Source organism: Eumetopias jubatus, unplaced genomic scaffold (genome assembly GCF_037043125.1).
Source record: "Eumetopias jubatus isolate StellerSeaLion01/CBP00866 unplaced genomic scaffold, mEumJub1_p1.0 scaffold_7, whole genome shotgun sequence".
Classification (NCBI taxonomy): domain Eukaryota; kingdom Metazoa; phylum Chordata; class Mammalia; order Carnivora; family Otariidae; genus Eumetopias; species Eumetopias jubatus.
The window spans coordinates 74,548,448-74,620,536 of NW_028274813.1; the positions used below are offsets into that span (position 1 = coordinate 74,548,448).

Consider the following 72,089-nt stretch of genomic DNA (forward strand, 5'->3'; position numbering starts at 1 on the left):
AATGTGATCACGTAGGAGACTAGAATAAAGCCATACACTAGAGTTTTAGGGTATATTTTGGTCTGTTAGAAGAAACTGTATCCCAGAATTTTAAAGAGAGAACAATATATATATACATACACACCAAAAATAAGGGTAACTACTATGAAGGGATAGAATATGACTCTAAAAATGAAAAATAAAAACTTTTTTAAAAAGGGATTGATAAGATGGTTGAAAAAGGGAAAAAGAAAAATTCCAAAAAAAATGAAAGTTAAAAAAAATTAACTTTGAAAGACTAAAGAATCATGGGGAAAAAACCATGAATTCTATATGCAGTATTCCCCTAGCACCGGAGTTCTGCCGTTCTCATTGATTGGTACTCGTAGTCTTGGCTGGCTGTTCTTGCTGATCTGGGGGAGGGGCCTGTTGCGGTGGTTCTCAGATGTCTTTGCTGGAGGCAGATTTGCCCCACCGTTGCCAGGCCTGGGCTAAGTAATCTCCTTGGGTTTGCTTTCCGTAGCTTTTGTTCCCTGCAAGCTTTCCATAGAGCTTTGGAGGATGAGAGTGAAAATGGTGGCCTCCCAATCTCTGTCTGGAGGAGCCAAGAACTCAGGCCCCACTCCTCAGCGAGCTCCCAGAGAAAAGCAGTCAATCACTCTCATCTCCCCGGTCTCCAGCTGCACTCTGTGCTCACCCGACCTGTGACCGATCATTTCTATGTCTGGCACCCGACCCCGTGTGGAGTCTCCAAACCCAGCAGATCCCTGTGGTGCACTTCTGTGCTGCTGCTCCCAGGGGAGGAAGGGGATTCTCCCTGGATCTGCCACTTGTTGGGTCCCTGCTGGAGGAGCAGTGGCCCGACTGTGTCACCGATCACAGTTTATGGCAACCCTGAGCTGAGAGCCCACTCCTCGGCTCTGTTTCTGCAGCTGGCTTCCATGCTCTGATACCTGGGAGCTCTGCCACACTCAGGCACCCCTGGTCTTTCTGTGACCCCGAGGGTCCTGAGACCACATTGTCCATTGAGGGTTCCACCCCCACTTAGCCACTGGAGCGATATCCCTCAGCAGAGACGACTTCTAGAAGTTCTTATTTTGTGTTCCGCTGCTCTATCACTTGCCAGTAGCATCTGACGGAGGCCCCCTCCCCCCACTGTCTATCTTCCCGAAGATTCACTTCTCCACACATCCTACTTTCCAGAAAGTGGTTGCTCTTCTGTTCAGAGAGGTGCTGTTATTCTTTTCTCCTATCTCCTGTTGAGTTCATAGGTGTTCAGAATGGTTTGATCCTTAACTAGCTGAATTCCTGGGACCAGACTAAATTTAGGTCTCCTACTCCTCTGACATCTTTCTCCTACCCCCCCCCTCCAAGCACTTTTAAGACGAGAGTTGTCTAGCAGGCATAGGGGGTGATAAAAATGGATGAAAGCAGAAGGATAGAACCCCAATGAAGGGAGGCTTCAGAAAACAAAGAGAGGTGGGGTTTCATACGATCTATGATGTTGGAGCATCTTAGTTATAAGGGCATAAGTAATAGCATGGAATAAGTTAATGGGCTTAAGGATACATTTATAGAACCTTGTCTGTATCATTTAGGACCATAACAGAAAACTGATGACACACTCCAAATAGAATAATTTACAAAGAGAAAATCACTGTGGGACCGTCTATAAAATTGCAGATATGGAGGAGTCATATGGGTCAGTACCATAACCAGGAATTAGAAACAGTAGAGCTGTTAACACCATTATGCCTGAAGGGACTGGCAGAGTGAGTAGATAAACCCAAAAGGAGGGAGATTTTTTTTTCCGTATTTTTAAAAATTAAGACTTAATTTTCTTTCTTTAATTATGTTAATCACCATACATTACATCATTAGTTTTTGATGTAGTGTTCCATGATTCCTTGTTGGCATATAACACCCAGTGCTCCATTCAATACATGCCCTCTTTAATACCGATCACCAGGCTAACCCATTCCCTCACCACCCTCCCCTCTAGAATACTCGGTTTGTTCCTCAGAGTCCATAGTCTCTCATGGTTCATCTCCCCCTCCGATTTCCCCCTCTTCATTTTTCTCTTCAGTCTTAGGTTCACAGCAAAATTAAGCGAAAGTTACAAAGTTTTTGCATACCCCCCCATGCCCCCACACATGCATAGATTCCCTCATTTTCAGTGTCCCCCAACAGAATGGTATATTTGTTACAAAACATCGTAATCACCCAATGTCCATAGTTTACATTATGGCTTACTCTTGGTGTTGAATATTTTGTAAGTTTGGACAAATTTATAATGACATGAATCCATCATTGTATTATTATACAGAGTAGTTTCACTGTCCTAAAAATTCTCTGTGCTCTGCCTTTTCATCCTTCCCTATCCCCACCCCTGCCCCCCAAGCCCTGGCAACCACTGACCTTTTTACTGCCTGCATAGTTTTGCCTTTTTTAGAATGTCATATATTTGGAATCATATAGTATATAGCCTTTTCAGAGTGGCTTCTTTTTCACTTAGTGATATGCATTTAAGTTTCCTCCAAGGGCATCTCGGCTCTTTCCACAGTTTGGCTATTGCAGACATGGCTGCTTTGAACTTTGGTGTGCATATGGCCCTTCTTTTCACTACGTCTGTGTCTTTGGGGTAAATACCCAGGAGTGCAGTTTCTGGGTCATAGGGTAGCTCTATTTTTAATTTTTTGAGGAACCTCCACACTGTTTTCCAAAGTGGCTGTACCAACTTGCACTCCCACCAACAGTGTAAGAGGGTTCCCCTTTCTCCACAACCTCTCCAACATTTGTTGTTTCTTGCCTTGTCAATTTTTGCCATTCTAACTGGTGTAAGGTGGTATCTTGATATGGTTTTGATTTGAATTTCCCTGATGGATAATGATGATGAACATTTTTTCATGTGTCTGTTAGCCATTTGTGTGTCTTCTTTGGAAAAGTGTCTGTCCATGTCTTCTGCCCATTTTGACTTGATTATTTGTTTTTTTGGGGTGTTGAGTTTGAGAAGTTCTTTATAGATCTTGGATATCAGCAACTTTTGGGACTTCATCAAGATAAAAAACTTCTGCACAGCAAAGGAAACAGTCCACAAAACAAAGAGGCAACCCATTCATTCTTTAGTAGGATGCTCTTTAGCCTCCATGTATGTGAGTTCTTTCCAGATTTCCCCTTGTGATTGAGTTCCAATTTCAAAGCGTTGTAGTCTGAAAATATGCAGGGAATGATCCCAATCTTTTGGTACCAGTTTCCATTTTCTTTGGGTAGATGTGTAGTAGCAGAATTACTGGATCATATGGCATTTCTATTTTTAATTTAGAAACCTCCATACTGTTTTCCACAGTGGCTGTACCAATTTACATTCCCACCAACAGGGCACAAGGTTTCCTTTTTCTCTATTTCTTCACCAATACTTGTTATTTCTTCTCTTTTTGATTCAAACCATTTTGACAGGTGTAAGGTGATATATCATTGTGGTTTTGATTTGCATTTCTGCTCGATGATTAGTGATGCTGAGCATTTCTTTATGTGTCTGTTGGCCAGCTGTCTTCTTTGGAAAAATGTCTATTCAGATCCTCTGCCCATTTTTATTGATTTTTTACTTTTCATTTTTTTAAAAGATTTTATTTATTTATTTGACACACAGAGTGAGGAATCACAAGTAGGCAGAGTGGCAGGCAGAGGGAGAGGGAGAAGCAGGCCCCCTGCCGAGGAGGGAGACCAATGCGGGGCTTCATCCCAGGACCCTGTGATCATGATCTGAGCCCAACGCAGACGCTTAACTGATCGAGCCACCCAGGCGCCCCCTCTGCCCATTTTTAAATTGGATTTTTTTTTTTATGTTGAGTTGTGTAAACTCTTTATATATTTTGGCTATTAACCCCTTATCAGATATATTATTATTGCAAATATCTTCTCCCATTCAGTAGATTACCTTTTTGTTTTATTGTTTTTTTCCTTTGCTGTGTAGAAACTTTTTATTTTGATGTATTTCCAATAGTTTATTTTTGGTTTTGTTTCTCTTGCCTGAGGAGACCTATCTAGAAAAATGTTGCTATGGCTGATGTCAGAGAAATTACTTCCTATGTTCTGTTCTAGAAGTTTTATGGTTTCAGGTGTCACGTTTGGGTTTTTAATCCATATTGAGTTTGTTTTTATGTATGGTATAAGAAAGTGGTCCAGTTTCATTCTTTTCCATGTGGCTGTCTAGTCTTCTCAATACCATTTGTTGAACAGACATTTTCCCACTGTATATTCTTGCCTCCTTTGTCATAGGTTAGTTGACCATGTAAGAGTGAGTTTATTTCGGACCTGTATCCTGTTTCATTGATTGGTGTATCTGTTTTTCTGGCAGTACCACAATGTTTTGATTACTACCACTTTGTAGTATATCTTTAAATCTGGGATTGTGTGATACCTCTAGCTTTGTTCTTCTTTCTCAAGATTGCTTTGTCTATTCAGGGTCTTTTTTATTCCATACACATTTTAGGATTATTTGTTCTAGTTCTGTGAAGAATGCTGTTGGTATTTTGATAGGGATTGCATTGCATCTGTAGAATTCTTTGGGTAGTATGGCCTTTTTAACATTAATTCTTCTAAACCATGGGCATAGAAAATCTCTCCATTTGTTTTTGTTGTCTTCAATTTCTTTCATCAGTGTTTTATAGTTTTCAGAGTATAGTTCTTTCACCCTTTTGGTTAAGTTTATTTCTGGTTGTTTTATTCTTTTTGGTGCAATTGCAAATTTTCTTAATTTCTCTTTCTGCAATTTGTTATTAGTGTATATAAATGCAAGCAATTTCTGTGTATTAATTTTGTATCTGCAACTTTACTAAAGGTAATTCTGTCATCATCACTTCACAGAGTGTATAATATAAAGATAATTTTAGGAAGAAAAATTTCTGAAAGATATGAAATGGAGATAAGGCTGGTAGAATAAAATTGAGATAGAACCTAGTTATTTATCAGAGAACATTTCTGGGTGAGAGGTATTGACAAGTATTTGTGGATTCATAGATGGGACAGTCAGTTATAGGTTGATTAAGAAAATAAGGACAGTTTCTCTCTTATTCACCATTATATTCCTGGTGCCTAGTACAGTGTCTGACACATAGTAGCTAATCATTAAGCACATGTAGAAGACACCGAATAAAACAAATATTAAGGAGTTATTACTTAAGGTCTTTATTGCAAACATCAGTAAACTGTTCAACCAATTCATGTGGTATTAGATTTGGATAGGTCTCTATTTTCCTAAGGATCCAACGTCTCTAAGTGATATAGTCCTTTGGAACAGTAGAATTAGAAGTGCACATCATAGTCCAGAGGGCGTATCACACATCATGACATTTTCTACTACTAATCTAGGGAAATGAGCCATTTTCCTTACTTGTTCTGGGAAATTCAGATGCATTTCTATGTTCCTTGGATGAAGCACACATCAACTTTTAAATTATTCCCTCAGTGTTTTGATTCCTAGCTGGATGGCCCTGGCCTCCAGAGAATTGATTTTCTTAGTCACAATCCATGATATTAGTTAGCTCATTGTTACATCACAGAAGGAACTGATATATGCCAAAATATAGAAGACAAAGCTTTCTGTTGTAGATGGGGGAAGAGGCACCTCTACCCCCTCTATAGTTCCTGATTACACCAAAACTGTCACCAGCAACTGGTAGGTGGAAGATTGGCATTATATTATTTACATAAACTACTCTATTTTTTGAGACATTGGGGTAGATATAATAATGGGATTAACTCTGTAAAGTACTCAAAGAATAGTGGTAAGAAGCAGAAGGTTTTAGAAGGAAAGGTGTTAGGGAAACATCGTGATCATATAGAGTAGACCTTAACCATGGTGGACAAACAATTTCTTCTTTTGCTTTTTGCTCACAGGTAAGGCATTTTGAACCAAGGCTGAACAGGGCATTGAGAAGATAACTTGATCATCTCATATTTACAGGATGAGCCATTCTTAAACAGTCTCAATCAGAGAAGGTTGTTCTGATTTATGGGTCTTCAGGGAGTGCCAGATCATTAAAATAATCTTCCAAAATTTTGAATCCTGTCACTCCTAAAATGAAGTCAGGAAAAACCTGACTTATGATGGTTTTTCAAGATGGCCACTGTGAAGAAGGTGGGGGACATAGGGCCTGACATGTTTCATTTTGAAGGAACTGGAGGAGGTAGTACCAACAACTCTGGAGGTGATAAAGAGAAAAAAAACTTAAAAACAAGGAGACTCTTATTTGAAATTAATATGGGTAGAATAGATATCTTAAAAAGAGGATTCCAGGAAACAAAATCAGGAATCATGAAGCAGACTCAGAAAACACCAAATGGATTAATAAAACAATTGAACTTAGAAGTATGTGACAATTTTTCCTGTAGCATCATCAACTAGTTTATTCACTTACAAATCCATCCATCCATCCATCCAACAAACACATATTAAGGACCATAGTGTGCCAGAAGTTATCTTAGGCACTAGATTGATATATAAATGAGACATACTTCATATCATTAAGGGGCTCAGCATTTCAGTTATATTTTGGGTAAAATATAAAGTGAAAAACGACAATGAAATGAGTAAAGGTTTTTTGTTTTGTTTTTTGAGATATGAACAGAGTATTACTATGGGAGCCCAGATTTCTCTAGTATTTGTTAGAAATTATTCATACAGAATTTCAGGCATTTTGGAAAAAAGGCCTTCTGAGACTAGCCAGATGATTTAACAATAGTGATTTTTTAAAAAAGATTTATTTATTTTTATACAGAGACAGAGTGTGCCAAAGTGGGGGGAGAGATAGAATGAGAGAGAGAGAAGCAGACTCCCCACTGAGTGAGGAGCCCAATGCTAGACTTGATCTCATGACCCATGACATTGTGACCCATGAAATCATGACCTAAGCTGAAACCAAGTTGGACTCTTAATGAACTGAGCCACCCAGGCCCCTCAACAATAGTGATTTATCAACAGTCACATAGGATTGTAGTCTGGGGAAAACAGGAGGAGATGGTAGTGTTTAGAAGTCAGATGTTCTTTTCTTCTCTAAGCTGTTTCTCAGATTTAGTCTTCTGGATCCAAGGAGAGTAGCTGGGGACAGAGTGGGGATAAAGAAGTCTAAACAGACATAAGGACAATATTTTGGACATCATATATAAGAATAATAGTTTCTTTAATGAACTTCTTTGCAAAGGAAATATAACCATCATTATCATCATAATGACAACAGTAATAATATTTTAAGTAAGTATGAATTATATACCAGGTATTTTTTCTGAGCTTTACATGCATTAGCTCACTAATCCCTACAATAATACCTATGAGGTAGGTACTATTACTATCTCCATTGCACTAATGGACACATTAAGGGAGAGAAGTGAGTGAGTTGCTCAAGGTCACATAGCTAGTGCTAGTAACTGATCAGCTGTGATTAGAACCAAAGCACTCACACTCCATATCTGTCTTTTAAGAGAAATGCACAAGGAGCAAATGATCCTCTCATATTGAAATCAGCCCTTCTCTGATGCTAATGTTTTCTTCTTGCCTAGTTTGCTGTGGGCCACAACGTATATAGGAAATCAAGATAATTCTACATTTTGGTATTCTCTGCTGCTGGTTTTTTGTTTTTTAGATTTTATTTATTTATTTGATAGAGAGAGAGATAGTGAAAGCAGGAACACAAGCAGAGGGAGTGGGAGAGGGAGAAGCAGGCTTCCTGGCGAGCATGGAGCCCAATGTGGGACTCGATCCCAGGACCCTGGGATCATGACCTGAGCTGAAGGCAGATGTTTAATGACTGAGCCACCCAGGTGCTCCTCTGCTGCTGGTTTATTTGTGAGACTCAAGATCCATAGTCTCCGCATATCCCACTATATGGTGAAGATGTTTTTGTATACTATCTCCTCACAGAGTAGTCTCAGAGGTCACAGAATATCTCCTTACAGAATAAGATAGGTAAGCTCAATGTCTTAGGAATAGGAAAAATGAATTTAAATTATTTCTTTTACATGTTGTGTGTATCTACAGTGATGATTTAATCACTGTCCCTCCATGTTGTCCCCCACATTGTTCTTTATATACCTTTTTAGGGCTTCACTCTCAATCCACTTTTATCTTCATAGAATTCTAGAATTATACAGCTAAATTATTCATTAAAATTCTAGTTGAAATCCCTTATGTTGCTAGGAAGAAACTGTTGCAGAGGGAAGTTGAATGACTTTTCTAAGGTCACGCAGATTTTGGTGACTAAGCTGTCATGGGAATCCAAGTTTCTTAATTCTTCAGTGCTCTTTCTAGCTGCCTTTCAAACTGGAGTATATGTCACATAAGTACCCCACACTTTCTAAAATTCAATTCTTTATAAAGATTTTGGAGAAATTAAAGGAATATATGATATCATATATGCATGTCTATATACAACATATATAAGACTCATAAAGATAAAATGTTTCAAATAATGACTTTGTTTTTGTGATTCTTTATCCTATGTTCTAAAAATATCTTTTTTTGAATGGTTTGCTGTAACATGGATCTTCCTGAGGTAGAGTACTCTTTAAAAATAAACTCCATTAAAGAGGGCACATTCTGCATGGAGCACTGGGTGTTATGAACAAACAATGAATCATGGAACACTACACCAAAACAAATGATGTAATATATGGTGATTAACATAACAATAAAAAAATTAAAAATAAAAAAAAAGAGGGCACATACTGAATGGAGCCTTGGGTGTTATAAGCAAACAATGAATCATGGAGCACTATATCAAAAACTAATGATGTAATGTATGGTGATTAACATAACATAATAAAAACAAAACAAAGCAAAAACCTCCACATATTTGTGTTTTCTAAAAATCTAGTACCTTCCTATCATGCTTGCCTCTAGGCTCCCTTCCTCACTTGACTTTAGTCTCAGGGTTTCCTTTGCTCTGTCCCCTAGCTCAGGGAAGGTTAAGTTCTACCACATAGCCTTCACCATAGTCCTATGATCGGCAGGTTTGAAAGGCTGAAGTACTATTCTCTGGGGAAGAATTTTCGATAAATCTTCATTTGAATCTATTTATCAACATTTTCTTTCTTTATTTTATAAAACTATTTTGATTTTCATTTAAATGAATACTCACCAGTGGCAATGTGACCCATAAAGATGGACTGTTTTCATCCCCAGAAGAAATGCAGGACTAACAACTGCCTCTTTCTTTTACAGCTTTCTTCCCCTTCATCAGTATATTTCCTTTTCTTCCATTTTCCCAGCTTCTCAGTTTCAGCTTGCTCCTTCTACCTTATGTTATTAAAGCAGGGTCTGAAAGCAGTTCTTTGTGTTGCAAGCTTTTGATTTCCAGGAAGGGCTAAGATGAGTGACTTTTACTCTGGGAGACACTGGCTTCTTCATTCACATCTTTCTCTAAGGAAAGAGAATCAACAATGGTCATGATGATAGCTAACATTTTAAAAATGCCTCTTGTATGAGGGTAATCCAGTATCTCTTGAGTCATTTAATCTTTTACTCTTTCAGGATCTCTGTGCTAGACTCCTTAATTTCTCAAATTGGCAAGGTAACTATTCTCTGTGTGATTACTAAGAGCTTGGCTAGATGCATGGATGAACACTGCATTGTTGGTAAGGAAGAAGTTCTGCACAGATTCTTACTTTTCCCCAAAGCATTTGTTCCCTTGAGGAGAGTTCACGGTTCACTCACCTGTAGGGAAAGCCTCTGTACTTCTAGGTATCTCCATAGTCATCCTCTAGATACTACATCCCTGCAGATTAAACATAGAATGGGAATTCAGTAGATGTTGTTAAAAGAAGAACAGGCCTTTTTAGATTTCACATATAAGTGAGATCATGCAGTATTTCTTTGTTTGGCTTATTTCACTTAGCATAACATCCTCCAGGTTCATCCATGTTGTTGCAAATGGATGATAGCTAATATTTTAGAATCTCTTTTTTTTTAAAGACAGAATTATATATATAATAATTATTATATTATTATTATATCACATTTCCTTTTTGGGTGTGAGAGTAGAATGGTTGTTACCAGGGACAAGGAGGTGGGGGAAATTGGAAGATGTTGGTCAAAAACAAAGTTGCAGTTATGTAGAATGAATAGATAAGTTTGGAGATCTAATGTACAGAATAATTACTATCATTAATAATACTGTATTGAAGTCTGAAAATTTGCTAAGAGAGTAGGTTTCAGGTGTTCTTGTAACTGAAAAAACCATGAAAACTGAAAACTGAAAAAAAAAACCCTGAAAAAACTGTGTGAAGAGATTGTTAATTAACTTGATGATAGTACTCATTTCACGTGCATATGTGTATGAAATTGTGTTGTACACCTTAAATATATACAATTTTTATTTAAAGACAATAAAAAGAGGAGCAGGCTTGGGAGGTGTAGTGTAGGCAGAATAAAGTAAAACCTGCTTGACCAACTAATACAGCTGCTCTAAGAGTTAAGTGCTGGCTTAGGTTAGCTAACTCTAGATGACAGCCTAGGAAGGAAATGCCCTAACCCAGCCTCCATGGATGGCTTATCTCCTCCCAGAATTCCCACAAACGTAATTCCTTGCTCTGGATTATATTGGCACAACCCCAAGTTTTTCTTAGAGTTATGGACAGAGCATTCCTAAATATTTATGGCAGATTCATTCAAATTTTATTAAAAACCTGAATGTGCGGGATGAACCTCATTTTAGACATGGAAGATATAAAGTTACATTTTTAATAGTATGACAATAATGACTACAATATAACACTAAATCCTCTAATTGCATCTCCTAAATATTTTCTAAAGAAAACACTTTATTTCTCTCAATAGCTGTTGCTTTATCTGTAGTTTATTTTTATTTTATTTTATTTTTTTAAAGATTTTATTTATTTACTTGAGAGAGAATGAGAGAGAGAGCATGAGAGGCGGTAGGGTCAGAGGGAGAAGTAGACTCCCCGCTGAGCAGGGAGCCCAATGTAGGACTCGATCCCGGGACTCCAGGATCATGACCTGAGCCGGAGGCAGTTGCTTAACCAACTGAGCCACCCAGGCACCCTGCTTTATCTGTAGTTTAAGCCATATCTAATCCTACTACAATTTATTTACAAAGTGGCCAGGGTGATATTTCTAAATCACAAATTTTGTTAAGCTTTTTATATAGCTTAACAAGCTATATAATATAGCAATCTATTCCAAAATATATTGGAAACTGTTAAAATCTAATTTTCTTTTTATAGACCATATTACTTGGTCCTTGGCCATCTCTACTCTGTTCTTGTGCTTCAGTAAGTTGCAGGTCTTCTGTAGTTCCTACAAACTTTTCCCTATCACAAGGCCTTTGTATTTGCTCTTCTCTATTCCTAAAATGCTTTTCTTCTATTTTCAAAGTTAGGTGAAATGTCACCAGTTCAAAGATGCTTTTCTTAAAAAGCCCTCACCATCACTACCACATGCCACTACCATTTATTCTCTGTCATAATTCCCTTTTTAATTCCCTCTTGTCTCTTATTAATAGTGGTAATTATTTATTTTGCTTATTTGTAGTTCATTGACTTATTGTTTGCTTACTAATTTTTTGTCTGTCTATATTTCTAAAATGGAAGTTCAGTGAGGCAGAAACTGAGTCTTCCTTGTTCATTGTTGTGTTCTCAGCAGTTAGCACATAGTAGATGTTCCCTAAATATGTGTTGAAGAAACGAATAATTTACAGAAGTGACACAGAAGGTATATATTTTGGGATAGAGCTTTCAACATCATATGTAAAGTTTTATGAAGGCTATCAGGCACCTTCTACAAGTAAATATAATAAAACCATTGCTTTCTGGATTCCTAGGAAATAATGTCAGTCCGGGTAATCATGCTCTTAAGAAAGTTGAGGATGGAAAACTGGCAGCATTATCTTTCTTTTGACTAAAATCTTTCTAAACTGAATTTTAAATTTCCTTATCTTACTAAACATGATTAATTAAATCACTGAGGCCCACCCTGGGCTATTCATGGATGTGGGAATATTTACTCTTTTGCTAAATAATGCCATAATGCTGAGCTTTCTGAATGTTTTTTTCTGCTTTTTGTGTCAGATTGCGGCTAAGTACTGGTCTTTCTCCGTGTGTCTACTTGTAGTGAACCATCCCTTCTTTATGAATGCTTTTTTAACAGATCAGGAAGGCAAGGCATATGTTTATGTTTGTTAAAATTATGCACAAACTGAGTCAGTAGATTGCAGGGAAGAAACACTGGGTTTCTTCAGTCAATAGTATACATAAGCTTTAGTGCCTGGAAGCTGTTAAATCTGGTTTTATAGTATCTTTTTTTTTTGGTTTTATAGAATCTTAATTTTGTTTTTCTATGCTTACTTCCTGAGGAGAGGAAATATTATAAAATAGCACATCAGTAGAACAGAAAAAACTCTTCAGTATTGGCTGTCGGTTATAAGAAATACTTTCTTCAATGGGCAGTTTTTATATTAAGCATATTTGGTAAAGTGAATGATTATCTTATTTTTATTTGATGGGTTTTGTTCTATCTAATAGTGGTAGGTTCAATACTAGGACTTGAGCAAAATTTTAGCAATAATCTTATTCCCATTGTCACCTTGAAGTGGCAGAATGGGTCAGCTTGGGTGGCAAGCATACCCATTCCTCAGATCACTATATCTTTTTCCTACCTTCCTGGAACAGTGGATAAACTGCATGTTCCGTGGAATAATGGCATCTGGTCATAGCCAGAAGAATTTTCATATATGTCCCTGCATTGTTGCATATTGTGGCTATTTATATTGCTAACGATTAAGCTGTATAGGCTTTGGTTAAGGAAAAAATGACCATTCACCACACATGAAGCCCTGAGATCTTTTTGAAAGATTAAAATGAAAGCAATGCCAGATCAGTGTGCCTGCTATTAGACAACAAGCATAAGTATCCAGGTTGGCTAGATTTCTCAACAACAACAACAACAAAAAATCTAGAAATAACTAGCTTTTCTTATTACCAGTTTATAATTTGGCTTCTCTCATAAATAGCTACACATATTGCTTACTAAGGTAGATATATGAGAAAAGGATTAGTGCACTGCTGAGTTTCATAAAAAATAGAAATTAATTACATTAATAGATTGGGATTTTTGGTTTCAGATATGTGACATGCTTCATATGGTTTCAGTATTTCTAATTTTCAGGTCATCACTTATTCTTTCAATATCTTGGGTTATCAGACATCAGATGGGACAATCAAATGTATCTTAATAAGTCCCTTAATGACACAGACCAATCTGATGATTTCAATAGCAGTAAAATAAATCTAGTTAAATGTTATTTGGAATAATTGTAATTTATTTATTTTTTATAGCCATATTATTTTAAAAGCGAAGAAATGGAACCTGCAAATTACACCAGGGTGACAGAATTTGTTCTCACTGGCCTATCCCAGACTCGAGAGGTACAACTAGTCCTATTTGTTATATTTCTATCCTTCTATCTGTTCATACTTCCAGGAAATATTCTTATTATTTGTGCCATCAGACTTGACCCTCATTTGACCTCACCCATGTATTTCCTGTTGGCTAATCTGGCCTTCCTTGACATTTGGTACTCCTCCATCACAGCCCCTAAAATGCTCGTAGACTTCTTTGTGGAAAGGAAGAGAATTTCCTTTGGTGGGTGCATTGCACAGCTCTTCTTCTTGCACTTCATTGGGGCCTCCGAGATGTTCCTGCTCACAGTAATGGCCTTTGACCGCTATGCTGCTATCTGCCGCCCTCTCCACTATGCTACTATCATGAATCGACGTCTCTGCTGTATCCTGGTGGCTGTCTCCTGGTTGGGGGGCTTTATTCATTCTATAATACAAGTGGCTTTCATTGTTCGACTTCCCTTCTGTGAGCCCAGTGAGTTAGACAGTTACTTCTGTGACATCACGCAGGTAGTCCGGATTGCCTGTGGCAATACCTTCCCAGAGGAGTTAGTGATGATTTTTAGTAGTGGTCTGATCTCTGTGGTATGTTTCATTGCTCTCCTAATGTCCTATGCCTTCCTCCTGGCCATGCTGAAGAAACACTCAGGCTCAGGGGAGAGTACCAGCCGGGCCATGTCCACCTGCTATTCCCACATCACCATTGTGGTGTTTATGTTTGGGCCATCCATCTACATTTATGCTCACCCATTTGACTCTTTTTCCCTAGATAAGGTGGTGTCTGTGTTCCATACTGTGATATTCCCTTTACTTAATCCCATTATCTACACCTTGCGAAATAAGGAAGTAAAGACGGCCATGAGGAAGTTGGTCAACAGATATGTTATGCAGAGAGAAGTGAAAGATAAGTGGCATATTCTATAATCTTGCTGAGGGTCATTATCCTAAAGTAGGAAGCATTTGCAACAGTAATAATGCTTTTACTACCTTTTTTCATCTGAGTTCTTAAATTCTCACCAGGTTTTTGTAGCCAGTCTCTACTTACATCTTCCAGTGTGAAAGCGGACTTGGAGGAAAGGGATTCTAAGTTGGCTGGAATTGACAGACATCTAGCTGTGTGATTTTAAAAGATTCTTATCTCCTTTGTCATTTTTTGTGTGTTTTCTGTATTTTCTAATTCTGTTTCTCATGTTAAAATTACATTAGTAGGGTGCTGCTTTTGTTAGCCCTATAATCCAGAGTTCTTTCCCATTAAACCATTTTTTTTTTTAGTACATATGAAAGAGACCTGAATGTACTGGTTCTCATAATCCTTTAGTGAATTATTTAGTAGAGATCAATTTACTATTCCTTAACGCTAAGAACCTAATTACCGACTGTGCTTCAGAATATAAAAGATAGTTTAGAATATTTGAGTTCATATAAATTTATTTATTTAAATTAACTTTCAAATTCAAAACTAAGATTCTGTCCATCAAAGAGAGAGAGCATTTGTGTGTTCTGAGCTTTAGTCTTATGTTTTCTTTGATAACATAATATGACTAGACTTTGAAAGGAACAGATACCTGTCAGCTTCAGGAATGAATATATATAAATAAGTGATGAAAACAATGAAAACCTCAGGTACACAGGATGGAATGATGGCACATAAAGTTTATTCTTTGCTTTGGCACTTTTTCTCTTTGATGACCTTCTTTCATCTTCAAAGCTAGAGTGACTTCTCTTCTAAGAACCCAAATATACTGATTGAAATTATGATTCCTGAATTTTGAGTTGACTTCTCATTGTCTGGAAATGAATAAAATATTAGACATCTCTAATATTTTACAACAGAACATGAAAAAAAACTAACATACAAAAGATATATATATAGAGATATAATAAAAATGATTTATGTTTCTAGATTTTATGTTTTCTTATTGTTATTCCTCTGTATCTGAAACAGCCAGACTTCTATTCACTTTGTCACTTATCCTTCATTTAGCTAGGATTAATGTTTTTGGGGAAAAGACTACTGACTCAATATGCTCTTCAAACACCATTATACTCCTACTACAGAAGGGCATTTATTGAAAATATTGAAACTAGGAATAAGAAGAAAAAAACACCAAATACAGCAGTGTAATGAAGATATTAATAATATCTTAATATTAACAAGATGGATTTTACTGTTACATTTGCTAAAAAACATCTTTATTATCCAAACAAAAATAAAGTTCTGTTTTTTAATTACTAAAATAATATGTTCATTAAAAGTTAAAAATATATGAACATGTAAGCAGAAAAACAACCATTACTAGCAATTTCTTTTCCCCAGGGATTGGGGTTTTCACGTAACAAAATTTGTGAAGTCCCACCCACCCAGCTCTACTGGAAGCAGGCCAGTTTACCTGTCTTCATTGCTATAAAATATAGGTGAGGTGGAATAAAAATCTTCAGACAAGTAAGTGTAAACTTCAGATTTTATATCTAGCAAAAGTGGCATTTAATTTAAAAGGCTACCAACTGTTTTAAACATTAAACAATTTCTGGGAATGTTGTTTCCAAGAACTTCTTGAAGAAACTCAGAATAAATCAGTCATAAAGACTGAGAAACTAGGATAGAAAGATGGGTACTGAATATTAAATATATTAAACTACATCTAAGGCTGAAACTGATGTGGTGATTTGCATGATTGAACAGTATGAAGTACCACATGCTTTGATAATGTAGAAACGAGCTGCATTCCATTTCCATCTGGTGGCATATTGGAGAGCTTTACTGAACCTGTCACTAAAAACAAATACACATGTTGGATAACATTTTTTGAAATACCTTGATTAGTTAGCCAAAAAATAAAAAAGATGGTGTAGAATATTGAGAATCTGGAAATCAAATGAAACTGGGAACCCAGATAAATAAATGGTGAATAGAAATCAGCTTTTATTGTGAAAACCTGTGTTCTGTTTTTAAGGCCACCGTGTTGATGGGAGGGACAGAGATGGATAGGTAACAAAGCCCAGGGCACTCACAAGGAAATCCTCCACAACAAGCTGAGATCTCAAAGGATATATTCTCAGGGTAGCGGTGAAACAGAGTTAAAAAAAAAAAAAATCACCGCCTGAAAGGCTAAAAAGAGAAAAAAGAATTATGAACTGTAAGTGGAATCACAGATATTTTTTGAGTTTGAATTTATACTATTGAGTTGTCTGAATCACTGCTAGCTGATAATTTTATTCACAGTTTCTGGTTCCAGAGATGTAATGCCTCTTGATAGAAGGAACTACAAATACGCTATGGTGGATGCTGCCATTATCCAGGACTTAAAGTATTCTACAGATAAGAAATAAGCTTACAGTCTGACATCAATGATCATACAAGAAAGCAAGGCTCTGTGAGTGAAAGCCAGAAGAACAACAGAAAGAAGAATCAAAAGCATGAAAGAAGAATCAAAAGCATAAAAGAACTACAGAATATAAATTGCATATTTAGTATTTTTTAAGAAATAAAAAAAAACAGCTGGAAATATGAAAAAGGAGGACACTATAAAAACAAACAGGAACATTTTATTAAAAACAAAGAGAACTTAGATTCAGTTAAAGAATTCTATAGACGTGTCTCTGCACATTAGACACATTCAGAGAGAAACAGGAATCTAGAATATAGATCTGGGTAAATTACCGACAATACAGTGTAGAAGCAAAATGGGATAGAAAGGATGAAAGAAAGGGTAAGAGACATTGAGATCTGAAAGTTCAGAGTTTCTGGAGGAGAAGATAGATGGAAGAGGCAATTTTGAAGAGGTAAAGCTGAAAAATTTCCCAAACTAACAAAAGACACCAATCTCCATACTCAAGGATATTAGTAGGAATATTGGTAGGAAAAAATTTTAAAAACACACATTGAGATACATCATAAAATCCATAAAGACAACTCAGCAGATGTTGAAAACATCTGAATACAGAAGCAGAGATTACTCTCTAGGGAAAGGCACTTAACAGCAGACTGCTTTAACAGAAAAATGTAAACCAATGAAGAATTATATTCAATGTTCAGAGATAAAATAACTGTAAGAATAAAATAAAAACTCCTTAGAAAAACAGAAAAAAGTTTGCTGCTAGCAGACAACTGAGAGAAATTTCATAAGATATACTTGAAACAAAAAAGTGATCCCAGCTAGTAGATTTGAGATGACAGAAAAAGAATGGCAAGTATGTGATACATCAAAACAAACATCTATGGTATTAACTACCAAGAGTGACAAACAAACTTCTGAAATCTAGAAAAATGTTAAGAACTAAAGTTCATGGAAATAATATTTATATAAGTCAAGAGTTGTGTGATGGGAGTCAAATGCAGTAGTCTATATTTTTCTAGAAGATGGTGAGGATACTGATTTACTTTTAACTTTGGGTTGTTTTCAGTTTTTATAGATTATGCCATAGAAATAGCAGAAAAATTTCCTTGGCGTTACATATCAGAAGTTTATTTCTCACATAAAGCCTGTTGTAGGTTTGGGTGACACTCCAGAACACTGAAAAAACAAAAAGTTAAAATGAAAAATAGCAAATATATTAGAAAGACTACTAAGTTAAATTAGTTAAGGTTCTTGTATTATTTTAGAGCTGTGCTATACAATACATTAACTATGCATAACATAAATTTTAACTAACAAAATTTAAGATTAATTTCCTCAGGCTATAGCCACATTTCAAGTGCTCAATTATCACATGTGGTGGGTGGATACCACATTAGACAGCACATTTCCAGGGTTTATATTATATAATAATACCATTTCTGGAATTTTTAGGTAATATCTATTAGGTCCAAGTTATGAGCAAAAATAAAATTAGTATTTCCCTTCCTTTCCTTGTCTTCAACTTAGATTGTAGTGATTAAAAGTTTTATATATTTTTACTTTTTTTATTATGTTAATCTCTATATATTACATCATTAGTTTTTGATGTAGTCTTCCATGATTCATTGTTTGCATATAACACACACTGCTCCATTCAGTATGTGCCCATCACCGGGCTAACCCATTCCCCCACCACCCTCCCCTCTAGAACCCTCAGTTTGTTTCTCAGAGTCCAGAGTCTCTTATGGTTCATCTGCCCCACCTATTTCGCTCCATTCATTTTTCCCTACTTGCTATCATCTTTTTTCTTTCCTTTTTTTTTTAAACATATAATGTATTATTTGTTTCAGAGGTACAGGTCTGTGATTCAACAGTCTTACACAATTCACAGCGCTCACCACAGCACATACCCTCCCCAATGTCTATCACCCTGCCACCCCATCCCTCCACCCCCCCACCACACCAGCAACCCTCAGTTTGTTTCCTGATTAAGAATTTCTCATATCAGTGAGGTCATATAATACCTATCTTTCTCTGATTGACTTATTTCTCTCAGCATAATACCCTCCAGTTCCAACCACGTTGTTGCAAATGGCAAGATTTCATTCCTTTTGATGACTGCATAATATTCCATTGTGTAACCACTTCTTCTTTATCCATTCATCTGTCGATGGATATCTTGGCTCTTTCCACAGTTTGGTTATTGTGGACATTGCTGCTATAAACATCGGGGTGCACGTACCCCTTTGAATCCCTACATTTGTATCTTTGGGGTAAATACCCAGTAGTGCAATTGCTGGGTCATAGGTTAGCTCTATTTTCAACTTTTTGAGGAACCTCCATACTGTCCGCCAGAGTCGCTGCACCAGCTTACATTCCTACGAACAGTGTAGGAGGGTTCCCCCTTCTCCACATCCCCGCCAACATCTGTCATTTCCTGACTTGTTAATTTTAGCCATTCTGACTGGTGTGAGGTGGTATCTCATTGAGGTTTTGATTTGGATTTCCCTGATGTGGAGCGATGTTGAGCACTTTTTTATGTGTCTGTTGGCCATTTGGATGTCTTCTTTGGAAAAATGTCTGTTCATGTCTTCTGCCCATTTCTTGACTGGATTATTGGTTCTTTCAGTGTTGAGTTTGATAAGTTCTCTGTAGATTTTGGATACTAGCCCTTTATCTGATGTCATTTGCAAATATCTTCTCCCATTTGTCAGTTGTCTTTTGGTTTTGTTGACTATTTCTTTTGCTGTGCAAAAGGTTCTTATCTTGATGAAGTCCCAATAGTTCATTTTTGCCTTTGCTTCCCTTGCCTTTGGCGATGTTTCTAGGAAGAAGTTGCTGTGCCTGAGGTCAAAGAGGTTGCTGCCTGTGTTCTCCCTTAGGATTTTGATGGACTCCTCTCTCACATTTAGGTCTTTCAACCATTTTGAGTCTATTTTTGTGTGTGGTGTAAGGAAATGGTCCAGTTTCATTCTTCTGCATGTGGCTGTCCATTTTTCCCAACACCATTTGTTGAAGAGACTGTCTTTTTGCCATTGGACATTCTTTCCTGCTTTGTCGAAGATGAGTTGACCATAGAGTTGAAGGTCCATTTCTGGGCTCTCTATTCTGTTCCATCGATCTATGTGTCTGTTTTTGTGCCAGTACCATACTGTCTTGATGATGACAGCTTTGGAATAGAGCTGGAAGTCCAGAATTGTGATGCCGCCAGCTTTGCTTTTCTTTTCCAACATTCCTCTGGCTATTCGGGGCCTTTTCTGGTTCCATACAAATTTTAGGATTATTTGTTCCATTTCTTTGAAAAAAGTGCATGGTATTTTGTTGGGGATTGCATTGAATGTGTAGATTGCTCTAGGTAGCATTAACATCTTCACAATATTTGTTCTTCCAATCCATGAGCATGGAATGTTTTTCCATTTCTTTGTGTCTTCTTCAATTTCTTTCATGAGTATTTTATAGTTTTCTGAGCACAGAATCTTTGCCTCTTTGGTTAGATTTATACCTAGGTGTCTTATGATTTTGGGTGCAATTGTAAATGGGATTGACTCTTTAACTGCTCTTTCTTCTGTCTTGTTGATGTATAGAAATGCCACTGATTTCTGTGCATTGATTTTATATCCTGCCACTTTACTGAATTCCTGTATGAAATCTAGCAGTTTGGGAGTGGAGTGTTTTGGGTTTTCCACGTAAAGTATCCTATCCTCTGCAAAGAGTGAGAATTTGACTTCTTCTTTGCTGATTCGGATGACTTTGATTTCTTTTTGTTGTCTGATTGCTGTGGCTAGGACTTCTAATACTATGTTGAGTAGCAGTGGTGATAGTGGACATCCCTGAGATGTTCCTGACCTTAGGGGGAAAGCACTCAGTGGTTCTCCATTGAGAATGATATTTGCTGTGGGTTGTTCATAGAGGGCTTTTATGATATTGAGGTATGTACCCTCTATCTTATACACTGTAGAGATTTGATCAAGAAAGGATGCTGTCATTTGTCAAATGGTTTTTCTGCACATATTGAGAGAATCATATGGTTCTTGTTCTTTCTTTTATTAATGTATCACATTGATTTGTGGATGTTGAATCAACCTTGCAGCTCAGGGATAAATCCCACTTGGTCGTGGTAAAGAATCCTTTAATGTACTGTTGGATCCTATTGGCTAGTATTTTGGTGAGAATTTTAGCATCCATGTTCATCAAGGATATTGGTCTGTAATTCTCCTTTTTGATGGGGTTTTTGTCTGGTTTGGGGATCAAGGTAATGGTGGCCTCGTAAAACGAGTTTGGAAGTTTTCCTTCCATTCTATTTTTTGAGACAGTTCAGAAGAATAGGGATTAATTCTTCTTTAAATATTTGGTAGAATTCCCCCTGGAAAGCCATCTGGCCCTGGGCTTTTGGTTGTTTGGAGCTTTTTGATGACTGCTTCAATTTCCTTAGTGGTTATAGGGCTGTTCAGGTTTTCTATTTCTTCCTGGTTCACTTTTGGTAGTTGATACATCTCTCGGAATGCATCCATTTCTTCCAGATTATCTAATTAGCTGGCAGATAGTTGCTCATAATATGTTCTTATAATTGTTTGTATTTCTTTGGTGTCAGTTGTGATCTCTCCTCTTTCATTCCCGATTTTATTTATTTGGGTCCTTTCTCTTTTTGATAAGTCTGGCCAGGGGTTTATCAATCTTGTTAATTCTTTCAAAGAACCAGCTCCTAGTTTCGTTGATCTGTTCTACTGCTCTTTGGATTGCTATTTCATTGATTTTTGCTTTGATCTTTATTATTTCTCTTCTCCTGCTGGGTTTAGGTTTTATTTGCTGTTCTTTCTCTAGCTCCTTTAGGTGTAGGGGTAGGTTGTGTATTTGAGACCTTTCTTGTTTCTTGAGAAAGGCTTGTATTGCTATATACCCTCCTCTTAGGACTGCCTTTGCTGTACCCCAAAGATTTTGAACAGTTGTGTTTTCATTTTCATTTGTTTCCATGAATTGTTTTAACTCTTCTTTAATTTCCTGGTTGACCCATTCATTCTTTAGTAGGATACTCTTTAGCCTCCATTTATTTGAGTTCTTTCTGACTTTCCTCTTGTGTTTGGGTTCTAGATTCAAAGCATTGTGGTCTGAAAATATGCAGGGAATAATCCTAATCTTTTGGTACTGGTTGAGACCTGATTTGTGACCTAGGATGTGATCTATTCTGGAGAATGTTCCATGGGCACTAGAGAAGAATGTGTATTCTCTTGCTTTGGGATGGAATGTTCTGAATATATCTGAGAAGTCCATTTGGTCCAGTGTGTCATTTAAAGTCTTTATTTCCTTGTTGATCTTTTGTTTAGATGATCTGTCCATTTCAGTGAGTCCTCCACTATTTTTGTATTGTTATCAATGTCTTTCTTTGCTTTTGTTATTAATTGGCTTATATAATTGGCTGCTCTTATGTTATGGCCATAGATATTTACAATTGTTAGATCTTCTTGTTGGACAGACTCTTTAAGTAGGATATAGTGTCCTTCCTCATCTCTTATTACAGTCTTTGATTTAAAATCTAATTTGTCTGCTATAAGGATTGCCACCCCAGCATTCTTTTGGTGTCCATTAGTATGGTAAATGGTTTTCCACCCCCTCACTTTCAATCTGGGGGTGTCTTTGGGTCCAAAATGAGTCTCTTGCAGACAGCATATCGATGGGTTTTGTTTTTTATCCAATATGATACCCTGTGTCTTTTGATTGGGGCATTTAGCCCATTTACATTCAGGGTAACTATTGAAAGATGAATTTAGTGCCATTGTATTGCCTGTAAGGTGACTGCTACTGTATACTTTCTGTGTTCATTTCTGGTCTATGTTACTTTTAGACTCTCTCCTTGCTTAGAGGACACCTCTCAAGGTTTCTTGTAGGGCTGGTCTCGTGTTTGCAAATTCCTTTAGTTTTTGTTTGCCCTGGAAGCTTTTTATCTCTCCTATTTTCAATGACAGCCTAGCTGGATATAGTATTCTTGGCTGCATATTTTTCTCATTTAGTGCTCTGAAGATCATGCCAGTCCTTTCTGGCCTGCCAGGTCTCTGTGGGTAGGTCTGTTGCCAGTCTAATGTTTCTACTATTGTAGGTTACAGATTGTCCCGAGCTGCTTTCAGGATTTTCTCTTTGTCTCTGAGACTCGTAAGTTTTACTATTAGATGTTGGGGTGTTGACCTCTTTTTATTGATTTTGAGGGGGTTCTCTGTGTCTCCTGGATTTTGATGCCTGTTTCTTTCCCCAATTTAGGGAAGTCCTCTGCTATAATTTGCTCCAATATACCTTCTACCCCTCTCTCTCATTCTTCTTCTTCTGGGATCCCAATTATTCTAATTTTGTTTCGTGTTATAGTTTCACTTATCTCTCCAATTCTGCCCTCATGATCCACTATTTGTTTATCTCTCTTTTTCTCAGCTTCCTTATTTTCCATCATTAGGTCTTCTGTATTACTAACCCTCTCTTCTGCCTCATTTATCCTAGCAGTTAGATCCTCCATTTTTTATTGCACCTCATTAATATCCTTTTTGATTTCAACTTCGTTAGATTTTAGTTCTTTATTTTCCAGATAGGGTTTCTTTCATATCTTCTATGCTTTTATCGAGCCCAGCTGGTATCTTTAAAATCATCATTCAGAACTCTAGTTCCAACATCTTACTAATGTCTGTATTGATTAGGTTCCTGGCAGTTGGTACTGCCTCTTGTACTTTTTTTTGAGGTGATTTTTTTCTGTCTTGTCATTTTGTCCAGAGGAGTATAGATGAATGAGAACAAAATGCTAACAGGGTAAGAACGACCCCAGAATAATATACACTAAACAAATCAGAAGAGACCTGAAACTGTGTGAAAAGAAAGGGAAAGAAAGAAAAAGATAAAAACAAACAAACAGAAAAACAGAATATGATTAAATATGATCAGGCTGGTGCATAGATCAGTGCCACACCCTAGATTTTGGGTTTATTTTGGTCTGTTAGAAGAAAGTGCCTCACAGAATTTTAAAGAAATTTTAAAGCAAAACATATATGTACAAAAATAAGGGTAAATACGATGAATTTGAATATGAATGTAAAGATGAAAATTATAAAAGATTTTATAAAAGGCATTGATAAGGTAAGAAGTTCATTGAAAAAAGAAAGAAGAGGATTTAAAAAGAAAAAAGGGAGAGAATGTGATCAGGTAGGAGACTAGAATAAAGCCATACACTAGAGATTCAGGGTATATTTTGGTCTGTTAGAAGAACCTGTATCCCAAAATTTTAAAGAGAGAACAACTTATATATATATACCAAAAATAAGGGTAACTACTATGAAGGGATAGAATATGACTCTAAAAATGAAAAATAAAAAAAGATTTTTTAAAAAAGGGATTGATAAGATGTTGGTTGTAAAAGAGAAAAAGGAAAATAAAAAGAAAAAGAACGTTAAAAAAATTAACTTTGAAAGACTAAAGAATCATGGGGAAAAAGCCATGAATTCTTTGTGTAGTATTTCCCTAGCGCTGGAGTTCTGCTGTTCTCATTGATTGGTAAATTGTTCTTGGCTGGTTGTTCTTGCTGATCTTCTGGGGGAGGGGCATGTCACATTGGTTTTCAGATGTCTTTGCTGGAGGCGGAATTGCCCCGCCCTTGCCAGGTCCAGGTTAAGTAATCGGCTCAGGTTTGCTCTTAGGAGCTTTTGTTCCCTGCAAGCTTTCTATAGAGCATTGGAGGATGTGTAGCTATCATCTGTCATCTTACAACACTATTAGAATACCATTGACTATATTCCCTATGCTTAATCTTTTATCTCTGTGAGATATCTTATATCTAAATTCAATTTAGTTAACATATAGTATATTATTAGTTTCAGTGTGTAGAAATCACAACCAACACCAAAAAAAAAAAAATACAGTTATAAGAGAATGTTATGAGGAATTATATGTATCTTATGGTTTGGGGTGCAGTTGTAAATGGGATCTACTCTTTAATTTCTCTTTCTTTTGTCTTGGTGATGGTGTTTAGGAATGTCACTGATTTCTGTGCATTGATTTTATATCCTGCTACTTCTTTGAATTCCTGTATGAGTTCTAGGAGTTTTGGGGTGGAGTCTTTTGGGTTTTCCACATAAAGTATTATATCTTCTCCAAAGAGTGAGAGTTTGACTTCTTCTTTGCCAATTCGGATGCCTTTTATTTCTTTTTGTTGTCTGATTGCTGTGGCTAGGACATCTAGTACTGTGTTGAATAGCAGTGGTGATAGTGGACATCCCTGCCATGTTTCTGACCTTAGGCGGAAAGCTCTGTTTTTCCCCATTTAGAATGATATTCGCTGTGGTTTGTTCATGGATGGCTTTTATGATATTGAGGTATGTACCCTCTATCCCTACACTCTGAAGAGTTTTAATCAAGAAAGGATGCAATACTTTGTCAAATGATTTTTCTGCATCTATTGAGAGGATCATATGGTTATTGTTCTTTCTTTTTTTTACTGTGTTGTTATCACATTGATTTGCAGATGTTGAACCAAACTTGCAGCCCAGGAATAAATCCCACTTGGTCAGGGTGAATAATTCTTTTAATGTACTGTTGGATCCCATTGGCTAGTATTTTGGTGAGAATTTTTGCATCCATGTTCATCAGGGATATGGGTCTGTAATTCTTTTTGATGGGATCTTTGGTTTTGGGATCAAGGTAACGCTGGCCTTGTAAAATGAGTTTGGAAGTTTTCTTTCCATTTCTATTTTTTGGAACAGTTTCAGAAGAATAGGTATTAATTTTTCTTCAAACGTTTGGTAGAATTCTCCTGGGAAGCCATCTGGTCCTGGGCTTTTGTTTGTTGGGAGATTTTTGATTACTGCATCAGTTTTCTTAGTGGTTATGGGTCTGTTCAGGTTTTCTATTTCTTCCTGGTTCAGTTTTGGTAGTTTATAGGTCTCTAGGAATGCATCCATTTCTTCCAGATTGTCTAATTTGCTGGTATATAGTTGCTCATAATATGTTCTTATATTTTTATTTCTTTGGTGTTGGTTGTGATCTCTCCTCTTTCATTCATGATTTTACTTATTTGGGTCATTTCTCTTTTCTTTTTGATAAGTGTGGCTAGGGGTTTATTGGTCTTATTAATTCTTTCAAAGAACCAGCTCCCAATTTCATTGATCTGCTCTGTTTTTTTGATTTTTCTATTATTGATTTCTGCTCTAATCTTTATTATAAAAAGCATTTGCACAGCAAAGGAAACAGTCAACAAAACTAAAAGGCAACTGACAGAATGGGAGACGATATTTGCAAATGACATATCAGCTAAAGGGCTAGTATCCAAAATCTATAAAGAACTTATCAAACTTAATACCTAAAAAACCAAAAATCCAGTCAAGAAATCAGCAGAAGACATAGACATTTCTCCAAAGAAGACATACAAATGGCTAACAGACACATGAAAAAATGCCCAACATCACTCAGCATCAGGGAAATCAAAACTCTAATGAGATACCACCTCTCACCTGTCACAGTGGCTAAAATTAACAACTGAGGAAACAACAGTTGTTGGCGAGGCTGAGGAGAAAGGGGCACCCTCTTACACTGTTGGTGGGAATGCAAAATGGTGCAGCCATTCTGGAAAACAGTATGGAGTTTCCTCACAATGTTAAAAATAGAACTACCCTCTGATCCAGCAATTATAGTACTCAGTATTTATCCAAAGGATACAAACACAGTAATTTAGAGGGGCACATGCACCCCAATGTTTATAGCAGCAATGTCCACAATAGCCAAAATATGGAAAGAGCCCAGAATGTCCTCAACAGATGAATGGATAAAGAAGATGTGGTATGCATATGTATATATACATGTGTATATACACACACGTGTATACATATATATGTACATACTAAGCCATCAAAGAGAATGAAATCTTGCCCTGTGCAACAGTGTGGCTGGAACTAGAGGGTATTATGCTAAGAGAAATAAGTCAGTCAGAGGAAGACAAGTACCATATGATTTCACCCATATATGGAATTTAAGAAACAAAACACATGAATATAGGGGAAGGGAAGGAAAAATAAGATGAAAACAGAAAGACTCTTAACTCTAGGAAACAAGCTGATGGTTGCTGGAGGGGAAATAGGTGGGGAGATGAGGTAACTGGGTGATGGTCATTAAGAAGGGCACTTGATGTAATGAGCACTGGATGTTATATGCAGCTGATGAATCACTAAATTCTATCCCTGAAACTAATATTATACTATATGTTAACTAAATTGAATTTAAATAAAAAAATATAAGAAATTATAATAATACAAATCCAGGCACACCTATCACCTTTTTTGAAAAATAAGGGTATTATCATTACCTTTGGAATATACTATATGCCCCTTAATCACATTCTTTTCCCTCTCTGCTCAGAAGGATACTACTCTCCTGTTTTATCCTTTTGCTGAATATTCCTCTGTGTTCTCTTGGAGGAAATTTATTCTCTAGAATATTACACTGGAAAAGCACATGAGTATGAGTTTCTGGGTTAGTGCATGTTTAAAATTGTCTTGAGACTTGATAGATACCTTGGCTTAGTATAGAATCCTTGTAGTGTACTTTCTCTAAATTTTTGAAAATATTTCTCCACTTAAAAAAAAAACAATTTTTGATGTTGCTATTGAAAGAAGTCTGATGTTAACCTGCAGAGGAAAAACCCTTCATATGTAATTTTTTTTGGATACTATTTTTTCCTTAATAGTCAGTTAATTTCAGGGAATACAATACTTACAGATTTAAATATTTATTTTATCATAACTGTAATACTGCTTTCATCTGATAAGAAGAAGCAAGAGGACTTCTACTATCCCGTTTCAAAGCTTATTATTAAAGCTATGAAAGGATAGACAGACAGATGGGTGGACCAAACTAGAGTGCAGAAACAGACTCACACAAATGGTAAATTGATTTTTGTCAAAGATACCGATATAATTCACCAGGAAAGGAAAGTTTTAAATGACACCACAGAAATTGAAGATTAATATGGAAAATAATAAATTTGGGCCTCTGTTTCACTGCATACACAAAATGAATTTGAGTTGGATCATGGACCTAAATGTATAAGTGGGGAATATAAAGCTTCTAGAAGAAACATACAATGTTTTCTTACATTGTTGGGATAAGCAATGATTTCTTAAATAGCACAAAAGAAGCTATAATCATAAAATGACTAATTGAACCTCAAAAAATTTTTAAAAAATTACTTCTCATCAAAATACACGATTATGAAATTCATAAGCAAATCACACACTGGGAAGGAAATTTGGAATCTCATCTCTCTCTCTCTCTCTCCAAGTAAAAAATAGGCAAAATATTTAGACACTTCAGAAGATATACAAATAATTGAAAGCTCATGGGATGATGCACATCACTTGTCATCTGGGAAATGGCCCAAAACATGATTATGTGTTCAGGCAGAGCACACTCCACTATTCTGCAGAACAGCAAACCTCAGAAGGAAAAGAAAAATTGGTTTATCACATGCTTCCAGGAGCATATAACATCCTTGATTTGAGACACTGTCCCCTAAACAACTCAGTTGCTCTGCCACTTCTCAATGCTGCCTGGTTAGTGGATAACTGTGGGACCCTGACAAAGTGGGTGTTTGGAGTATGGACTCTGGATTGGTTGGTGCCTTTGCTGGTGAGACATTAGCTATCTCTAGGAATTGGTTAACCCTGGGAGGACCAGTCTCTGCAGATTTGGCAAGGCCCCAAGATGTCAAAACATAAAAAATACAAAAAATAAAAAGGCATGATTAACATGCAACACCAGATGTTGGTGAGTTGGTGGAATGACTTGAACTCTTACACATTGCTGCTAGGAACTTAAAATAGTTCAACCACTTTGGAAAACTGGCAATTTCAGGTAGATTTAAACAGATATCTACCTTATGACCCAGTAATCCTACTTAGAAGTGTTTAGCCAAGAGAAATAAAGACGTATGTCCACAAAGTGACTTTTATTAGAATACTCATAGAAACCTTATTCATTACCTGAGATCTGAAACAACCCAGATGCCCATAAAAGGATAAAAATAATAGAACCTTTGGATTATATACCTACAATGGAACATTATTCAGTAATAAAAAGCAGCAGCTGCAGATAATGCAATAGCATATATGAACCTCAAAATCATAATGCTGAGTTAAAAAACCAGTTGAAATAGAATACATGTCATATGATTCTGTTTTCATAAAATCTGAGGAAAAGCAAAAGTGATCCATGATGTTAGAAACTAGAAAGTGGTTGCTCACTATGATGGTGGTTGCAGGGGAGGAAGACAAGGATCAACAAGCAACTTTTCGGAGTGATGGAAATATTCTACATCTTGTTTGGAAATATTCTACATCTTGGTTCCTTGAATGTATACATTTGACAGAAGTTATTAAGTCTAACATATGTGCATTTTAATGAATGCAAATTATATTTTAAGAAATATCAAAAATTTATGTTCATGCTTCTTTGTAAATACATATAATCTCTTGATGGACAGAACAGAAATTAATATTATCTTTCTGTTGTGGGTGTGGGGAGAAATGGACATGTGGAGGACTGAGATATGAAGGAGATTTCTCATTGTACAAATTATTTTTTAACCTTTTTATTTTTGAAACATGCATATATTATTTATTTTTAAAAGGACAAAAATCGAATATGTTTAAAGGAGAATGTCTGATTTCTAATCCTTATCTTTTCCAGTTATCTCCATATTTGTAAATTATACAACCATCCACACAGTTATGCCATTCAAAAAATCCCAGGAATTATCTTTGCTTCCTCACCACTCATATCCAGTCCATCAACAAGTCCCCTTGACTATTTCTCCAAAACATATCTTTGGTAAACAATTGTCCCTCCATCTCCTGTTCCACCTCCTAGCCTAACTACCATCATTTCTTGTTTACAGTACTTTAAATACTCCCTAATTGGTCCCCTTGCTTCCACTCTTGCCTTCTAAACTCATTATTTACTAATAACCAGAATAATCTTTTAAAAATGTAAATCAGATATTGGCACTCTTCGGTTTATAACATCTCAAATAGAATGATGACCAGTTGCCATTTGATCTATATCTGGTCCTTCATCTCTATCTTGCCTATGTTTTTGTTTTTGTTTTTTTCTATTTGGTTACTACTCTTTCGCCACAGTGGCCTTTCTGCTTCGTCTTCCTCCTTTCTGCTTCTCAGTGCACCATCCTCTTCCTGCTTCATGGCCTTCTATCAGCTCTTTCTTTAAATCTTCACATAGTGGGATTATTCTAGACATTCAGATATCTGTTGAAATGCCATCTGTTCAGAAAGGCTCTCCCTGGTCAACACACTGAACACAGCAGTCTCTTCCCCCAACCCTTTCCAGCATATCACTCATATTTTTATCGTAGCACTCACTACTATCGGATTATTTCCTTTCTTGTGTGTTTGTTTAATGTCTTCTCCATGCATTTGAATGTAAAGTCCCCAGGAACAGGAAACTTTCTTTGCCATGTTCAGTGCTACACGGCTGACTCTATAAGGGAAACTGGTTCATGATTTTAGTTTCTAAGATTGTTTTTTTTTTTTTAAAGATTTTATTTACTTATTTGAGAGAGAGAGAGAATGAGAGATAGAGAGCACGAGAGGGAAGAGGGTCAGAGAGAGAAGCAGACTCCCTGCTGAGCAGGGAGCCCGATGCGGGACTCGATCCCGGGACTCCAGGATCATGACCTGAGCCGAAGGCAGTCGCTTAACCGACTGAGCCACCCAGGCGCCCAGTTTCTAAGATTGTTTAAAATGATAAATTTTTCCCAGCAGAATAAGAAGTCTCCATTCTAAGAACTAGTCTATTTATTTATTTATTAAAGATTTTATTTATTTATTTGAGAGACAGGGAATGAGAAAGAGAGAGAGCACAAGCAGGGGGGAGGACTTGAGGGAGAGGGAAAAGCAGACTCCCCACTGAGCAGGGATCATGTCCTGAGCCCAAGGCAGATGCTTAACCACCCAGGCACCCCTTTTTCTGAGAACTAGGTCATCAGGTTAATTACGAGTGTTGTGCCAAATATTAGGAGGCAAGGTCCCTCAGTATGTCTATGTGTGGTTATGGAAAAAAACACCACATTTTAGTCTTTGGTGGCAATAGACTGTAACATACACCAAATGGGGAGTTTTCTGCCCATATTTCATTGTTTCTTTCTTTTTTCTTTTAAAGGAAACCAATTGTTCATTAGCTTTATTCTTAGGCATATTATCATTTTGTTACTTTAAGATATATTTAAGATATATCTTTATAAAATTATACAGTTGACCCTTGAACAACATTGGTTTAAACTACGTGGATCCACCTATATATGGACATTGTATTTTTTTTAAATTTAAATTCAAATTTGTTAACATATAGTGTAGTATTGACTTCAGGAGTAGAATTTAGTGATTCATCACTTACATATAACACCCAATGCTCATCACAACAAATGCCTTCCTTAATACCCATCACCCATTTAGCTCATCCCCCCACCCACCTCCCCTCCAGCAATCCTCAGTTTATTCTCTAAACAACTTTAAGAGTCTCTTACGGTTTGCCTCCCTCTCTGTTTTTATCTTATTCTATTTTTTTCTCCCCTTCCCCTATGTTCATTTGTTTTTGTTTTTTTTAAAGATTTATTGAGAGAGAGAGAGAACAAGCTGGGGGAGGGGCAGAGGGAGAGGGAGACAAGCAGATCCCCACTGAGCAGGGAGCCTATAGTGAGGCTCGATCCCAGGACCCTGAGATCATGACCTGAACTGAAATCAAGAGTCAGAGCTTAACTCATATGATACATGTCTTTCTCTGATTGACTTATTTCACTCAGCATAACACCCTCCAGTTCCATCCACGTCGTTGCAAATGGCAAATTCTCATTCCTTTTGATGGCTGCATAATATTCCATTGTGTATATATAACACCTCTTCTTTATCCATTCATCTGTCGATGCACATCTTGGCTCTTTCCACAGTTTGGCTATTGTGGACATTGCTGCTATAAACATTGGGGTGCATGTACCCCTTCGGGTCCCTACATTTGTATCTATGTGGTAAATACCCAGTAGTGCAATTGCTGGATCGTATGGTAGCTCTATTTTCAACTCTGTGAGGAACCTCCATACTGTTTTCCAGAGTGGCTGCACCAGCTTGCATTCTCACCAACAGTGTAGGAGGGTTCCCCTTTCTCCACATCCTCGCCAACATCTGTCGTTTCCTGACATGTTAATTTTAGCCATTCTGACTGGTGTGAGGTGGTATCTCATTGAGGTTTGGATTTGGATTTCCCTGATGCGGAGCGATGTTGAGCACTTTTTCATGTGTCTGTTGGCCATTTGGATGTCTTCTTTGGAAAAATGTCCGTTCATGTCTTCTCCCCACTTCTTGATTGGATTATTTGTTCTTTGGGTGTTGAGTTTGATAAGTTCTTTGTAGATTTTGGATACTAGCCCTTTATCTGATATGTCATTTGCAAATATTTTCTCCCATTCTGTCGGTTGTCTTTTGGTTTTGTTGACTGTTTCTTTTGCTGTGCAAAAGCTTTTTATCTTGATGAAATCCCAATAGTTCATTTTTGCCCTTGCTTCCCTTGCCTTTGGCAATGTTTCTAGGAAGAAGTTGCTATGGCTGAGGTCGAAGAGGTTGCTGCCTGTGTTCTCCTTTAAGATTTTGATGCACTCCTGTCTCACATTTAGGTCTTTCAACCATTTGGAGTCTGTTTTTTGTGTGGTGTAAGAAAATGGTAAGTTTCATTCTTCTGCATGTGGCTGTCTAATTTTCCCAACACCGTTTGTTGAAGAGACTGTCTTTTTTCCATTGGACATTCTTTCCTGCTTTGTTGAAGATTAGTTGACCATAGAGTTGAGGGTCCATTTCTGGGCTCTCTATTCTGTTCCATCGATCTATGTGTCTGTTTTTGTGCCAGTACCATACTGTCTTGATGATGACAGCTTTGTAATAGAGCTGGAAGTCCGGAATTGTGATGCCGCCAGCTTTGCTTTTCTTTTTCAACATTCCTCTGGCTATTCGGGGGCTTTTCTGGTTCCATACAAATTTTAGGATTCTTTGTTCCATTTCTTTGAAAAAAATGGATGGTATTTTGATGGGGATTGCTTTGAATGTGTAGATTGCTCTATGTAGTATTGACATCTTCACACTGTTTGTTCTTCCAATCCATGAGCATGGAACATTTTTCCATTTCTTTGTGTCTTCTTCAATTTCTTTCATGAGTATTTTATAGTTTTCTGCGTACAGATCCTTTGCCTCTTTGGTTAGATGTATTCCTAGGTATCTTATGGTTTTGGGTGCAATTGTAAATGGGATCGACTCCTTGATTTGTCTCTCTTCTGTCTTGTTGTTGGTGTATAGGAATGCCACTGTCTTCTGTGCATTGATTTTATATCCTGCCACTTTACTGAATTCCTGTATGAGTTCTAGCAGTTTTGTGGTGGAGTCTTTTGGGTTTTCCACATCAAGTATCATATCATCTGCAATGACTGAGAGTTTGACTTCCTCTTTGCTGATTTGGATGTCTTTGATTTCTTTTTGTTGTCTGATTGCTGTGGCTAGGACTTCTAATACATTGTTGAATAGCAGTGGTGATAGTAGACATCCCTGCCACCTTCCTGACCGTAGGGGGAAAGCTCTCAGCTTTTCCACATTGAGAATGATATTCGCTGTAGGTTTTTCATAGATGGCTTTTATGATATTGAGGTATGTACCCTCTATCCCTATACTCTGAAGAGTTTTGATCAAGAAAGCATGCTGTACTTTGTCAAATGCTTTTTCTGCATCTTTTGAGAGGATCATATGATTCTTGTTCTTTCTTTTGTTAATGTATTGTATCACGTTGATTGATTTGCAGATGTTGAACCAAACTTGCAGCCCAGGGATGAATCCCACTTGGTCATGGTGAATAATCCTTTTAATGTACTGTTGTATCCTGTTGGCTAGTAGTTTGGTGAGAATTTATGCATCCATGTTCATCAAGGATATTGGTCTGTAATTCTCCTTTTTGATGGGGTCTTTGGTTTTGGGATCAAGGTAATGCTGGCCTCATAAAACGAGTTTGGAAGTTTTCCTTCCATTTCTAGTTTTTGGGACAGTTTCAGGAGAATAGGTATTAATTCTTCTTTAAGTGCTTGGTAGAATTCCCTGGGAAGCCATCTGGCCCTGGGCTTTTGTTTGTTGGGAGATTTTGATGACTGCTTCAATTTCCTTAGTGCTTATGGGTCTGTTCAGGTTTTCTATTGCTTCCTGGTTCAATTTTGGTAGTTGATACATCTCTAGGAATGCACCCATTTCTTCCAGATTATCTAATTTGCTGGCATAGAGTTGCTCATAATATGTTCTTATAATTGTTTGTATTTCTTTGGTGTTGGTTGTGATCTCTCCTCTTTCATTCATGATTTTGTTGATTTGGGTCTTTTCTCTTTTCTTTTTGATAAGTCTGGCCAGGGGTCTCTCAATCTTGTTAATTCTTTCAAAGAACCAGCTCCTAGTTTCGTTGATTTTTTCTACTGTTCTTTTGGTTTCTATTTCATTGATTTCTGCTCTGATGTTTATTATTTCTCTTCTCCTGCTGGGTATAGGCTTTATTTGCTGTTCTTTCTCTACCTCCTTTAAGTTCAGGGTTAGGTTGTGTATTTGAGACCTTGTTTCTTGAGAAAGGCTTGTATTGCTATATACTTTCCTCTTAGGACTGCCTTTGCTGCATCCCAAAGATTTTGAACAGTTGTGTTTTCATTTTCATTGGTTAGAATGAATTTTTTTAAATTCTTCTTTAATTTCCTGGTTGACCCATTAATTCTTTAGTAGGATGCTCTTTAGCCTCCATGTATTTGAGTTCTTTCTGACTTTCCTCTTGTGATTGAGTTCTAGTTTCAAAGCATTGTGGTCTGAAAATATGCAGGGAATGATCCCAATCTTTTGGTACCGGTTGAGACCTGATTTGTGACCTAGGATGTGATCAATTCTGGAAAATGTTCCATGGGCACTAGAGAAGAATGTGTGTTCTGTTGCTTTGGGGTGGAATGTTCTGAATATGTCTGTGAAGTCCATTTGGTCCAGTGTTTCATTTAAAGTCTTTATTTCCTTGTTGATCTTTTGCTTAGATGATCTGTCCATTTCAGTGAGGGAGGTGTTAAGTCCCCCACTATTATTGTATTGTTGTCAATGTGTTTCTTTGCTTTTGTTATTAATTGCCTTATATAATTGGCTGTTCCAGTGTTAGGGGCATAGATACTTACAATTGTTATATCTTGTTGGATAGACCCTTTAAGTAGGATATAGTGTCCTTCTTCATCTCTTATTACAGTCTTTGGTTTAAAATCTAATTTGTCTGATATAAGGATTGCCATCCCAGCTTTCTTCTGGTGTCCATTAGCATGGTAAATGGTTTTCCACCCTCTCACTTTCAATGTGGGGGTGTCTAAAATGAGTCTCTTGCAGACATCATATTGATGGGTCTTGTTTTTTAATCCAATCTGATAGCCTGTGTCTTTTGATTGGGGCATTTAACCCATTTACATTCAGGGTAACTATTGAAAGTTAGGAATTTTGTGCCATTGTATTGCATGTGATGTGACTGTTACTGTATATTGTCTGTGTTCCTTTCTGATCTATGCTGTTTTTAGGCTCTCTCTTTGCTTAGAGGACCCCTTTCAATATTTCTTGGAGGGCTGGTTTCGTGTTTGCATATTCCTTTAGTGTTTGTTTTTCTTGGAAGCTTTTTATCTCTCCTTCAATTTTCAATGAGAGCCTAGCTGGATATAGTATTCTTGGCTGCATATTTTTCTCGTTTAGTGCTCTGAAGATATCATGGCAGTCCTTTCTGGCCTGCCAGGTCTCTGTGGATAGGTCTGTTGCCAGTCAAATGTTTCTGCCATTGTAGGGTACATATCTCTTCTCCCGAGCTGCTTTCAGGATTTTCTCTTTGTCTCTGAGACTCGTAAGTTTTACTATTAGATGTTGGGGTGTTGACCTATTTTTATTGATTTTGAGAGGGATTCTCTATGCCTCCTGGATTTTGATGCCTGTTCCCTCCCCACATTAGGGAAGTTCTCTGCTATAATTTGTTCTAATATACCTTCTGCCCCTCTCTCTCTTTCTTCTTCTTCTGGGATCCCAATTATTCTAATGTTGTTTCATCTTATCGTATTGCTTATCTCTTGAATTCTGCCCTCGTGATCCTGTAGTTGTTTCTCTCTCTTTTTCTCAGCCTCTATTTTCCATCATTTGGTCTTCTGTATTGCTGATTCTCTCTTCTGACTCATTTATCCTAGCAGTTAGTGCCCCCATTTTTGATTGCACCTCATTAATAGCCTTTTTGATTTCGACTTGGTTAGATTTTAGTTCTTTTATTTCTCCAGAAAGCGTTTCTCTAATAACTTCCATGCTTTTATCAAGCCCAGCTAGTATCTTTAAAGTCATGATTCTGAACTCTAGGTCCGACATCGTACTAATGTCCATATTCAGTAGGTCCCTGCAGATGGTACTACCTCTTTTTCTTTTTGCTGAGGTGATTTCTTTCGTATTGTCATTTTGTCCAGAGGAGATTAGATGAACGAGAGAACAAAATGCTAACAGGTTAACAATGTCCCCAGCAAATATACTCTATACAAATCAGAAAAGACCTTAAACTAGGGGAAAAGAAAGGGAAAGAAAGAAAAAAGAGAGAGAAAAAAAGATAAAGACAGACAAAAACAAAACAAAACAGAAAAAACAGAATATGATCAAATATGATCAGGGTAGTGTATAGATCATTGCCACACACTAGATTTTGGCCGTATTTTTGTCTGATAGAAGAAAGTGCCTCCTAAGATTTTAAAGGAAGAAATACTGATATATGTACAAAATAAGGGTTGATACAATGAAAGGATGGAAGATGACTGTAAAGATGAAAATTATAAAAGATTTTATAAAACGAACTGATAAGAAGTTGTTTGAAAAAATAAAGAAGATTAAAAAAAAAGAAAAGAAAAAAAAAGGAGAGAATGTGGTCAGGCAGGAGACTAGAACAAAGCCATACACCAGTGATTTAGGGTATATTTTGATCTGTTACAAGAAACTGTATCTCAAAATTTAAAGAGAAAACAACTTATATATATATATATGCCAAAAATAAGGGTAACTACTATGGAGGGATAAAATATGATTCTAAAAATGAAAAATAAAAAATGGTTTTTTAAAAAAGGGATTGATAAGATGTTGGTTGAAAAGGGAAAAAGAAAAATTAAAAAAAATTAACTTTGAAAAACTAATGAATCATGGTAAGAAGCCATGAATTCTATATGCAGTATTCCCCTAGCGCTGGAGTTCTCCCATTCTCCTTGATCAGTAAACTTGGTCTTGGCTTGCTGGCTGTTCATGCTGATCATCTGGGGGAGGGGCCTGTTGCTGTGGTTCCCAAATGTCTTTGCGGGAGGCAGAATTGTCCCGCCCTTGTCGGTCCAGGCTAAGCAATCTGCTCAGGTTTGCTCTCAGGAGCTTTTGTTCCCTGGAAGCTCTCGGTACAGCTTTGGAGGACCAGAGTGAAAATGGTGGCCTCCCAATCTCTGCCCAGAGGAGCTGAGAACTTGGGGCCCCGCTCCTCAGTGCAGCTCCAGAGAAAAGCAGTCAGTCACTCCTGTGTCCCATGTCTCTGGCCACACTCCGTGCTCACCTGGCCTGTGACCAAGTGTTTCTGTCTCTGGCACCCGACCCCGTGTGGCGTCTCCAAACCCAGCAGATACCTGCGGTGCGCTCCCATGTTGCTCCTCCCGGGGGAGGAAGGGGAGTCTGCCCAGCTCTGCTGCTTGTTGGGTCCCTGCTGGAGGAGCAGTGGCCTGACTAGGCTGCGGATTACAGTTTATGGCCACCCCGAGCTGAGAGCCCACGCCTTGGCTCTGTCTCTGTAGCTGGCTTCCCCACTCCGATACCTGGGAGCTCTGCTGCACTCAGGCACCCCCAGTCTTTCTGTGACCCCGAGGGTCCTGAGACCACACTCTCCCACGAGGGTTCCACTCCCAGCTTAGCCACTGGAGTGACGTCTCTCAGCGGAGCCGATTTCTAAAAGTACTGATTTTGTGCTCCACAGCTCTATCACTTGCCAGAAGCAGCTGACAGAGGCCCCCTCCCCCACCGTTTATCCTCCCAAATATTGCCTCGGATTCACTTCTCCACACGTCCTACCTTCCAGAAAGTGGTCGCTTTTCTGTTCAGAGTTGTTGCTATTCTTCTCTTCGATCTGCTGTTGAGTTCGTAGGTGTTCAGAATGGTTTGATCCCTATTCAGCTGAATTCCTGAGACCAGACAAAATCCAGGTCTCCTACTCCTCCGTCATCTTGCTTCTCACATATGGTTTTTATCCTTTCTCTTGTTGATGTGACGTATCATGCTGATTGTTTTGTGAATATTAAACCATCTTTGCATCCTGGGAATAAATCCCACTTGATTGTGGTATATGATTTTTTAAAAATGTATTGTTTGATTCGGTTTTCCTGTATTGTGTTGAGGATTTTTGCATCTCTAGTCATGAGAGATATTGGCCTCGAGTTCTCTTTTCTGTGATGTCTTTATCTGGTTTTAGTGTCTGGCCTCATGGAAGGATTTTAGAAGTTTTCTTCCTTTTCTATTTTTTTGGAATAGAGAATAGGTATTAACTCTTCTTTAAATTTTTAGTAGAATTTATCTGTGAAGCTGTCAGGTCCTGGACTTTTTTTGGGTGGGTAGTTTTTTGATTACCGATTCAATTTCATTGCTGGTAATGTTCAAAATTTCTATTCCTTCCTGCTTTAGTTTTGGTGCATTATATGTTTTTAAGAATTTATCCATTTCTTCTAAGTTGTCCAATTTGTTGGCATATGGGTTTTCATAATATTCTGTTACAATCCTTTGTATTTCTGTTGTGTTGTTTGTTACTTCTCCTTTTCATTAGTGATTTTATTTATTTGAGTCCTTTCTCTCTCTCTCCCTCCCTCCCTCTCTTTTTGATGAGTCTGGCTATAGGTTTATCAATTTTGTTGATCTTTTCAAAGAATCAATTTCTGGTTTCATTGATCTGTTTTTTTTTTTCAGTTTCTATATCATTTGTTTCCACTCTATTCTTTATTACTTTCTTTCTTTTGCTGGGTTTGGTTTTGTTTGTTGTTCTTTTTCTAGGTCCTTTAGGTGTTGGGTTATGTTGTTTATTTGAGATTTTTCTTACTTCTTGAGGTAGGCCTGTATTGCTATAAACTTCCCTCTTAAAACCACTTTTGCTACCTCCCAAGGATTTTGGACTGTTGTGTTTTCATTTTCATTTGTTTACATATAATTTGTGATTTCTTCTCTGATTTCTTGGTTGACCCATTCCTTATTAGCATATAATTTAACCTCCATGTATTTATGGTCTTTCCAGATTTTTTCTTGTGGTTGATTTCTAGTTTTACAGTGTTTTGGTTGGAAAATATGCGTGCTATGACTGATTTTTTTGAATTTATTGAGACTTGTTTTTGGCCTAATATGTGATCTATTCTAGAGAATGTTCTGTGTGCACTTGAAAAGAATGTGTACTCTGTTGTTTTAGGATGGAATGTTCTGAATATGTCTGTTAAATCCATCTGGTCTAGTGTGCCACTCAAAACTACTGTTTTCCTTGTTGATTCTCTGTTGGGATGATCTGTCCATCAATGTAACTGGGGTGTTAAAGCCCCCTACTATGATTATATGAGGATGAAATGTCTTTGATTGTGCACTATATTCTTTACGAAAACATTTTATGTTTAGTATTTTAATTTTTTAAATAGTTTGAAAATTTTTCCTTTAAAACAAAATCAAATCTAAAATTTAAATTATATTGCCTTCTACTACATAATTTTTAATTATTTTTCTTCTACTTAATATTTAGTTGAAAAAGAAATAGTTCTTCATTATTACTTTAACAGAGCATAGGAGTGAAAATAACAAATACCAAGGGTGTAATAGGATCTATTTGGGAGAACATCCTCTCTTTACATGGAAGGACTATGGAAAGAAGATTTTGTTAGCATCATTTATTTTATCTTTGCCTATCTTTTTGTCACCAGAAATATGTTGAATCTAACATATTTACCACCTACTTGACCACAATTTTTTTCTAGATGTAGCAATGATTTTTTATCAATTATACCATTTTTCTCTTTTTGAATTGCAGTGTAAAATATAATTTCCTGTGGCTTTCTACTCACTGAGACCTAATAAATATGCTTGCAATTCTATTGTCTCTGTCACTGATGGAATGTTGACTTTAAATCCCAGAAGTGATACAATGTCTGTTTAACTGATTTGTATTTGAATATTTGTACCTAACAAATCTCAAGTCTAATCTTTGATTGTATCTTGTTGGCATTCTAATAATTCCCATTGCAAGCATTCAATAGCTTTGTTAGCCTTCAAATTCCCAATGTACATTCTCCATTGCATCACAAATTGGCTGTGTATTTCAATGTGTAAGAAGCTCCTGTGTGAGATTTATTTAACAACAAAGGTAGGAATAATCAGTAATTGTTCCTTCCATTAGAAGGTGATGTCTGCTGTGTGAGAGTAGTGTTGGATTGCTAGAGATGTGTTTTTATCTTCATGTTTATGAAGAATAGAAAGAAGGAATAAATGGAAACATATTACAATTCTTCAGGTGGGGCATTTACTGTCATGGAATGCAAAGGTCAGAAATATAGTAGAAATAAATTAATATATGAGGTCTCAATTCAGTGATACAGCAACACCTTTTATCTGTTCTCAACAATATATATCTAGTTCTTCTCAATATTTAAAATTAGTTTATTGGGGATATACAAAGCCTTTGTTAAAATACCAATTGTCTTGGGGATGTTAATACTTGGTGTTGAATTTACATATCACATATTAACTGAGAGAAGTGAGGGATGTTAGATGGTAATGAATCCCATCTGTTAAAGAGTTAATAGAAGAACAGAAGTTTATGATAGAAAATAAGACACAAGATACAGAGGAAGAGCCTGCAGCTTTTACCTTAAGAGGTAAAGTTATCTTTTTTTTTTTTTAAAGGAAGCCTGATGCTGGGCTTGATCCTAAGACTCTGGGATCATGATCTGAGCCGAAGGCTTAACTGAATGAGCCACCCAGGTGCATCTCCCCCCACTTTTCTTGATGTCTTAAAGATAGCATCAATGTTTGAAAGACTATGAAATAAATACTGTATAATAGTGTGCAAGATGCACACTACTTAGGAGTTAGAGAGGGATTTCTGTCACTTTTTTAGCAGCAGGTTTATGCACAGAAGGAATGATAAATAGTGAAGCCAATGAATGCTTAAGTAAAAAAGGAAGGAAGGAAGGAAGGAAGGAAGGAAGGAAGGAGAAGAAAGAAAGAAAGAAGAAAGAAAGAAAGAAAGAAAGAAAGAAAGAAAGAAAGAAAGAAAGAAAGAAAGAAAGAAAGAAAGAAAAGAAAGAGAAAAAAAGAAAAAAGGAAAGGAAAGGAAAAGGAAGAAAACTGATTTGGATGGTGCCATTTGTAAATTTTTGTGCTTTAGTTTTGCTTAGGAAACAATGTGTGTGTGTTCACATATGTGCCTTTGTGGTGTAAAGTACCTCTTTCATAATTTCGAATTTAGACTATACATGGAAACCTCTGTTACTAATTAATATATTTAGGTTTAGACATACAAAAAGCAGGTATTTTTATGTTTTGAATAGATTTACGGTTGTAAAAATTTCCTTTGGTTTCTTGATTTGGGATGCTTTTCTCTTCCTTCTTTCCCTCTTTCATTCTGTCTCATCTTATATTTAGTTAGTGGATCCTTCTTGCCCTCCTCTCCACACTCCATATTCCACAACACTATTTAAAAACAAGTGTGCCGTGTAACTGAAAGCATGTGAAGTATACTTTTTTAAAGATTTATTTATTTGAGAGAGAGAAATAGTATGAGTGGGAGGGGCAGAGGAAGAGAGGGAGCGAGAATCTCAAGAAGAGTCTGCTGAACACAAAGTCTGATTCAGGGCTTAATCTCATGACCCTGAGATCACGACTGGAACAGAAACCAAGTGTCAGATGCTTACTGGACTGTGCCACCCGGGTGCCCCTCTGAAATATTGTTTTAAATCACTAGTATTTTGCTCTAGTTCAAATTTCTTCAAGCTTTTTAAATTTTTCGTTTCAGTAAGAAACCATTTTGAACATGCAAAGCAATATCTATATTTTATTTGTATACTTTACATTCAATTACACCATGATTCTATATAAAGTATAAAACTTTCAAAAATGGAACTTCAAAGAATCAGATACAATAATATATGTATCTAAATTCCACTATTATTATTTTCATGCCAATAAATTATCATGTGTGTTGGGTGATCACATTCTCAATTTAGAGGCCACTGTACAGATAAGCCTCAGATCTTATATTCTCCAGAATGACCGGGATTTTTTTTTATTTAGACCATGTGGATGGGTTGATATTCTATAGGAGAAAAGGAAATATTTCAAATAAGCAGTTTTTTTTTTTAACTTTTTAAGTCAGTCTTCTTAAGGTATAATTTGCGTAGAGTAAATGTAACAATTTCTGTATAGTTTAGTAAATTTTGGTGAAAGAACAGACACTTGTAACCATTATAGTCAAGATATGGAACATTTCTGTCACCTTAAAAACTCTGCCATTCCTCTTTGCAATCAATCCCCACCTCAACTCCCATTCAGATAAAAACCTGAAGAACTTGATAACTGAGATTAACAGTTAAATAGAAGCAAAGAACTGAAGAAGCAGAAGAGTTTGGCTTCAAACCAGGGTGTTGGCAGACAGAAATATAGAAGAATAATGGGTAGAAAAGATTTCTTAGGTTGTGGAGAAGTGATGGTGTAACAGATGTGGTACATACTGCTTTTACTTTGAATAGGACTATGATATAGATGCAGAAGATGGAAATAAACTCTCTACTTCCTGATGTTCTGTAGGCAGAGGAGATGGAAAATGACAACAGCACAGTGGTGAAAGAATTCATCCTTCTTGGTCTGACCCAGTCTCAAGATATTCAGCTCCTGGTCTTTGTGCTAGTTTTAATTTTCTATCTCATCATCCTCCCTGGAAATTTCCTCATCATCCTCACCATCAGATCAGACCCTGGCCTCACAGCCCCCCTCTACTTTTTTCTGGGCAACTTGGCCTTCCTGGATGCATCCTATTCCTTCATTGTAGCTCCCAGGATGCTGGTGGACTTTGTTTCTGAGAAGAAGATAATTTCCTATAGGGGTTGCATCACTCAGCTCTTCTTCTTGCACTTCCTTGGAGGAGGGGAAGGATTACTCCTTGTTGTGATGGCCTTTGACCGCTACATTGCCATCTGTCAGCCTTTACACTATTCAACTGTCATGAACCCTAGAGTTTGCTATGCCTTGCTGTTGGCTCTGTGGCTTGGAGGATTTATCCACTCCATTATCCAGGTGGCCCTCATCCTCCGTTTGCCCTTCTGTGGCCCAAACCAACTGGATAACTTCTTCTGTGATGTGCCACAGGTCATCAAGCTGGCCTGCACAGACACTTTTGTGGTGGAGCTTCTGATGGTCTTCAACAGTGGTCTGATGACCCTTCTGTGCTTTCTGGCGCTTTTGTCTTCCTATGCCGTCATCTTCTGCCATGTCCGTGGGTCTGCTTCTGAAGGGAAGAACAAAGCACTGTCCACATGCACCACTCATGTCATTATTATACTTCTCATGTTTGGACCTGCCATCTTCATCTACACTCGCCCCTTCAGGGCCTTGCCAGCTGACAAGGTAGTTTCCTTCTTCCATACTGTGATCTTTCCATTAATGAACCCTGTGATTTATACCCTTCGCAACCAGGAAGTGAAAACTTCCATGAGGAGGTTATTGAGTCGGCATGTGGTCTGCTGAATAGATTTTGTAATAGGAAGTAAAGAAGAGGTAATTCTTGCTGTAAATCATACATTCATTTAACAAATATTGTTTTTCACTGAGTACAACTCATTTGTCAGGTACTATTGTAGGCAATGAGGGAGAGTTATACATAATTAGGGAATAAACTTGGTATGCTTAAAGAATATGAAAGAAACACCTGAGTATTTCTCAGTTGGAGTATGATGATAATTGTGAGAGATTTAGGGGATAAATATATGTTACTGTAAGGGTCAAATCACTAAGGGCTTTTAGGTTGAGATAAGGAGTTTTATTCTAATTACTGTAAGAATACATGTTAATATTTTAAGCAAGAGAGTCACTCATCTGTAATTGTTTCTTCTATGGTTTAGAGCAACATCAAGATTATGGGCAGAGATCAGTAAGTTGCAAAACACCATTAAGAGCAAAATGTTATTCTGCAGACTTGTTTTGAAAAAAGTCTCTCTCTCTCTATATATATAAAATAAATCGATTGATTGATAGATATATTCCCCCACCCCAATTTGGTAAATGGAGAAAAGGAAAATAATTGGTTTTATAGAAAAATGTCATGAAATTATTTCATTTGATTTTTTCAGAGCTTCATGATTATTACTAATGGGTGTTTACAAATCCGCCCTGTATGTTAAACCTTGCCCTCAGTTGATTTCACTCATTATGATAATTATAGTTATTTGGTACCATAGCTCTATTGGAGATTACATAAATTACTCTAGTTATTTTATTTTTTTTATTTTTATTTTTTATTTTTTTTATTTTTTTACTCTAGTTATTTTAAATAAAATGGGTTTTAGTGTGGGAAATTAAGTACTTGTAAAATCTTTTAAGGGATAGAAGGCTATTTTTTATGCTGGGCATAAAAATGGTTGCCAGAAAAACAGTATAAAACTAACGTGCCAAGTGATCTATCTCTGAAATAATCAGGGGAATAGGGAAACAAGAAGCCATTTTGCCAGCTACTGACTGAAAGACTATATCAATTAGCCATGATCTGGGAACAGGAGGATGATATAGAATACCTTAAATGTTACTGCCTCTGTCTCCAATTAATTTTTTCTAAATTCAAGTTTTACATAAGTACATTCGATAGTCAAAATTTGGAGCCCTAGATGCAAAGGTCCTAGAAGAACCTGTTTATGTTTTTAGCTTTATTGGAAAACAAAATAAAACAATGCCAAAAACAGTAGTAAAATGTAGGATAATAGTTTTACAAACTTGGAAGTGAGAAAGGCCAGGGAAGTATAATATAAGAATAGTAAGTGAAAAGAAAAATAGTTATATTTGACATGTTAAAAATATATGTGTAGGTAAAATGTAAAAAACTGTTGAAAATTTGCCTGCCACATATGGATATGCAGATTATTTTCTCCATAATTATAGAGGCTTGCATGGAAATTGAATTGAATTCCTCCCTACCCCAGAATGGTACAAGGGAGCATCCGTGCATAAAAATTATTAACTAAAAATTAATATAAATGATAAAAGATTAATTTATTTAATACACAGGAATTTAATAAACAAATATGAAACAATTACATGCCCAGAAGGTAACTGGAAATGGGCAATTGAAACTAATAGTTAATTAACAAAGGAAAAAAATGGAAAAGCTTATAATTTTATTCTCAAAAACATATCATGAGAATACAGAGCACTGATTGTGGTTAGTTTGTAGAAGAATGTTGCTCATGTATTATCAACAACAGAAAAGTACAAAATAAAAATTATACATTCCTATGGGGCTTCTAAAGAGTGGGTGAAACAAGGAAGCCTTATTACTGAGTTCCAGAGAGGGACAAAGCCCATCTAGATGAGCAGGGAGTTATGGCAGTTTTTATATCTGTAGGCAAGTTATCTAGTCTGGGTATGGGCGCATGGAGGAGTGATCCTACCATAGATTGAGATATTTGGTAGAGATGAGGAAAAAGCTCTAAGCTGTGGATAGACTAGAATCTGAAAAAGCCCTAAACACAAAAATAAATAGCTCACTTTTATAAATTTCTCCCCCAACAGCCACTGACACTATACCAGTAATTTGCTCAGAAAGGGACCGTGGAGGAAGAAATGAAAGTCAGAGGGGATTTGTACGTTCTCAGCCATTATTGTAGTCCTTGGGTATTGATGTCTATAGAGTTGAATCATAAGGGAAACAAAAATATCTGAAGTGTGGTTCAAACTCCTCCTGGCTCCAAGTATCAGCAAGATAAAAGATCTTGCTGGCAGTTGGCAGATGTTGGAGGTAAAACTAATCTGAACTAAGTTCAGTTTAATTAAAGAGGACTTCAAGTCCCAGTTCAACTAGACCTATGAAGGAATCTGAAGATCAGATTCTCATTCTAACTTCTTTTTTATTTTTTAAAAGATTTATTTATTTGTCAGAGAGAGAGAGAGTGCACAAGCAGGGGGAGCTGCAAGCAGAGGGAGAGGGAGAAGTAGGCTCCCTGCTGAACAAGGAGCCTGATGTGGGACTTGATCCCAGGACCCCGGGATCCTGACCTGAGCCAAAGGCAGACACTTAACTGACTGAGCCACCCAGGTGTCCCCCTCATTCTAACTTCTGGACAGAGGAAAAAGATTGAACTTTCTGTAGAACTAAGCAAAATAAAATTAAATACTATTCTTCATCTTCCATTGAATTCTTATTGGAAGTATTAAGAATATAATAAAAAATTAGGAACTATGCCAAGAAAATAAGACAAGGAAGAGAATCTCATAATTAATAGAAAAATATTGGTAGACAAAAACTACCAATATGGTTCAACTACTAGATGAACCATATGATGTAATTATCAAAGACTTTAGAAAACTATAAATATATCAAATAAGTGATAAATGGATAAGTAGATGAGGATTTCAAGAGAGAAGTATGAACTCTGAGTATAAATGGATATGATAGATTTGAAAATAACAATATTTGAAATTAAATACTTTAGATGAGATGAATGAACAGCACTGTAGACAATGCAGACAAAATGACTAATGATGGTGAGGACAGGTTATTAGAAATAACCCAAGCTGAAGTACAGAGATAAAAGATTAAAAATATTAATAGTATTAATATACTTTGGGGCAATATCAGAAAGTAAAATATATATGTAATTGGGATTCCAGAAGAGGAGAGAGAATGGGAGAAGAAAAAGAAGTAACTGCCAACAAAAGTAGACTCAAGATGGTTGAAAGACCTAAATGTGAGACAGGAGTCCAACAAAATCCTAAAGGAGAACACAGGCAGCAACCTCTTCGACCTCAGCCTCAGCAACTTCTTCCTAGAAACATCACCAAAGGCAAGGGCAGCAAGGGCAAAAATGAACTATTGGGACTTCATCAAGATAAGAAGCTTTTGCACAGCAAAAGAAACAGTGAACAAAACCAAAAGACAACTGACAGAATGGGAGAAGATATTTGCAAATGACCTATCAGATAAAGGCTAGTATCCAAAATCTATAAAGAATAGATCAAACTCAACTCCCAAAGAACAAATAATCCAATCAAGAAATGGGCAGAAGACATGAACAGACATTTTTCCAAAGAAGACATCCAAATAGCCAACAGACACATGAAAAAGTGCTCAACGTCACTTGGCATCAGGGAAATCCAAATCAAAACTTCAATGAGATACCACCTCACACCAGTGAGAATGGCTAAAATTAAGTCAGGAAATGACAGATGTTGGCAGGGATGCGGAGAAAGGGGAACCCTCCTACACTGTTGGTGGGAATGCAAGCTGGTGCAGCCACTCTGGAAAACAGTATGGAGGTTCCTCAAAAAGTGTAAAATAGAGCTACCATATGACCCAGCAATTGCACTACTGGGTATTTACCCCAAAGATAACAAATGTAGGGATCTGAAGGGGTACGTGCACCCCAATGTTTATAGCAGCAATGTCCACAATAGCCAAAGTATGGAAAGAGCCAAGATGTCCATCGACAGACGAATGGATAAAGAAGAAGTGGTATATATCTACAGTGGAATATTGTGCAGCCATCAAAAGGAATGAAATCTTGCCATTCGCAATGACGTGGATGGAACTGGAGGGTATTATGCTGAGCGAAGTAAGTCAATCAGAGAAAGACATGTATCATATGACCTCCCTGATATGAGGAATTCTTAATCTCAGGAAACAAACTGAGGGTTGCTGGAGTGGTGGGGGGTGGGAGGATGGGATGGCTGGGTGATAGACATTGGGGAGGGTATGTGCTATGGTGAGCGCTGTGAATTGTGTAAGACTGTTGAATCACAGACCTGTATCTCTGAAACAAATAATACATTATATGCTAAAAAAAAAAAAAAAGAAGAAGAAGAAGAAGAAGATAGCAGGAAGGGAAAGACAAACCATGAGAGACTATGGACTCTGAGAAACAAACTGAGGGTTAGAGGGGAGGGTGGTGGGGGGATGGATTAGCCTGGTGATGGGTATTAAAGAGGGCATGTACTGAATGGAGCACTGGGTGTTATACGCAAACAATGAATCATGGAACACTACATCAAAAACTAATGATGTAATGTATGGTGATTAACATAACATAAAAAAAGTACCAAGAATTCATAAAAACATTAACCCAGATATCCAAGAAACTCAGCAAAATCCAAGCAGTATAAATACAAGTAACACCATAGTATCATAGGTGCCAACCAAATATGAAAAAAAAATCTTTTTTCTTTTTAAGATTTCATTTGAGTTTATCTTGAACAAGAGAGAGCATGCAAGCAGGAAGGGCTAAGGGAGAGGGAAAGAGAGAGAAACCCAAGCAGACTCCACACTGAGCATTGAGTCTGATGCAGGGCTCAATTCCACAACCTTGAGATCATGACCTGAACCAAAATCAAGAGTCGGATGCTTAACTGACTGAGCCACCCAGCTATCCCTGAAAACAAAATCTTAAAAGCAGTAGAGGAAAAAAAAAGTTCAGAGGAGCGACAAGAATTGTGGTTGACATTTTATCAGAAACAATGGACGCCATGTCAGTGAAATGCAATTTTTAAAATTCTTAAAGAAGAAAAATTGTGAAGCTAGAATTCCATATCTAGTGAAAATGAACTTCAAAAACAAAGGTACAACAGGCATTTTAGTATTCATAAAAGCTGAGTTTGTTGCCAGCAGACCTATATAAGAAAGTCATGCCAAAGGAAATTTTTCTTGTCAACAGGAAAATATGTCAGATGGAAACCTGAATTAATGAGGAAGAATGAAAAGATCTGGAAATGGTAAAAAAGTGTGTAAATATGGCAAAAGTCTATTTTTACTGTGTATTATTTACTTTATAAGATAATTAGCTGCTTAAAAAATAATAAGGTATTATGAAACTTATAACTTATATAGTAGTAAAATATATGACAAAAATAGCACAGAGGATTTAAAAGAGGATAAAAGATTGATATATTTTTTTGTAAAATACACTCTTCATGAAATATCCTTGAATAACAATTTGGAGTGACTGGTAAGCTACAGATGAATATTGTAATCACTAGAGCATCCACACACACAAAAATAATACGAGGAGACTTTATTAGATAGTCTTTACAGGAGAGAAAATGGAATATTAAAAATATTCAGAAGAAGGAAAGAAATGCAAAGGAATGAAGAATAATGCGACAAATATAATGAACTCAAATATCAACAATAATGTTAAATGTAAACATGGACCAAACACACCAATTAAAAAAGATTTTCAGACTGTATAAAAGAACAAAACTCAAGTATATACTGTTTATAAGATATAAGATATCAATTCTTAAATATAAAGTCAGAGGTATGTTTTAAGTATGAGGGTGGAGAATGATATACCACATGTGATGTTTACTTTTATGTGTCAACTGGCCATGGGTCTTCAGATTAAACATTATTTCTGGTGTGTCTGTGATAGTGTTAGCATTTGAGATTAGTATTTGAATTGGTGGACTCAGTAGATTGCCCTTCCCAATGTAAGTGGGGATCATTGAATACATTGAGGGCCTGAATAGCAAAAAAGGCAGAGGATGGAGGAAATTTGCTTTTTCTTCCTTGCTTCACTGATTGAGCTGGTACATTTCATCTCATCTCTTCTAGTTCTTGTACTGGAATTTATGCCACCAGCTCCCCTGGTTCTCAGACCTTTGAACTTGGACCGAATGATATGATTGGCTTTCCTGGGTCTTCATTTAGCAGATGGCAGATTGTAGGACTTCTCTGCTTCCATAATCACATGAATCAATTCATTATAATAAACTGCCTCCCTTCCTCCCGCTCTCTCTCTCTCTCTTTTTTTAAAGATTTTATTTATTTATTTATTTATTTATTTATTTATTTATTTATTTATTTATTTATTTATTTGACAGAGACACAGCGAGAGAGGGAACACAAGCAGGGGGCGTGGGAGAGGGAGAAGCAGGCTTCTTGCCGAGCAGAGAGGCCGACGCAGGGCTCGATCCCAGGACCCTGGGATCATGACCTGAGCTGAAAGCAGATGCTTAACGACTGAGCCATCCAGGCACCCTTCTTTCTCTCTCTTAATTATGTATCTATCCTACTGGTTCTGTTTCTCTGGAGAACCCAATACACCATGCAAATATTAATCATTTCATGGTATGGTTGTATAAATAATGAAGTAAACTTCAAGGACCTAGAGGTATTACTAGGTATTTATAAAAGAATTTCATAGTGATAAAAATGTCAGTTCTTCAAGACATACAGTCTTAAATGTGATTCCTCTAGTAACAGAACTTAACAAGTTAACATGAATACAGACATATCTAAATAAAGAGGTGGAGAACCAAAGAGCATAAATTGAGATTTTAATAATTATTTTTGAAAATTGTTAGAACATGTGATCAAAAAATCAGTAGGGGTATAGAAGAGTTGAATAACACTGAACAACTTAACTTAGTTTCTATTTATAGAGTATTGTACCCAACAGTGAAGAATATAGATTTTTTTCATGTGCACACAAGATATTTGTCAAGATAGAGGATATGCTGGCACATAAAAAAGTCTCAGTATACTTCATACAAAACATATTTTCTGACCAAAATGGAGTTGAATTTGAAATAATTAAAAAAACTATATATCCTTGTGAATTAAGCCAGACACTTTTTTAAAACCACTTTTATTTTTTATTTTTTTAAGATTTTATTTATTTTTTATTATGTTAATCATCGTACATTACATCATTAGTTTTTGATGTAGCGTTCCATGATTCATTGTTTGTGTATAACAACCTGTGCTCCATTCAGTACGTGCCCTCTTTAATACCCATCACCAGGCTAACCCATCCCCCCATTTCCCACCCCTCTAGACCCTCAGTTTGTTTCACAGAGTCCATAGTCTTTCATGGTACATCTCCCCCTCCAATTCCCCCCTCTTCATTTTTCGCTTCCTGCTATCTTTTTTTTTTTTTTAAACATAAACTGTATTATTTGTTTCAAGGTACAGATCTGTGATTCAACAGTCTTACACATTTCACAGTGCTCACCATAGCACATACCCTCCCCAATGTCTATCACCCAGCCATCCCATCCATCCCAGCCCCCACCACTCCAGCAACACTCAGTTTGTTTCCTGAGATTAAGAATTCCTCATATCAGGGAGGTCATATGATACATGTCTTTCTCTGATTGACTTATTTCACTCAGCATAACACCCTCCAGTTCCATCCACGTCGTTGCAAATGGCAAGATCTCATTCCTTTTGATGGCTGCATAATATTCCATTGTAGATATACAACACATCTTCTTCATCCATTCATCTGTCAAAGGACATCTTGGCTCTTTCCATACTTTGGCTATTGTGGACATTGCTGCTATTAACATCAGGGTGCATGTACCCCTTCGGATCCCTACATTTGTATCCTTGGGGTAAATACCCAGTAGTGCAATTGCTGGGTCGTAGGGTAGCTCTATTTTTAACTTTTTGAGGAACCTCCATACTGTTTTCGAGAGTGGTTGCACCAGCTTGAATTCCCAACAACAGTGTAGGAGGTTTCCCCTTTCTCCGCATCCCTGCCAACATCTGTCATTCTCTGACTTGTTAATTTTAGCCATTCCGAATGGTGTGAGGTGGTATCTCATTGAAGTTTTGATTTGGATTTCCCTGATGCCGAGCAATGTTGAGCCCTTTTTCATGTGTCTGTTGGCCATTTGGATGTCTTCTTTGGAAAAATGTCTGTTCATGTCTTCTGCCCATTTCTTGATTGGATCATTTGTTCTTTGGGTGTTGAGTTTGATAAGTTCTTTGTAGATTTTGGATACTAGCCCTTTATCTGATATGTCATTTGCAAATATCTTCTCCCATTCTGTCAGTTGTCTTTTGGTTTTGTTGACTGTTTCTTTTGCTGTGCAAAAGCTTCTTATCTTGATGAAGTCCCAATAGTTCATTTTTGCCCTTGCTTCCCTTGCCTTTGGCAATGTTTCCAGGAAGAAGTTGCTGTGACTGAGGTAGAAGAGGTTGCTGCCTGTGTTCTCCTTGAGGAGTTTGATGGACTCCTGTCTCACGTTTAGGTCTTTCAACCATTTGGAGTCTATTTTTGTGTTTGGTGTAAGGAAATGGTCAGTTTCATTCTTCTGCATGTGGCTGTCCAATTTTCCCAACACCGTTTGTTGAAGAGACTGTCTTTTTTCCATTGGACATTCTTTCCTGCTTTGTCAAAGATCAGTTGACCATAGAGTTGAGGGTCCATTTCTGGGCTCTCTATTCTGTTCCATTGATCAATGTGTCTTTTTGTGCCAGTACCATACTGTCTTGATGATGACAGCTTTGTAATAGAGCTTGAAGTCCGGAATTGTGATGCCGCCATCTTTGCTTTTCTTTTTCAACATTCCTCTGGCTACTTGGGGTCTTTTCTGGTTCCATACAAATTTCAGGATTATTTGCTCCATTTCTTTGAAAAAAGTGGATGGTATTTTGATAGGGATTGCACTGAACGTGTAGATTGCTCTAGGTAGCATTGACATCTTCATAATAGTTGTTCTTCCAATCCATGAGCATGGAACATTTTTCCATTTCTTTGTGTCTTCCTCAATTTCTTTCATGAGTATTTTATAGTTCTGAGTACAGATCCTTTGCCTCTTTGGTTAGATTTATTCCTAGGTATCTTATGGTTTTGGGTGCAATTGTAAATGGGATCGACTCCTTAATTTCTCTTTCTTCTGTCTTGTTGTTGGTGTATAGGAACGCCACTGATTTCTGTGCTTTGATTTTATATCCTGCCACTTTACTGAATTCCTGTATGAGTTCTAGCAGTTTTGGGGTGGAGTCTTTTGGGTTTTACACCGAAAGTATCATATCCTCTGCAAAGAGTGAGAGTTTGACTTCTTCTTTGCCGATTCGGATGCCTTTGATTTCTTTTTGTTGTCTGATTGCTGTGGCTAGGACTTCTGGTACTATATTGAATAGCAGTGGTGATAGTGGACATCCGTGCTGTGTTCCTGACCTTAGGGGAAAAGATCTCAGTTTTTCCACATTGAGAATGACATTCACTTTGGGTTTTTCATAGATGGCTTTTATGATATTGAGGTATGTACCCTCTATCCCTATACTCTGAAGAATTTGAGGAAGAAAGGATGCTTTCCTTTGTCAAATGCTTTTTCTGCATCTCTTAGAGGATCATATGGTTCTTGTTCTTTCTTTTATTAATGTATTGTAACACATTGATTGATTTGTGGATGTGGAACCAACCTTGCAGCCCAGGGATAAATCCCACTTGGTCGTGGTGAAGAATCCGTTTAATGTACTGTTGGATCCTATTGGCTAGTATTTTGGTGAGAATTTTTGCATCCATGTTCATCAAAGATATTGGTCTGTAATTCTCCTTTTTGATGGGGTCTTTGTCTGGTTTGGGGATCAAGGTAATGCTGGCCTCATAAAATAAGTTTGGAAGCTTTCCTTCCATTTCTATTTTTTGAGACAGTTTCAGAAGAATAGGTATTAATTCTTCTTTAAATGTTTGGTAGAAATCCCCTGGGAAGCCCTCTGGCCCTGGGATTTTGTTTGTTGGGAGATTTTTGATGACTGTGTCAATTTCCTTAGTGGTTATAGGTGTGTTCAGGTTTTCTATTTCTTCCTGGTTCAGTTTTGGTAGTTGATACATCTCTAGGAATGCATCCATTTCTTCCAGATTATCTAATTTGTTGGCATATAGTTGCTCATAATATGTTCTTATAATTGTTTGTATTTCTTTGGTGTCAGTTGTGATCTCTCTTCTTTCATTCCCGATTTTATTTATTTGGGTCCTTTCTCTTTTCTTTTTGATAAGTCTGGCCAGGGGTTTATCAATCTTGTTAATTCTTTCAAAGAACCAGCTCCTAGTTTCATTGATCTGTTCTACTGTTCTTTTGGTTTCTAGTTCATTGATTTCTGCTCTGATCTTTATTATTTCTCTTCTGCTGGATTTAGGCTTTATTTGCTTTTCTCTCTCCAGCTCCTTTAGGTGTAGGGTTAGGTTTGTTTTTGTGACCCTTTCTTGTTTCTTGTGAAAGCCTTTTATTGCTATATACTTTCCTCTTTGGACTGCCTTTGCTGCATCCTAAGATTTTGAACAGTTGTGTTTTCCTTTTCACTTGTTTCCATGAATTTTTTAAATTCTTCTTTAATTTCCTGGTTGACCCATTCATTCTTTAGTAGGATGCTCTTTAGCCTCCATGTATTTGAGTTCTTTCCGACTTTCCTTTTGTTATTGATTTCTAGTTTCAAAGCATTGTGGTCTGAAAATACACAGGGAATGATCCCAATCTTTTGGTACCAGTTGAGACCTGGTTTGTGACCTAGGATGTGATCAATTCTGGAGAATGTTCCATGGGCACTACAGAAGAATGTGTATTCCGTTGCTTTGGGATGGAATGTTCTGAATATGTCTGTGAAGTCCATTTGGTCCAGTGTGTCATTTAAAGTCTTTATTTCCTTGTTGATCTTTTGCTTAAATGAACTGTCCATTTCAGTGAGGGAGGTGTTAAAGTCCCCCACGATTATTGTATTGTTGTCAATGTGTTTCTTTGTTTTTGTTATTAATTGGCTTATATAATTGGCTGCTCCCATATTAGGGGCATAGATATTTACAATTGTTAGATCTTCTTGTTGGACAGACCCTTTAAATATAATATAGTGTCCCTAATCTCTTATTATAGTCTTTGGTTTAAAATCTAATTTGTCTGATATAAGGATTGCCACCCCAGCTCTCTTTTGGTGTCCATTAGCATGGTAAATCGTTTCTCACCCCATCACTTTCAATCTGGGGGTGTCTTTGGGTCTAAAATGAGTGTCTTGCAGACAGCATATCGATGGGTCTTGTTTTTTTTATCCAGTCTGATACCCTGTGTCTTTTGATTGGGGCATTTAGCCCATTTACATTCAGGGTAACTATTGAAAGATATGAATTTAGTGCCATTGTATTGCCTGTAAGGTGACTGTTACTGTATATTGTCTGTGTTTCTTTCTGGTCTATGTTACTTTTAGGCTATTTTTTGACAGAGAGAGAGTGATACCGAGAGCAGGAACAGAAGCAGGGAGAGTGGGAAAAGGAGAAACAGGCTTCCCGCGGAGCAGGGAGCCTGATGTAGGGCTCGATCCAAGTCCCTGGGATCATGACCTGAGCTGAAGACAGATGCTTAAAGACTGAGCCACCCAGGTGTCCCTAAAGCCAGACATTTAAAAATAACCCAGTGTGTACAAGAAGAAATTAGCAGATATTAGTAAATATCATCCTTTTCAATTTCTGTTTTTTGAAAGAGTTTGTGTGGAATTAGCATTATTTTTTCAATAAATGTTTGGTAGATTTCACTAGAGGAGCCATCTGGGTCTTAAGTTTTCTTTGTGGGAAGATTTTTAAGTACAAATTGAATATCTCTATTAGATACACAGGTATTCAATCTACTTCTTCTAGAATTAGCTTTGGTAGTTAATGTCTTTAGAATTTTGTTCATTCAATTATCAGATTCATTGGCATAAATTGCTCATAATGTTTCCTTAATAATCTTTTAATTTTTGTAACATCTATAATGATTGCCTCTCTTCAATTCCTGACATTGATATTTTTTGTAATTTCTTTTTTCCCCTTGAATAATCTGGCTAAAGTTTTATGACTATTCTTGTACTTTACAAAAAGTAGCTTTTAGTTTTATTTAATTTTCTCTATTATATTTCTCAAATTCTTATATTTCTTCTTGTATCTACATTATTGCATTCTTTCTTTCTTTGGATTTAATTTCCTGTTCTTTTTTCTAAAGTAAAAGATTAGATTATTGATTCAAACCCTTTGTTATAAACCCTTTAATATATTCAGTTGATGCTACACATTTCCCTCTAAGCACTGCTTATCTACATCTTGCATATGTTTATAAATTATGTTCTTATTTTCATTCAGTTAAAAATATTTTCTAATCTCTAGTTTGACTTTCTTACTCATGGGGTTTAGAGTGTATTTCTTTTCTGAATATTTGGGAATTAGCCTAATATATTTCTAGCTTAATTTCATTGTGGTCCAATAACATATTTGATATGATTTCAATTAAAAATGTCTTGAAATTTGTTCTATATCCTAGAATAAAATTTATCAGATTAAGACCTGCCATGTTGAATGACATAATAAATTCTGAAGTTTAAATGTAAGAGTATACTTTTGAAAAATGAATTTATTCTGATGATATACTGCGAAGTTGTAAATTTTATCAAGTCAGCTAGATATATTTCTTACATACAGTGTAAAATAGCACTTTCATGGGTATTTCCTGAGTTTCCATTTGCTGAACTGTAAACTTAATCAAATACAATTACTCTTAACAATTACCTTGTTTTTCCAATCTTGTCTGTTACTATTTCTGCACATGCACAGTTTTGAATCTTTGATGCCTTTGTACTTTCTGTTCTCTCCTTTTATCACTCTCTGGTGAACATTTCAATCTAGACTCAGCCATAATGCTTCTTCCTTCTTGAAATATTTCTAACACCCCACACTGTGTTCACTTCTCTTTGCTCTTATGATATCCCAGGCATAGTTCCTTTATAAAACCTCTCACGATTATTTAAATTTCATGTGCATTATTCACAATTTTCTATCTTCCTTGAGGTTAGTGTTTGTCTTACTTTTGCATTTCATCTCTTGGCACAATGACTCACTCTGATAGACTTTCCATAATGGTTGGTAAGAAGAGAATGAGGAATTGAATATATTATTTTTTTACTGTAAAAAGCAGAATGGGAAATTTTGAAATAGACAGTATGAAGTTTTACACAATGTGATGTTAATAACAATAACTAATTTTAAAAAATGACTGTAGAAAGGAATTGAGAAATACAGTAGGAAAAGGTCAGAGAATATATAATATTTTGGAATATATTTTCCACATTTTTCAGCATGTAAAATTTTAAAACATTCTAGAACCTATGTTATACATGACCTTACATATTTTATATATATAGTATTTTAAATACCTGTGAATGAAGTATTGACTTGTATGCTGTTATTAAGATGTATTTAAATAATCCCCTATTTGGGGATGTTTATCACATTTGCTTATTAATAGGGAAAAATGTACAATCCATTTGCTTATGTATGCATAATGCTGTTTGGAAGATACACAAAGAATAACAGCTATTTCTTATTAGGAATTGTGTGTGTGGGGGACATATAGGTGGGGGACAAAGATGGGAAGGAATTTTTTCTGTATATAAATTTTTCACTCTCTTGGCACTCTGGCCTGTTTTCTGTTCCTCAGCACACCCCATCTTTCTTTTTGATGACTTCTCTCTAGAATGGCTTCTTTTAGACCCTCAGATCTCACTTTTATGAAACTGTCTCAGAAAGAACCTCCCTGACCACCACCCCCATCTAAAATAACAGTATTTTTCTCAAGATTTCCCCAACACACTGTTATATTTTCATTATCACATTCATTATTATCTGACGTTCTTTCCTGCTTGTTTACTACTGTCAGGTAGAATGTAAAATTCCAAAGAACAGGGATGCTGTTTGTCTTGTTTGTACTGTATTCCGGACACTTAAAATACAGCCTGGTTCATGGTAGACAGTAAGTGATTGTTGAATTGGGCATAGAATCTAAGGGAGTGTCAAAAAACTCAGTAATAGAGATAAATTGTTCAGTATCTTAATATTTTAAAAAACCCAAAATACTCTGGGGCTCCTGGGTGTCACAGTTAGTTGAGTGACCAACTCTTGTTTTCAGCCCAGGTTGTGATCTCAGGGTCATGAGATGGAGCCCTGTGGAGGGTGCTTGGTATGGAGACTGCTTGAGATTCTCTTTCCCTCTCCCTTTGCCCCTCCCGCTCATGCCCTTTCTCAAATAAATCTTTTTAAAAATTTTTTTTATTGTTATGTTATTCACCATATATTACATCATTAGTTTTTGATGTAGTGTTCCATGATTCATTGTTTGTGCATAACACCCAGTGCTCCATGCAGAATGTGCCCTCTTTAATACCCATCACCAGGCTAACCCATCCCCCTACCCTCCTCCCCTCTAGAACCCTCAGTTTGTTTTTCAGAGTCCATCGCCTCTCATGGTTCGTCTCCCCCTCTGACTTACTCCCCTTCATTCTTCCCCTCCTGCTATCTTCTTCTTCTTTTTTTTCTTAACATATGTTGCATTATTTGTTTCAGAAGTACAGATCTGTGATTCAACAGTCTTGCACAATTCACAGCGCTCACCATAGCACATACCCTCCCCAATGTCTATCACCCAGCCACCCCATCCCTCCCACCCCCCACCACTCCAGCAACCCTCAGTTTGTTTCCTGAGATTAAGAATTCCTCATATCAGTGAGGTCATATGATACATGTCTTTCTTTGATTGACTTATTTCACTCAGCATAACACCCTCCAGTTCCATCCACGTCATTGCAAAAGGCAAGATCTCATTCCTTTTGTGGCTGCATAATATTCCATCAAGTAAATCTTTAAACAAAACGAAAACAAAAATATCCAATCTAGAGGTGGGAAAACAGTCTGAGAAAGGTGGTATTATTTTCCAAAAACCATGGAACATTTATTGAAGCCAGCACTACATCCTTAGCTTTTCACTTTCTATCTGGCAATCTTTTCACTGTAATGGGTTATTTTTGTGTATATGCTTTTTGATCAGTAAATCAACTATACAATATCTTAAGTCAATCTGAGGATACTTTTTTTTTAAAGAATTTATTTATTTATTTGACAGAGAGAGACACAGCGAGAGAGGGAACACAAGCAGGGGGAGTGGGAGAGGGAGAAGCAGGCTTCCCATGGAGCAGGAAGCCCGATCTGGGGCTTGATCCCAGGATCCTGGGGTCATGACCTGAGCCAAAGGCAGATGCTTAATGACTGAGCCACCCCGGCACCCCATATTAACTGTGATTTTTAAGATACTGCATTAAAATGTTATTTATCTTGATTGTTAAGGTTTTTGGTACCCTGGTAAATTTTGTGCCTAAGGCAAATACCTCACTTTTCTCACTTTCTCATCCTGGCCCTGCTTGCTTTCCTGATATTAATCTTCCATCACTTATTTACATTTGGGGGTTATTATAAGATATAAATGAAATTTTGCTAACCTTCTATTTACTTTTGACCTAATAAATACGCTTCCAAATAGGGTTCTCTTATCTCATTTACTGATAGGATTTTGGTTTTAGAATTCAGAATTCATCCAGTGTGGCATTATGTGACATATTTAAAAAATATTTATCCCTTCCAAAGCTCTGGTTTTTCCCTACACCTAATTTAGTGGACATTTTAATAGCTCCCTTTGGAAATATTCAGTAGGGTTGTGGTAGTCTCAAGTCTCCAAAGCACTTTCTCCATTGCATCATAAAGAGTTAAAGGAGGTTCCAAAATCTAAGGTCCCTATGTGAGAACAAATATTTGTGAACAATAAGAATGGTCAGTTAATGGTTTTTTGTTTTTTTGTTTTTTTCAGATGAGGAAGGATGGCTACTTTGTAAGAATTACATAAAACCTCTGGAGACTCAAATTTCCAGGGCTGGCAGTGGTATTCATATTTACAAGAAACAAGGAGAGGACAATGGAGAAGATATTACAGCTATTCTACTGCTTTATCTGCTGCCTTCAAATACAATGGAATAGAGGTCAGAGTTTCAGTAGGAATAGCAGAGCCAAAGATCTAAATTCAGGAGCGTGGCATTTTCTTCCCCTCCCCTAATAGATCTCCATATGGTCTTGATGTTTAGAATTAGTTTAATGGTGCCCAAAAACTTTCATTCTCTTATTTATAAGTAAGTGAAATTATCTATAACCTTCAGAGAGTTGACATCTGGTGTTAAAACCAAGGAGCACATGAATGAATGATATGTTTTGTTGTCCTTACAAAGTACAGACGAAAGGAAAGAAACTACAGAAAGTTAGGCTAAAGCCTCCAGAGAAAAAACTTAACAGATTCTATGATTTTGCAGAAGATTAGCCCAGATATCTTAATTTCCATAATACAACATATTTGAGAGTTTCTTTGGTGGCCTATGGTTGTATTATTCAGAAAACGGCTTTGACAGAGAAAGTTGTAAAACTGATAAAAGCTTGATATACAAAAAACTGCATTGGCAATTTTACATGAAAAGCTTTACTGCACCTCCACAATTTCTTCTATTAATCACTCAGATTTTTTGGCTACCATCACCCAGGGTTTACCCTACAGCCATTGACAAAGGATCTCGTGGCAATATGTCCATTAATTAGAGGTACCTCTTAATACCTATATATTCACAGGGTTAGCTTTGGTTTAAACATTCTTGAATAAGTTGCTTATTATTACCATCATATTTATATACCATGATCCTTATATCCCTCTCTGACAGAAAGAGTTAACACATTATTCTGTGTGAAAGATGAAAAGCCAGCCTTCTGAAAACTGGGTGACTTTCCCAGGGTCATACATTTAGTGAGTTGCTGAGCCAACACTCACTCATTCTAAAAAGGCATTAAAATAATATAAAAGCTTTCCAAGCTAAGGATATTTCTACATTATTAAATTGCCTAAAAAATTAAGGAATTTAGAAGTAATTTAACCATCTCATTTTACTGATGAGTAAATTTCCTGGCTGAAGACCTATACATTTGTTTAGTGCTTTATATGTCCATCATTAGCTTCAGTATCAATTAAACCTTTGATCATGTTCTTCAGCTTGATCCATATTTTAAAGAATATGTAAAACTTACTAATTTAAATAACATAAGCTTCAGTCAATATGTTGACAGACATTACACTCAAATTTTTGGAAACTTTGTTAAATATATTCATTTCATTAGAATGATAGTGAGATTTATTAAGAAAAGCAAATCATCTCATTTTATCAGGTTCACTTATATGCAGAAAAAATATATATGAGGTAATGGGAAGTAATTAATGAGTGGTTCAGATTTAGAAAACTGTAAGAAGGATACCACTCAAGAGAAAATGATTAGTACTGAAGAGTGACTTATAAATTTTATTTTGCAGACTGTTAAGAATGGAATATGGTGGGAAGTGTATTTATTGCTCATTTTTGTTTGAAAGGAACCAACAATAAGGTTTTTGTTTTGTTTTCGGATATAATGGCAAGACAGGCATGGGATGTAGTGGAGTAGCAATGAACCAGAGGACAGGCAGAGAGACGGAAAATATTTCAGACAGCAAAGAACATGAATAAATGATAGGGAGAAAGAAGGGAAGATGATAAAGAAGAGTGAGACTTAAAGTCAGCAAAGTAAATAGGGAAAGAAAATTGGGGGAAATGAGTTCAATAAATTAAAAGGGGAAAAGAAACCATAATCAAAGTTACAAAGATAAATCAGGACAATGAAGACTTGGTGGTAAGTTGAAAGGGGAGAGAAAGGACAGATCATAAGGAAGGAAGCACGAGTGTTTCAAAGAGATGGGGAAGTGAGGCCCTGGGTCTCTAAACACATGGCTCCAGAGGTTGGTCCGACAAAGGTTTGCACTCTAGGCATGCACAGTTTGCCAGTAGATGTTTGTGTCCCCATCCTAAAAATAAGAGTAGCCCTTCTCCCTCACCTTCCCTACTTCGCTACTGTATCATCATCACCACAGTGATAAGAATTTATGAATTAGCTGAAATGGCAAGGAAGACTGGAGATACAGTGGTGGGGATTTAGATTTTTGCTTCAGCTTCTTTTGACAACACTTTTCCCACTAATTGGCTAAAATAGGATATCTTTATTCTGAAAAGGGCCATATTTTGTAGAATTTTCCCCAGCAATTTATTTTATTTTACCTGGAAAAAAATGCTCATCTCGTACATAGTCTCTGGATCTATTCCAGCCACAATTTCAGAATCACAGGTACAGAAGGTACACAAATGAGAAGGGGATAGGTGATTAAATTGAATCAAATATGTCAGGTAGTATGTAATACCATCTGTTTAGGTGATAGTTAAAAAACAGAGATGCAAGACAGGAAATAGAGTGGAAGAGCCTATCACAAAGAGCTTCAGAAATCCCTGATAGAGATATCATTGAACACTAACAAATCATGAAATAATACACTCTTAGTGAACTTGTGGGATTCAAAAAACCCGAGTAAGTAAAAGGGGGCTTTAACTTACATTCTTGAGTATATTTTTATAAGCAGATGATGGAATGAATGTTGAGACAAATGGCTGCCCAAATGTTGAAAAGTTAAGAAGCGAACAGAGAAGCTAATTTGGAGAGCCTACAAATTTTTTTTCCATTGGAGAAGCATCTGTTCATGTCTTCTGCCCATTTCTTGACTGGATTTTTTGTTTCTTGGGTGTTGAGTTTGATAAGTTCTTTTTATAGATTTTGGATACTAGCCCTTTATCTGATAAGACATTTGCAAGTATCTTCTCCCATTCCATAGGTTGCTTTTTAGTTTTGTTTACTGTTTCCTTTGCTGTGCAAAAGCTTTTTATCTCGATGAAGTCCCAGTAATTCATTTTTGATTTTGTTTCTTTTACCTTTGGAGATTTGTCTAGCTAGAAGTCGCTACAGCTGTCAAAGAGGTTGCTACCTGTGTTCTGCTCTAGGATTTTGATGGATTCCTGTCTCACAGTTAGGTCTTTCATCCAGTTTGAGTTTATTTTTGTGTATGTATGGTGTAAGAAAGTGGTCCAGTTTCATTCTTCTGCATGATGACTGGGTGTCCAATTTTCCCAACACCATTTGCTGTAACTACTGTCTTTTTTCCATTGAATATTCTTTCCTACTTTGATGAAGATTAGTTGACCATAGAGTTGAGGGTCCATTTCTGGGTTCTCTATTCTGTTCCATTGATCTATATGTCTGTTTTTGTGTCAGTACCATACTGTCTCGATGACTGCAGCTTTGTAATACAGTGTGCGTATCTGGAATTGTGAAGCCTCCAGTTTTGGTTCTTTTTCAACATTACTTTGGCTATTCAAGGTCTTTTCTGGTTCCATACAAATTTTAGGATTGTTTGTTCTAGCCCTGTGAAAAATGTTGATGGTATTTTGATAAGGATTGTATTGAATGTGTAGATTGCTTTGGGTAACATAGTTAAAATTTTGTGTAGGCCCCACTTTCCCTGTGTGTGTGTGTGTGATGTTTGTGTATATGTATACTGTGTGTATATACTGATTGATATGTTGAATATGACTTTCATAAATTCCACCTTCAGCTGTAAGTAGTACAATGGAAACCTGTATATTATCCACTCAATAAGCTCCAGAGACATTTAAAACAAATATTTTTAATGTTTCCTAAAATATGTATCCTAACAATGCACTATATAGATTTACTGTTTTGTTTTGTTTTTTTGGCTTTTCTATTTCTCTCTTCTTTCTTACCTTCACCCTTGTCTCTTCTAGTTTTTCTTTAGCATTTTCTCGCAAAGGTTTCCCCTTTTTTGGCACCCCATAGTCCACAGAACTTACTTAAGGCAACTGTGCTATTTACTTAAATAGTATAGGGGAGCACTGGTATATATCACATTATATTTTTCTGTAGATTAGCAATTTTCAAACTTTAAGAACATTTCATATCTGTGACAAAATTTTTTGAACATGTACCTTAAGTATAAGCAATTTATTTATAAAGTACATATATATCATTATACCAATATGTAAATACCAAAAGTAGCATTTTGAAAAGAATAAAATTAAAATGCAATATGTACATATATGCATAATTATATACATGTAATATATATACTATTTTCTGTTCACTACTCAATGAATCCTCATGTGTCCCCTCTGAAATGAGCACACCTCACTAAACAGCCTGAGCCTTGAGTCTGGATTTTCCCTATAATAACTTAGACAAGGTTCATTTTCTAATTCTAGGCTCTATAAAGATGTGATTTTTAGATTAGCAATATTATTTTTATTTAAACAAAAAAATCCACTGATTAAAGCTGTGTTAGTAATTTCTTTATTTAAATGAAATAGAACACACTTGCATTCTTCTACTACTTGTCAATCAGAACTCATTCTAAACTCAGGTGACCACAGTAGCCTTAATTTTATTATCTTTGAAAGGAATTTATTAGACTATAGGATCTTTATTGTTACTTCTAACTGCTATGATTTTATGCATTGACATAACTAATTTTTAAAAAAATATTATATGGCAAATTTTGTATTGTAGCATATTGTTTGTTGAAAGGCTAAAGGCTCTCCTCCCTTGGGTGTTATACTGGTATCAGAGAAAGGAGAAGACTGGGAGTATATAAGAAGTGTTAATTAATCGAGATGAACAAAGTATGGAGTGGCTACATAAGTGGTATTTAACCAGGGATATAGCTAGGAGATTGCCTCTAAGTTATGTGGAAAGTGGAATTATTATTGGGATCCTGATGATCATTTTGGAGTCAGAGTAATAGAAGGACACCAGACCAGAGGAGGGTAATAAGAGAATTAATAAGAGAATACAGAGGACAAGGCAGAGAGTGAGCAGGTGGGAACTGGGAATTCCACAGGAACAGAAAAAAAAGGAAATACTTAGGAAAAAATTGGACTTGGTGAATGAAAAGAGGTGTAATTTCAAGAAAATAGTTAGGTCTAAGCACAATACAACCACAAAAATGCAAAGATCTTAATAATTGGAGTTATGTTGTATCTCAATTAGGAAACTTCTCATAAGACTCAGGAAGGTAGCAATCCCAACAAGCAGGATGCCAGATTCTTGAAGTAGAGAGCAGTTCTACAGAAGCTCATGGTTGGATGGGAATAAGAATTGTGATATGAAAACAGTGTTTTTGTTTGTTGGTTTGCTTGCTGTAAGTCTGGAGTTAAAAAAAGTTTGGAGTTTACCCAGGATGTTGGTGAGGGTTGAGACATGTTAATTTTAGCTGATGTGACAAATATGACAATTTTTTTTTTTTTTTATGGAGAGAAGGGGAGGAAGGGGCAGAGGGAGAATCTTAAGCAGGCTCCATGTCCAATGAAGAGCCAGACTCGGGGCTCAACCTTACAACCCTGAAATCATGACCTGAGCCAGTATCAAGAGTTGGACCCTTAACTGACTGAGCCCCCGGATATGTCAAATATTTTTAGTTGGAGAAGAATGAGGTTCTAGATGGAAGAAACAATAATAACAACTCTGCTTCTTGATGTACTGTAGGCAGAGGAGATGGAAAATGACAACAGCACAGTGGTGAAAGAATTCATCCTTCTTGGTCTGACCCAGTCTCGAGATATTCAGCTCCTGGTCTTTGTGCTAGTTTTAATTTTCTATCTCATCATCCTCCCTGGAAATTTCCTCATCATCCTCACCATCAGATCAGACCCTGGCCTCACAGCCCCCCTCTACTTTTTTTTGGGCAACTTGGCCTTCCTGGATGCATCCTATTCCTTCATTGTAGCTCCCAGGATGCTGGTGGACTTTGTTTCTGAGAAGAAGATAATTTCCTATAGGGGTTGCATCACTCAGCTCTTCTTCTTGCACTTCCTTGGAGGAGGGGAAGGATTACTCCTTGTTGTGATGGCCTTTGACCGCTACATTGCCATCTGTCAGCCTTTACACTATTCAACTGTCATGAACCCTAGAGTTTGCTATGCCTTGCTGTTGGCTCTGTGGCTTGGAGGATTTATCCACTCCATTATCCAGGTGGCCCTCATCCTCCGTTTGCCCTTCTGTGGCCCAAACCAACTGGATAACTTCTTCTGTGATGTGCCACAGGTCATCAAGCTGGCCTGCACAGACACTTTTGTGGTGGAGCTTCTGATGGTCTTCAACAGTGGTCTGATGACCCTTCTGTGCTTCCTGGGGCTTCTGGCCTCCTATGCAGTCATCCTCTGCCGTGTACATGGGTCTTCCTCTGAGGGGAAGAGCAAGGCTGTTTCCACATGCACCACCCATATCATTGTTATATTTCTCATGTTTGGGCCTGGCATCTTCATCTATACTCGCCCCTTCAGAGCCTTCCCAGCTGACAAGGTGGTTTCTCTTTTTCACACAGTGATCTTTCCTTTGTTGAATCCTGTGATTTATACCCTTCGCAACCAGGAAGTAAAAGCTTCTATGAGGAGGCTGTTTAATCAGCACATAGCCTAATTAAAGGGAAAAAAAGAATAAAGAAATCAAGACCAGAGAATTTTATCTGAAATTAATTTATCCATTTCCAAATACTGCATTTATTGAACATCTTCATCAGGACTATTTTAGTCACTGGGAGAAAGAGGTATTGAGACAAGTAAAGTCACTGCTCTCCTAAAGGTACAGTCCAGTGGGACTGCACAGCCATTAAAGATAGAAAATGAACAGAATGGTTTCAGGAGGAGATATAGAAACTAAAAGAAAAGCAAGAGTAGAGACAGATAGATAGATAAGAGAGAGTGTGGGGTGAGGGTAGTAAGTTTACTTTCCATCTCTAACTAGGGTGTTATTGTGGATGTGACATTTTGGCTGTTAACTAGATGAACTAAACAGTCAACCATGCAAACACCTGGAGGCAGAGCATTCTAGACAGAGGAAATAGGTAGTGCAAAAACCTGCAGATGGTAATGGGTAAATTTGAAGAATACAACAAAGTTCAAATTGAGGTATAATAAGTGAATATGAAAAAGATTAGAGTTGAATATACCAGGTAATCCAACACAGATATGAGTCTATGAAGTGAATATAAAGAGTTTGATTTTTTTTGGTAATTATAATAAGAAACCATTCTAAGGCTTTAAGCAGCAGAATGATTTCTCACATGCAGTTTCACCAATGTCTTAGGGTTGTAAACTCAAGATTCTGTGCAGATACCAAGAGTTAAAAATTATCACTAAGAGGGAAATATTATATTTCTGAAAAAAATTAAGCTGCCAATTTTTTTCCATAATTAGATGAAGGCCAAAAAAAGCTGGTTATTTTCTTTAAAAAATATTTTTTGAGTATAGTTGTTACACAATGTTAGATTAGTTTCAGGTGTACAACACAGTGTTTTAACATCTCTATATGTTATACTATGTTCAACAGAAGTATAGCTACTGTCTGTCACCACACAACACTATCACAATACCATTGACTATGTTCCCCACGCTGTATCTATTATTCCCTTGACTTATTCTTCCATAATTGGAAGCCTGTATCTCCTGTTCCCTTCACCCATTTTCCCCATCCTGCCATTGCCCTCCCCTCTGGCAACCATAGGTTTGTTCTCTGTATTTATAAGTCTGATTCTGTTTTTGTGTCTTTGTTTACTATTTGCTTTATTTTAGTTTCCACATATAAGTGAAATCATATGGAATTTGTTTTTCTCTGACTTTTTTTTTTACTTATTTATTTAAATTCCAGTTAGTTAACATACAGTGTAATGTTAGTTTCAGGTGTACAATATAGTGATTCAACACTTCCATAAAACACCCAGTGTTCATCACAAGTGCCCTCCTTAATCCCCATCACCTATTTAAACCATCCTTCTATCCACCTCCCTTCTGGTAATCATCTGTTTTTCTCTATAGTTAAGAGTCTGTTTCTTGGTTTGCCTCTCTCTCTCTTTTTTCCCCTTTGCTCACTTGTTTTATTAAATTCTACAAATGAATGAAATAATAGTGTATTTGTCTGTCTCTGACTTATTTACCCAAAGAATACAAAAATACTAATACAAAGGGATACATGCACCCAATGTTTATAGCAGAATTATCTACAATAGCCAAATTATGGAAAAAGTCCAAGTGTCCATCAGCTGATGAATGAATAAAGAAGATGTGGTATAGATATATACAATGGGATATTACTCAGCCATAAAAAAGAATGTAATCTTGCCATTTGTAAAGACATGGATAGACCTAGAGTGCATTATGCTAAGCAAAATAAGTCTGTTTCACTTAGCATAATACACTCTAGGTCCATCCATGTTGTCACAAATGGCAAGATCTTATCCTTCTTTATGGCTGTGTAATATACCATTGTATATATCTATACCACATCTTTTTTATACGTTCATCTATTGATGGGCACTTGGGTTGCTTCCATATCTTGGCTGTTGTAAGTAATGCTACAATAAACATAGTGGTGCCCATATTTTTCAAGTTGGAGTTTCATTTTCTTTGGTTAAAAACACAGTAGTGGAATTACTGGATCATATGGTAATTCTATTTTTAATTTTTTAAGGGACCTGCGTAGTGTTTTCCAACAGGGCACGAGAGTTCCCTTTTCTCCATATCTTCACTAAAACTTACTTCTTTTCTTTTTCATTCTAGCCATTTTGATATGTATGAGGTGATATCAGATTGTGGTTTTGATTTGCATTTCCCTGGTGATTGGTGATGTTGAGCATCTCTTCATGTGTCTGTTGGCCAACTGTCTTCTTTGGGGAAATGTCTATTTAAGTCCTCTGCCCATTTTTTTAAAAATTGGATTATTTGGGGTTTTTTTTTTTTGGTATTGAGTTGAATTAAGTTCTTTATATACCTTGGACACTAATTCCTTATCAGATATACCATTTGTAAATATCTGCTCCCATTTAGTAGGTTGCCTTTTTGTTTTATTGATGGTTTCCTTCACTGTGTGGAAGCTTTTTATTTTGATGTAGTCCCAATAGTTGATGTGTGCTTTTGTTTCCTTTGCTTATGGAGATATATCTAGAAAAATATTGCTACACCAATGTCAAAGAGATTACTGCCTCAGTTCTCTTCTAGGAGTTTTATGGTTTCAAGTCTCACATTTAGGTCTTTAATCCACTTTGAGCTTATTTTTGCTTATGGTGTAAGAAAGTGGTCCAGTTTCCTTCTTTTGCATGTAGCTGTTCAGTTTTCCCATCACCATTTGTCAAAGAGACTATATATTCTTCATTGTATATTCTTGCTTCCTTTGTCATAGAGTAATTGACCATGTAAGCATGGCTTTATTTCTGGGCTCTCTATCCTGTCCTATTAATCTGTGTGTCTCTTCTGTGGCACTACCATTCTGTTTTGATGACCACTTTGTAGTACATTATTTTGAAATCTGGAATTGGATACCTCCAGCTTTATTCTTCATTTTCAAGACTGCTTTGGCTATTTGGGATCTTCGATGGTTTCATACAAATTTCAGTATTATTTGTTCTCATTCTTTGAAAAGTGGTATTGATAGTTTGATAGGGATTGAATGGAATCTGTAGATTGTATTGGGTAGTATGGGCATTGTAACATTAATTCTTCCAATCCATGAGCATGGTATATCTTTCCATTTTTTTGTGTTATCTTCAAAATCTTTATCAATATTTTATAGTTTTCAGAGTAAAGTTCTTTCGCCTCCTCGATTAAGTTTGTTACTAGGGATTTTATTCCTTTTGGTTCAATTGTAAATAGAATTATTTTCTTAATTTCTCTTTCTGCTACTTTGTTATTAGCGTATAAAAACACAAGCAATTTCTGTGTTGTATACTGCAACTTTACTGAATTAATTTATCAGTTCCAGTACTTTTTTGGTGGAGTCTTTAGGGTTTTTTATATATAGTGTCATGTCATCTGCAAATAGTAACAGCTTAACTTCTTCCTACCAATATGGATGACTTTTTACCCCCTCTGATTGCTGTGGCTAGACTTCCAATACTATGTTAAATAAAAATGGTGATAATGGATATCCTTCTCTTTTCTCCTTCTGGGACCTCTATAATGTGAATGCTTGTTTCCTTGATGTTGTTCAAGAGATCCCTTAACCTATCCTCATTTTATTTTAAAAAGTTCTTTTCTGCTGTTCACCTTGGGTGCTTTCCATTACCTTGTCTTCTAGATCATTGATCTGTACTTCTACATCCACTAAGGCACTGCTGATTCCCTCTAGTGTTTTTATTTCAGTTACTGTGTTCTTCAACTCTCATTGGTTCCTTTCTTTTTTTTTTTTTTTAAGATTTTATTTATTTATTTGACAGAGAGAGACACAGAGAGAGAGAGAGAACACAAGCAGGGGGAGTGGGAGAGGGAGAAGCAGGCTTCCCACCGAGCAGGGAGCCCAATGCGGGGCTCGATCCCAGGACCCTGGGATCATGACCTGAGCCCAAGGCAGAGGCTTAACGACTGAGCCACCCAGGCGCCCCTCATTGGTTCCTTTCTATATTTTCTATCTTTTTGTTGAACATCTCACTGAGTTCTTCTACTCCAGCCTGGTGAGCATCTTTAAGATCATAACTTTAAACTCTCATTAAGCATATTGTTTATCTGCTTGTCATTTAGTTATTTTTCTGAGGTTTTTTCTTTTAGAGCTTATCTCTCTGACTCTCCATTTTGCTTGACTTTCTATGTTTCTGTGGATTAGGTAGAACTGCTAAATCTTTCAATCTTTTTTTTTTTTTTTTTTTTTTTTGCGGGGCCACAGGTTTATTGGGGGTTCCACACACGCACTCACAGCATCACATGACAACGGCACGGTTACTCGGTACACGTGAGTGGCCTCCGCCTGCAGTCTCCTCCCTGGTGGCCCAGGCCCAGCTGGGGCCTTCCTCCTGGACCGGGGAGGGAGGGTGCCAGGTAGCCCCAGCCTGGAGAGGGGGCGAGCAGGGAACAGGAGGCCGGGGCGGAGGAGCTGGCCGCCCTCACTCCAGGGACTGGAGCATCAGCAGCTGCTTCAGTACCTTCGTCGGGCTGGTCTCTCGGATCTCGCCGGCCAGGAACATCTCGTCCACGACCGTGTAAACCTTGTAGAAATTGAACACCAGGTCTAGTTCACAGACGTTGTGGAAATACTCATTTAAGACCTCCACGAAGTTGTGGATGGCCTCCAGGTAGGCCAGGTTGTTGTCGTTGACATCCACGCAGATGCAGAAGTAGAGGCCGGCGTAGCGTCGGTAAATGATCTTGAAGTTCTGGAACTTCACAAAGTTGGTGTGTTTGGCATCTTGGACAGTGACCACAGCGTGCACCTCCTCAATCAACTTCTGTTTCTCATCGTCATCGAACTGCATGTACCACTTGGCCAGGCGCGTCTTGCCCGCCCGGTTCTGGATGAGGATGAAGCGGATCATGGCGACCCCCGTCCGGACCCCAGCGGCCCCGGTCCCGCGGCTCCTGGGCGGCTCCGGCTCTCGCAGCAGTTAGGGGACCCAGGGCTCTAAATCTTTCAATCTTAAAGGAATGGTCTTATGTATGGTTGTACCCTATGTAGAGTGTGTGTGTGTGTGTGGTGACTTTCACTGGATGGCAGGAGCTGTGGCTGGTATGTGCTGGGGGCTGTGGGGCACTCTGTGCTGGGTCTGCTCTGGTGGGATGGCCAGTGTTGAAGTAGGCTTGGGCTGGAGTGACCCTAAGACTCTCCAGAGAGTAGGTGCCCTGGAAGGACAGCAGAAGCTGAAGGGGGTGAAAGCTGAGGGGTCTCAGGGCTCTCTATGTACTGTAAGTAAGCCCTGGGAGGACAGTTAAAGCTAAAGTAGATGCGGGCCAGTGTTAATGGTACCTGGGCTCTCCACGCAGCAGGTGCTCTGGCTGGAAAGCTAAAACTGAAGTGGGTGCAGTCTGGGTGGTTGGGGGTTAGGGGTCCTGGGGACACCCTGGCAAGACATATAAAGCTGAGGTGGGTGCAAGCCAGGGAGTCCTAGGGTTCTATGTGCAGAGGGCACCCTGACAGCTGAAATTGAAGTGGGTGTAAGCCAGGGTGTCCTGGGGTACTCTGTGCTCTCTAGCAGAGCAGCTAGAGCTAAGGCAGTGTGCAGGCTGGGAAGTCCTAGGGCTCTCCGTGCAGATAGCACTATGGCAGGACAGTTGAAGTTGAATTGGGTACAATCCTGGAGACCCCAGTGCTCTCCATGCAGAGGGTGTCCTGGTAGGATTACTAAGCTGAAGTGGACATGGGCTGCTATGGTCCCTGAGCTCTACACACAGAAGGTGCACTGCCAGGATAACTGTAAATGAAGTGGGTGCAAGTGGGGGTATCCTGGTGCTCTATGCACATAGGGCACCTTGGCAGGACAGCTAAAGCTAAAGGGAGTGTAAACTAAGATGTTCCAGGACTCTACACAAAGGTTCCCCAGTGGGGTTGCTGGAGCCGAGGTGGGGTGCAGGCTGGGGGTCCTGCAGCACTCTGCACTGGCAGGACTGCTAAAGCTGGAATGGGTATGGGCCAGTGTGTTCCCTAGGCTTTTCAAAGTGTACCCTGGCAGGGTACAGTTGAAGTCGATGTGAGCCACGGTA

At 37.2% G+C, this 72,089-nt stretch overlaps 3 protein-coding genes and 1 pseudogene across 3 annotated transcripts; 3 read left to right on the forward strand and 1 right to left on the reverse strand.

Annotated features, from left to right (window-relative positions):
- The first annotated feature begins 13,344 nt into the window (after positions 1-13,344).
- Positions 13,345-14,313, forward strand: LOC114221467 (olfactory receptor 4M1). The gene has a single exon (XM_028119584.2). It carries the CDS (start codon positions 13,351-13,353, stop codon positions 14,311-14,313), a length of 963 nt encoding a protein of 320 aa, XP_027975385.2. The 5' UTR covers positions 13,345-13,350.
- A 28,336-nt stretch (positions 14,314-42,649) lies between these two features.
- Positions 42,650-43,588, forward strand: LOC114221451 (olfactory receptor 4N4C). Its single transcript, XM_028119571.2, has one exon. It carries the CDS (start codon positions 42,662-42,664, stop codon positions 43,586-43,588), a length of 927 nt encoding a protein of 308 aa, XP_027975372.1. The 5' UTR covers positions 42,650-42,661.
- Positions 43,589-65,124: 21,536 nt separating this feature from the next.
- Positions 65,125-66,051, forward strand: LOC114221437 (olfactory receptor 4N2). The gene has a single exon (XM_028119560.2). It carries the CDS (start codon positions 65,128-65,130, stop codon positions 66,049-66,051), a length of 924 nt encoding a protein of 307 aa, XP_027975361.1. The 5' UTR covers positions 65,125-65,127.
- A 4,212-nt stretch (positions 66,052-70,263) lies between these two features.
- Positions 70,264-71,007, reverse strand: LOC114221362 (AP-2 complex subunit sigma pseudogene; annotated as a pseudogene).
- Between the last annotated feature and the right edge of the window lie 1,082 nt (positions 71,008-72,089).

Coding starts and splice junctions, on each gene's coding strand:
- LOC114221467 (XM_028119584.2), top strand. CDS start 13,351: ATGGAACCTGCAAATTACACCAGGGTGACAGAATTTGTTCTCACTGGC.
- LOC114221451 (XM_028119571.2), top strand. CDS start 42,662: ATGGAAAATGACAACAGCACAGTGGTGAAAGAATTCATCCTTCTTGGT.
- LOC114221437 (XM_028119560.2), top strand. CDS start 65,128: ATGGAAAATGACAACAGCACAGTGGTGAAAGAATTCATCCTTCTTGGT.